We start from the raw sequence: 59,067 nt of genomic DNA, 5'->3' as shown, positions 1-59,067 counted from the left end.
TTTTAGTTTATATGAAATTAGCTTATAAATGATAGTCCATCTGAAGGACACGTGCTCTCCGATAGCTGCAGTTATATGTATCCTCCAGCAGGGGGAGACACTGACTATTTAATTTCCTGAGAACACTGGATTATTCAGACAGTTTGTGTTGCTGGTGACTCTTTATCTGCTCTCATTTATCTTTCAAGCAATGAAGTGTATGTAATATTTAAAATTTTAGTCAGACTTTTCCTTTAAACTTAATATGTGATTATATTATTTTACTGATTTTAGCAAATATAATGTTGAATGAACAACTTAACAGTACCGAGTCACATTAAATACCAATTGATTTACTCACTTTGTTTACAGTTTCATAATAAAAATATACCATTTTAAAATTATTTAATGTTTCAGGTAATCTGCTCTTTTAATTTCCTCAGTTGTTTGATAATGCTCTCAGAAATGAGCCATATGAAGTAAGTGTACAGGAAAACTGAAACATTATATGATATTTAAAGTGAGAACTTTGCTTCTTTTACATTCTTCCGACTGTTTCATTTTCTGCTGAAGACTAAAAACCACACATTGAACATCAGTGTAAATATTCTTTATGTGAAAATACTGATTTCCTCTTTGTACAGAGCACTAAAGGACAAATATATAAAAATATAACACTGGATATGACTCTCAGATCATTCTGTTGATACGTTGCATTGAATAAAGATCAGATTTAAAAATTTATGCCACTATGAGATGATGCTGAGTGTTAAACTATACATAAATGATAGAATTTGCTTCCCTTCATATATATTTGTACAGAAATATTTATGTAGAGCTGAAAGTTGGATTTGCAAAGTTCCCGTTGCCCTGAGCTTCAGGATCGTCGTGCTCAGCGAAGTCTTCAGGGTCGAGATCGGCCTCAAACATCCGCTGCAGCAAGGCATCCACCGTCCGATATCCTGAAACAAAACAAACAGTTCCCCTTGTTCTTGGTTCTGAAGATTTTCTGGATCCTACAGATTCCATATAATTAAAAATCATATTGCCTTCTTGTTGAATAACCTGTGCTGACTTACTTTTTGAAGCGATCTTAAACATCAAGGATGGAACATTTGGCGCCGCCGACTGGCTTGTTCCGAGGTCGTTGTCGATGGTTTCCATGGCATTTACCAAATTCTCCTCTAACTTCTCCCTGGTTCACAAAGAAATGCGGATAGTCATGAAACATATCTGTTTTATGGAGTCTGATGAAAATGGATAGAATGGTCTGAAACAGATCTTTCTCTTTTCTTTACTCATTTCAACATATCCTCCATCTTTGGATCTGTGCACCAGTCTGCCCCCACTAGATAACACTCATTTTACCTTTCAAAATTATATCAATAAAACAAGGGAAAATGTCACTGCTTACATTTGTTAGAAAAGTCCAAAAGGGTTGGCGATAAAAATGCAACACCTATTTATTGTACATGTGGCCATGAAAGTCAGCTGATTCTGAAAAACTTAGAGTCATAAGAGTCTTTACAGTTTTAAGAATGGCAGAAATAAATGTTTTATATCTTAACAGCTTCTAAATTATGTCTCCAAATTTAAGTAACATCAAAACACAAGAAAGAATGATTTTCACCATATGGAACCTTTAAGTTGAAAGATCTATTTAGCTTTCCTTTTCACCCACTAATATTTAGATCATGCATCACAATCATTGTTTTTGGGGTCAAAAGTATTTTTTTTGTCTATAAATGTCTATATATACTGTTGATTTATACTTGATGTGTATGTGTCATATCATGCTACGGGTTGTCGTGGTAACATACTGTGCCACAGCCAGCTCCAGTTCCTCGATCTTCCTTTCCAGAGACGTCTGCAGGTCGCTTTTATCTACAGAGTACTCCACGAAGAACGCCTCCAGGACGAATGCCACAAAGATACTGAAAAACAACAGGAAAGGTTGCATCAGCAGCAGGGAGACATGATTAAAACAGGTTAACATGGGCATTTCTGTGTTTACATCTGATTGAGGCATGACTTATGGAAGTCATACAATTTATGGTGCAAATTCTGGGTCAAAATCACTGGCTCAGACTGTGATATCCAGTCCCAACCACCACCCTGCACCTGCCCCACTCACCTCATCCATTATCTTTGTCTCACTTCCCAGTTTGAAAACCACATATTAAGTCCTCGTCGCTGTAAATCTTTACATCGAGGATATGCTCCTTTACTTTAGAGTATTAGCATGAACACAAATGGCATTTACACCACAGAAAATTTACCTCAGGAACATCTGAAAAATCTTCACCAGCATTTAAAACAAGTTTCTGATAATTTATTTTACTCCCAGAAAGTCCCTTGTTGGAGCTTAGCACTCCTTGAAACTTCAGAAACTTTAGAAGCGAGGCTTGTAGCAGTTATCTTATGGTAAATCTCCTCAGTAGCTTGTAAAATGTCTTTGCTCAAATAAGTCTGGAATTTCAAGTGTTTTAAACCTGTTTAGTGACTGCTTTTTGCCCCTTTCCCAGTAATGAATCTATGACCCCATTTGCAAAACAGTTAAACACATTTAACAGAACATCACTTCAATCTTCTCCATGTTGACTGTTGTTACAACATCACCTCTACCTTGCTTTTATGGCACTATTGTTGCTGTATATCATCACTGCCACCCTGTGGACTGGAGTCGGACGGTTTGTTGTATATTCATGCAGGAAAATATGTAAAACAGCCATTGTTAATTTATGCGAGTGGACTCATCTCTGTCGGCCTTTAGACCACGGTGGAAACACAGATAACACGAACAGTAAGATGGAACAGTTCCTTGACAAACATTGCTGGGACTAAAGTTACATTTTACATCAGATTTATATCTTAAGTGAAGGAAAACAAGTGTCACATGCTCTAATAACAAGCACTTTGTACCGCATATCTTCTTTAAGCAGCTAGCAATGATTATGAGTCATCAGCTGAGGAGAATCAGTAACTGTAATCATACATGATTATATTTATCTCAGATTGTTAGAACAGTGTGCTCTGTGGTGACCGATGTTCGAGATGGGTTGACACTACTAGTCTTACTTGATGATGACGATGACGACCATGATGTGGAATATTACGAAGAAGATTCTGGCAGACACGTGGGTGACGGTGGCAAAGCCGCTGCTGAGCAGTGGAGTCGCATTAAGGAATCACAGAGTCCAAACAAACTGGAATCAATCTGTTGATTCTAATTCAGAGATATGATTCATAAACATTAGCAGATGTTTAAGAAGGTAAAAGAGCAAACGCAATTAACAGAAGATTTCAGTTTTAGTGTTAAGATTTGAAAGATACAGAAAAGACTGTGGAGTTCTTCAAGACTTAAAGATTTAACAGCAGCAGCTAAACCTGACATTACGGCCATCAGTAAGGCACTATTAGCAGAATTTACTGTTCTCTGTGTAAGGTGTTCAAGTAAGGATATCATGCCACTGGTTGACCACAGTGAGCTCCACCAGCAGGATGTAGGAGGACACCACGTTGTTGAAGTTGTTCTTGCAGTAGTTGAGTTGTGCGAAGGCCGTTCCATTCAGCAGACGGTTTCCACAGTACTCCTTCGCTGGGTCACCGGCGTCCTCATAAAACTTCACTTTACCCTTAAAGAGCTCCATCCCCACCATGGCAAAGATGTAGTACACCACCTGAGGAGGAGGAGGAGGAGAAGGAGGAGGAGGAGGAGGAGGGTCAACTTCTCTAACAGGATGCTAACTAAACTTTCTGGCCCCATAGCAGCATGGCTCTGTGGATGGACGTAATTTGGGGCAGCTTAAACTGAAATCATCCTTGAAGTTTGTTAAAGACATCCATGATCCCCAGAATGAATTATAATACATTTGCTGACTCTCTTTTTTTCATCCATTGCCATCATCAGGTCAGGCTTTAGTTTTGTTGGTATTTTGGTTTATGTAAAAACACCTGTACAACTAATGAATTTAGGAATTGTTACCATAGTTGCACACTTAAGACAATGACAATGTGAACATCACATCTGCACACTAGCACTGTGGGCGTGCTAACAGTAACCTTTACCAAAGCTTTGCTGTGTAAAATTTAGCCTCACAGAGCTGCTAGCATGGCTCTAAACACGACACTTATTCTAGGCTTTTGTTGGGAAATTCGAACACTTTCAGACAATGGACCACATGGTTTAACAAACTATCTGCTGTCAGCAACTTACTATGATGAGCTGTCCAAATGTGAGGATCGCTGGTCCAATCCTGATCAGGGTGTTGATGATTGTACGAAACCTAAGAGGGAACATGGTTCTTATTGTTAGTGAAGCAACGTATTTGATATAAAAGCACAACTAAGAAGAATTACAGACCTATTGAGATAGACAGTAAGTGATAAGAATAAATCATCATGACAGATGTAAAAACTGCATTTCTACCAGCTCGTATGACAATTTTCATTTCAGATGTCTTATCATCGCTATGGTAACCTGCAGGTTACTATAGATGCCCTGAGGAAGGATTTACACCTACAGACATGTTTGACACAAAAACTTTCCAGTCACACAGGAAAGAATACTTTTTGATAGTATCAAAAATAAATAAATAAAAATCAGTCAGACCTTTTGATGCTGTCCACCACTCGGATCAGTCTGAGGACTCGTAGGATGAAAACAATGTCCAGGATCTGTCGGCTAGTGTAACCCCCCGCTACAGCAGGAAGGGAATAATTATTTAGAAAGACAGATTGTGCTGGAAGGGAAAGCTGTTTGCACATTTGTTCTTTCGGATAAAAAAAAAAAAAACACCAACCCTGTGATACATTTGAGCAGGTGGATTGATTAATAGATTTTTAAAACTGCTGTCAAAAACAATGTCCCTTAAGTCCCTTTCAGACATGCAATCCTTTTCATTAAGCTGACAGCATCTGAGCGTGTTGGCTCCACGTCTGAATGAACACCATACTAAACGTTCAGCAGTCTGAATAAATCAACATGGCACAAGTCTGAGCTGCACGCAGTCACATTATCAGATAGATGGGCAGCCACAGGATTACAATGATAATTTTATTTTACTGTTGGTAAACAAGAAGTTGGATTATCATCCCATATATGGGCAGAATTTTCAATGTTGATGAAATTGTAAATAAACTAGGCTGTTACTTTAACAGTCTGACAAAGTGCTATCAATTGAGATTTAGTCTCTTGTTTATTAATGTGCCATTATGTGCCAACTTTATGTCCAGTTTTGCTTGTACAACAAACATCAAACCATGACTGTAATTCTGAATGAAGCCAAAGGAGCAGAAACTGACCAATGTCTTAATGACAGAATACAATCACTTCATCAGACTGATAAAGCTACAACGTTATACATCGCATGTAAAAGGGCTTAATTAGTGACTACAGGTCACAGTGATTAGGTCTCATTTTTGTTCTGTTGTTTTGCCCCATCAACTGATTACAACCCAAAGACATTCAGACAGTTTACTCTCAATAAAGTAATTAAGCAAAAATACTAATTAATAAAGTAATTGTTTTAGAACCACTCAGTCGTTGCTGCCGTTTCTTTTTTATTTTTCTGCCTAAAGCTAAACCATCTCCTGGAAAGAAAACAAATAGTCCTCACATGACTGCATGGCAGAGTTGATGATTGTGGCGATGAGAGCGGAGACGACGATGATGGTGTCAAACCTGGAGGAAGAAAACAGACATTACAAAATGGAAATGAAAACATGATGAAAAAGCTTTTCAACTGTGATGATGCTGAAAGCAAAACCGTTGTTTTTAACCTGCTTGTGTTCACATGATGAGAGCCTGGCAACATGTGAACAGCTGAAACATATCATGGACGTATTAAGAGAACCGGATGCTGCATGTTTGTCCCAGTGGCCACTGTTGGTACTGCAACCAAAACCTCTTGCAGAACAGAGAAGTAATTTTTTTGTGTGAAATCGACAGATCACATTAAGAGAAAACCACGTGGAGGGGGGTGCACAATGTGGAACCCAGAAGCAAAAAAAGCTCACCCAGTTAATGTTTTGCATTAAATTTTTAGCTGGGCAAATGTGCCAGATAAATATTTTTTTATTCAAGCGACTGGGTGTAGTGTCCAGTTCTAGTAATTCATCCATGAAAGATACAAACACAACAGGGCTGACTGAAGTTACCGCAGCTGCACAGCTCTTCAGCAGAGGGCACATGACTGTATAAAAAAAAGCAAAAAAACGGCAATGAAAACAAAGAAAAGTACGTCAACAGCTGCAGCAACAGAGTTTCAGAAGACTTAAATATTTCATAAACTCAGTGGCCACTTTCGGTGCACATGTGCAATCTAATCCAACCCAGTCCAAAAGGTGTGCTATTATAATGCCCATAATGTTCAGTCTGTGTTCAAACTGTTGTGACTTGCTACTAGATTCTGATTGATCCTGTGTCCACGTTGTCCATAATTTATAATTATAAATCATTAAAGTACTAGCATTGCTGTCCTGTTGTTCCATGTGCTTAAATACACATAACTTCTCTTTATTTTAAATATGCTCACATGGACCCTGCTGCTGTCTGAGGCTGCAGATCTTTGATAAACTATAAGGAAAGGCTCCTACAAACAGCGGGAAGCAGCAAACTGAACTTCAGCTTCTGTTTAATAAATAAACACATTGATTACATTTAATACTGTGGTATTGGAATATCACAGATCTGAGCATACAGTTCCAATCTTCATTACAGTAAAGTGGTGCTTTTTTAAAATCTAATGTAGGTTAGTGATTTTGCAAAGTAACATTGTAGTACAAAGTGAGGAAGAAAGGTGTTTTGTGATGCTGGCAGCAAACAGTGTTTTGCACTCTGATGTTTTTTGACCACTAATTGTGCTGCAAAATGAAAGAAAAATGAATCTGACACCACATAGTTGAGACATGTACCATGTTTAGAATGATACAGAAATGTTACTAGCTTCAAACTAGTGAGACTGCGGCCACAATGTGACACCACATAGTTGAGACGTGTACCGTGTTTAGAATGATACAGAAATGTTACTAGCTTCAAACTAGTGAGACTGCGGCCACAACTTTGACGTAAAAGTGAGCAGGGTGTGTGTTCTGACATAAAGTGAACCCATTTAGCTGTTGTGAGATTAAAGGACCACAGTGAATGTCTGAAAGGGGAGTCACAGATGCCAGACATACTATGAGGTATTCTGTGTCCCAGAGAAGGGCATCATGGCTGATGTAATGGATTGCATTAAATAGCATAACTGTACCAAAAGAGTGGCCACTACATATAAAAAGTCCAAAAGGAAAAACTAAAACTGCGAACGAGAAAAACCAACATCTTCCTGCATGAACAGCAGGAGGAGGCCTGGCATCCCGAGTGGATAGAAATTTTTGATAAAGCTACCAAAAAGTGGAGCAAACTGATGATTTAGTTGTTAAATCCCCTCATATAAATCCAGAGAAAGGTAGTTGAAAGTTTACTCCTCTGTGCCAGGTTCTGTATTTTATTTGTTAGTCATCTTTATACATTTAGTTTCCTTTATCTTTTACTAATTTAATGCCATTTTTTAAGGCTCTTTGTATTCAAGTGGTTTTTTTTTTTTTAGTTTTTATTTTCGGACTTTTTGACCATAAACTTAGCTCCCTTGTTCAAAAGCATCTTTATACCACAATGCTAATTAAATAAATAAATAAATAAAACAATGCCGCCTAAAGCATCCTTGCGCTGGTCTGAGCACTTACAGGCATATGACTGGAGATAAAAGAAGCAGCTGATAACGTAAAAGAACTGAAACACACATCACCTACCTTGTACTTATAATCTGGGATGTAGATAAGCTGTGTGAAATGATGTGATACACCTCATTGATTTTTAGATTTGTAAAGTATAGATGCTTTCATCATTAGTTCATTTAGCAGACAAATACCTACCTAAGAACACTTAATTATACACATTTCACATGAAACAAGACACTGTATAAACATTGAAGCAGTGTAAAATGTATCCATTACTGTTCAGAAGTTTGGGGTCGCTTAGAATTGTCCTTATTTTTGAAAGAAAAGCAGCTTTTTCAGGGAAGATCACATTAAATTAATCATAAATCCAGTCTAGACATTGTTAATGTGGTAAATGACTATTCCAGATGGAAACAGCTGTTTTTTAATGGAATATCTCCATAGGGGTACAGAGGAACATTTCCAGCAACCATCACTCCTGTGTTCTAATGCTACATTGTGTTAGCTAATGGTGTTGAAAGGCTAAGTGATGATTAGAAAACTATTGTGCAGTTATGTTAGCACATGAATAAAAGTGTGAGTTTTCACAAAAAACAGGAAATTGTCTAGATGTGTATGTCTGGGGTTTATTTTAATCCAGAAATGTTGAAAATGCCTTTTGCATCATTGAAGGTTTCTAGTCATGAGCCACAACAGCTGTCATACTTGTTACTAAATGTCTTATACTATCTGACACACGATGTCTTTGGCATCCTGAGGTCAAAACTGGTCGCTGATGGATCGTTGTGTGACTGTAGGACTAGTATTTTGGTCTGACGATCACACACTTGACCATGTTTCTTTAAAGATTTTTGTTTTCAAGTATAGCGTTGACATTTAACTGTAGCACACACAATCAAATCCAAAACCAACACCAAAAGGATTCTATTGACAAGTATGCTGGTGCTGTTCTAAACTCTCACCAGAGCACTAAATATTGATTAATTCACTGCTGAAAATAAGCCCCGGCAATGCGATATTTTCATCTGTTTGCTCAACAATAATTGCAGTGTTCAGCTGCCATAGAAAAGTTATTTAAAAAACTAAATAATATACAGAAACTACATATAAGGAAGCAACTGATGGCCATTTTATACTGACAATATCATGCCGTTGTTTTGGATTTTTAGCTGCTACAGTGTGCAACAGCTGAACTACATATTAACAGCTATGGTAATGGAAAAGAGTTATACTGTCAGGTCTAATACCAATAAGAATAATAATACCAACCTTTAGATGAGATGTTTTCAAAGTTTCATTAGAAGTAAATGTGCAGAGAGAAACAGACACGAAGGCTATCAAGTATAGGGACTCATTTTTTTGAAACCATCTGACTTGTTGAAAAAAAAAAAAAACTGAATCTATCGCACACTGTAGGTTTGGACCGCTGAATAAATACACAAAATGTTAGAAATCAATCAGAAAGCTACACTTGTGACCCCACATCCTGCATAGATCCTGGATCTTGAGTCCTTCCTTTTATCCACAAGACACCAGCTGAAATTCCCTTCTAGTTGCCTGTGGACAATCAGCAGTGGGTCTCCACAATCTTTTGATTATTTAGAACAAGAAAACAGTGAAAGCCCATCCAGTGTATGGCATGAGGTAAACCTAGTGTACACTTTCAGCTCATCCTCACCAATTCCAGAAGCTGTTTCTGGAGAAGAAAGCTCTGGGCTCAAACACGTAGAGCTTCAGTAAGATCTCCAGCATGTAGAGAGCAAGAAAAACCCACTCAGAGTTAGCAATCATTGGCTTCTCCTCGTCCAGACCGATGAACACGGCGTTCACCAGGATGATCAGGTCATACACAATAACAAAGGCCCTAGAAACAAACACACACACACAGAGTTCTGTGTTTGTAACTGCTTTTGTCAAAATCAACAGAAAAATCGCTTTTGTTAGTCAAATATTTTCCAGTGACTACCAAACACTTTCCTACATAATAATGAATCTCACCGATGTTGGACCATTCGGCAGAGGAGGCGGCTGGGGGCCGACTGGTAGAGGGCGGGGCATAAACTGTTGAGTGGGTGTGGTCTTGATTTGATAGTGATCACCTCGATATTCAAGAGGTCCGCCAGCTGGACAAATGCCACCTTACCTATCAATCAATCATCCAGATTATACAATTAAAAACATGGTACAAAACATTAAAACAGAGTCATCACATACACCGAGCAGGCATAACATCATGACCACCTGCCTAATATTGTGTTGGTTCCCTTTAGGTCATCAAAACTGCTCTGAACCATTGGGCCTGGACCAGAGGACCTCTCAGGGTGTCCTATGGGGTCTGGACCAGGACGTTGGCAGTGGATCTTTTGGGTTTTCTGGGTTGTGTCGTGGGCTTCTGGGAATCTAACTTGTTCTACTGCTTTCTGTTGATGTTTGATCAGAATGGGGTCTAGGAAGTCTGGAGGTCAAATGAACGTTTTGATCAATCATCATGTTCTTCAAGATGCTCCTGATTGTTTGATGTTTTTGTGATGTGGTGGGTAGACCTGCCGAGACATTTAGGATTTCCATTTGCATGGAGTGTGCTTGTTCTGGGACAGTCGAATCCTGCTATGGAAACCTGATACTGTTAGAAGGGTTGGCTGGTCTAACACAACATTAAGGAAGGTGCTAGAAGAAGACACTGGTGTGAAAGGCAAAGAACTTTTGACTGCAATGCTGGACAGAGGGAGCTGGAGGAAGAACTTTATTCATGTCACCGATTCTGTCGGATGCACTTGACAGACCATAGATATAAATAGAAACTAGATGCCTCGCCGGCCAATGAGCGATGCGTCAGTGCACCGCCATCTTGGAACGGGAGCGAGCGGGAGTAAACAAACCAGCGATAAGCATGTTTATCACACACCGATTGCCAAAAAGCTCAAAATGCCACAGTCTTGTGCGGCCTGGGGTTGCACAATACAACGCAACCCAAACACAAGGGCACAAGGAATCACATTCCACAAGTGAGTATGCCCTTTCCATTGAACTTTTCACAGATTTCACCAGATATTGTAGCAGAAACCCATGGTATGATACCAAGACGCTGTCAGTCTGTGGCTATATCTTTGGAGAAGTGCACACAGAGATGGCAAATTGGGTTTCAGAAATAAACTCATATTGAATTTAGAAAAGGATATATTGTTTTTGATGAGCAGTTAATGAAATCAATATTATATCTAGCTGTTTTTCATGCACGCATGGAACACAAGTAAATTGAAGAATTTAGGCATGGTTCCAACTTTTGTGCCAGCTTTGAAAATTCTTTAGTAGTAAACCACTGAAAATGAGAAAAGAGAAAAACCCTCAAAATTTTATTAACTTAATATTAAACTTAAACGTAATTTCAAGATAATTGTACAAAGATGTTAATCCCATATGAAAATGCGGCACAAAAAAGGACTAATCAGTAGACTAAATAAATAAAACTTAGAAGCTACTTATCATGGTGATCAGAGAAACCTGACATCACAACAGGTCAACACAACAAACAGTTGAAGAAAAAGGGTCCCTAAAACTTGTTGTGCTGATTGACACCAACTCTTTTGGAGTGTAATCAAAAGACGACCTCGTAAGCTTTCAAATGAGCCATACCATGTCGAAATCTATGCATTACAAGGAAAGTTATGACCGGAAAACTGTGGCTGTGTAATGGTCTCGCATGTACCAGACGTTGTTTGTTTACAACTTCACTCCCGTTCCAAGATGGCGGCCGGTGACGCATCGCCAGCCTATGCTGGACAGTGGCGCGAGGCTTCTATGATTTCTATGTGACAGACTGACTCACTTCAGCAAGTAGTGGTCTTAACATTGTGGTTGATCAGTGCAGACTTGCAGAAACAACCTCAGCAACATGCCTTGTTGTGTCTTTTAAGATGCTACCAATGGGGGGCAGCAAGTTTGGAAAGTTTTTTATCTCTCACAAGGGTTTGAAATACCCAGTTCATCATCCCCACTGAATGTCTTTCTAAATCTTTCCCAAGCATTTTCAGCTAGGTTAAAGGTGCTGTACGAGAGATTCTGACATTGCTAAAGCACCTGCAGCTCAGACTACAGCTAACAGTCATGTCGGTCACATTTGCCCTTGTTTTAAGTTTCATTTACAACCACAAAGGTGGTGCACATGAGAGCCAACAAAATTTGATTGGTCTGATGCTACATTCACTTAACCTACTTCACTCTGCTCGGTTTGTTCAGCTCCATCTAGTTTGTGGTTGAACTAGTGCAGAGCAAAGGGGCGGCAGTGGAAATGCACAAAACCACAGTAGAGGGTCTCAGTGGGCTGAAATGAATTAAGCACACCTATATAACATAAATAAAATGCTTTTCATATAAATTCTCTCGTTTCTGGGGTAACTTCACTGTCACTTTTGTATTGCAGTGTCGTATATTCATGTGTATAAATGCTTCCATTTACTGTAAAGATGAACAATGTTTTTGTTTCCATCTGGTGTTACTTCATATCAGCTCTTCTGGTCAGTTGCATCTAGTTTTTCTCGGCTTTCACATAAACTCTATGATGAGGCATTTTGACTTCCTCCATATGAAAGATGAGTCTGAAGATAATGACTCGGCAAAAGCACGAGAGCTGAATGTCTTAACAAACCCCCAGCTCTGAAGATGAGGCTCGGCTGACAACATTTCATTTGTTTTCTTGAGCAAAGCGAGAACACGGAGGCTGCATCCACAGCATGACCATAGGAAAATCAACAAAAATGTGGTTTGATGTGATGAAGAAATAGCACATCTTTTGCTACAAACACCCTATAGTGCCACCCCTTCATTCCATTACCCACTGTTATTCATAATTCTCTTACCTTTTGTTATTTGCCATCTGCCAGACCTCTCATCTCTTACCTTCTGCTGCCTACCAACCCCTTCATTCAGTCATCTTTTGTTCTTTGTTTTCTTACTCTCGGTCACTGACTAGCAGCTATAGCAAACTAACCACTATTCACCTTGGTATCTGCATACAGCCCTCTCCCTACCCTCTGACCATCCCTATAAAATGTGCACTCTGTGAATGTTCTGGGTCGGCTTACTGTACCTTCACAGACTCACCCTCTGTGTTGGTAAGCCCACTGCATACCAGAATACTAATAAACACCTCACTACAGCAAACTCTGCATGAGGACTTTGGGTAAATTTCTTCCACAGATGGCGTTCGTCTGATGCTACATACATCTCTGGGATGTTGACCATATTTTGATATTCAGCTTTTGCTGGTATTCATGGTACAACATGAATTTGTTTGCCATATTCAGACAGTAACACAGATCTGAGTCAGCTCAATGCCTCTATACACGATGAAGAGCCACTTTGACCTTGAAATGTTTTACTCATTTAAAACATCCAAAATATAATAACACAAATATATATTTTTAAAGGTAGAAGTGTACAGTGTTAAATGACCCACCCAAGGACCATGATGCCTTTTGTACTAGGTAAGCATTTCGTGCTTTATCAACTTTTTCAATGTTGAAAAACAGCTCCAGTATGGTTTGTTCTTTGTTATTAGGGTGTCAGTTTGGTCAGTTGGCTTGTCTGTTATTAAACTGAATGGTGGCAGCAGATATGGGTAAAACTACATGATGCTCAGGTTCATGTCCAGCCTCTCTGGGCTTTCTTGACAAACTGGTCTCCAGTAAACAAAGGCTGAATTTATATAGTTTGTTCACTCCCTCTTGAATCCCTAATTTTTCACAACTAGGCTCAAGGCTGGACTAAGGAGGGTGACACCACATTGGAGTTAAAACTCAAGATAGATTCATTTCACAGAACTGACGTGCAAATTTAAAAAATAAACTAAAGACAACAAAATAAAAGAGGGACAAGCACCTAATTTTGTGGAGGCTGACAAGAAGTCTGTAGCATGAAGCAAATTCAACATACAAGGACACCTTTTTGTTATCTGGCTTCACTAAACCAAACAAATGATCACATGAAGTTGGTTATCGACTTCTAGCTATGAGCATGAAACATGGACAAGTGTAGTGCTGCATATTTCTAACAAGAACGACAAACCATAATCCTAAACCAGTATGGGGAATGCTTTTATAAGCGTTGATCTGTTATCTTGGATATCACCCGAGGGCTGTACTACTAAGCAAGTTCAACATAGCCACTCTTTCTTTGTGGAAGTCGGTCCGACAAAAACTAAAACCTCATTCAGAGTGAACAGATGTCATGACAGTGGTTTTCAACTTTCTTTGTCAACTCAGGCTTTCTGCTTCAAACTCTGCGTGTTCACATAAATGTGGCTGTTTAATGCATCATTTGATGCTTCTTCCGCACAAAATAAAATGATGTGTGCTGCTGCTTAAGTCAGCAGGTTGTTTGAATGGAGAAAAATGAAGAATCTAAAATGTCTGACGGTAAAAAGCTGCTACTGCAAATGAGGCGAGACAGGAATGTTGGTAGAAAACTGCTGAACTTGTGGTAGTATAATTATTTTACCGATCAATGCAGCTGAATATTTCTGACTGACAGCTGCACAATAAAGTTATTAAACTTCATACAGTGCCTTGTGAAAGTATTCGGCCCCCTTGAACTATTCAACCTTTCTCCACATTTCAGGCTTCAAACAAAGATATAAAATTTTAATTTTGTCAAGAATCAACAACAAGTGGGACACAATCGTGAAGTGGAACGAAATTTATTGGATATTTTATACTTTTTTAACAAATAAAAAACTGAAAAGTGGGGCGTGCAATATTATTCGGCCCCCTTGCATTAATACTTTGTAGCGCCACCTTTTGCTGCAATTACAGCTGCAAGTCGCTTGGGGTATCTCTCTATCAGTTTTGCACATCCAGAGACTGAAATTCTTGCCCATTCTTCCTTGCAAAAGAGCTCGAGCTCAGTGAGGTTGGATGGAGAGCGTTTGTGAACAGCAGTCTTCAGCTCTGCCCACAGATTCTCGATTGGATTCAGGTCTGGACTTTGACTTGGCCATTCTAACACCTGGATACGTTTATTTGCGAACCATTCCATTGTAGATTTGGCTTTATGTTTTGGATCATTGTCCTGTTGGAAGATAAATCTCCGTCCCAGTCTCAGGTCTTTTGCAGACTCCAACAGTTTTTCTTCCAGAATGGTCCTGTATTGGGCTCCATTCATCTTCCCATCAATTTTAACCATCTTCCCTGTTCCTGCTGAAGAAAAGCAGGCCCAAACCATGAGGCTGCCACCACCATGTTTGACAGTGGGGATGGTGTGTTCAGGGTGATGAGCCGTGTTGCTTTTACGCCAAACATATCGTTTTGCATTGTGGCCAAAAAGTTCCATTTTGGTTTCATCTGACCAGAGCACCTTCTTCCACATGTTTGGTGTGTCTCCCAGGTGGCTTGTGGCAAACTTTAAACGAGACTTTTTATGGATATCTTTGAGAAATGGCTTTCTTCTTGCCACTCTTCCATAAAGGCCAGATTTGTGCAGTTTACGACTGATTGTTGTCCTATGGACAGACTCTCCCACCTCAGCTGTAGATCTCTGCAGTTCATCCAGAGTGATCATGGGCCTCTTGGCTGCATCTCTGATCAGTCTTCTCCTTGTTCCAGGTGAAAGTTTAGAGGGACGGCCGGGTCTTGGTAGATTTGCAGTGATCTGATACTCCTTCCATTTCAATATGATTGCTTGCACAGTGCTCCTTGAGATGTTTAAAGCTTGGGAAATCTTTTTGTATCCAAATCTGGCTTTAAACTTCTCCACAACAGTATCCGGGACCTGCCTGGTGTGTTCCTTGGTCTTCATGATGCTCTCTGCACTTTAAACAGAACCCTGAGACTATCACAGAGCAGGTGCATTTATACGGAGACTTGATTACACACAGGTGGATTCTATTTATCATCATCAGTCATTTAGGACAACATTGGATCATTCAGAGATCCTCACTGAACTTCTGGAGTGAGTTTGCTGCACTGAAAGTAAAGGGGCCGAATAATATTGCACACCCCACTTTTCAGTTTTTTATTTGTTAAAAAAAGTATAAAATATCCAATAAATTTCGTTCCACTTCACGATTGTGTCCCAATTGTTGTTGATTCTTGACAAAAAATTAAAATTTTATATCTTTATGTTTGAAGCCTGAAATGTGGCAAAAGGTTGAAAAGTTCAAGGGGGCCGAATACTTTCACAAGGCACTGTATATACAGGATATCGTACTGAAGTGTATTTAGATCTGACACTGTCCCATAGTGCAGGGAATCACTTTAATTTGTGACCAAATCAAAGTGATTTTAATTGAATATTCTCTGGAATAAACACCACTGGAACAATCAAAGTTCTAATCAGTGTTCTATCAGCTGTAGTGTCAGCATGTAAACGGACCAAACATCAAAAACATATTTATATGATTTTTTGCGTCACCAACTAAATACATGTTGGGTTTCCAAAGCAACATGACGTATACAGTGTGCGATATTGTCACTAAACAGCTTCATTCAGTGGTTTTAGTAACAGACAGTTTAACATGCTTGCAGATTAAACATTTTCCCTCAGCCGATAATCTGTACCGCTCATAAATAATCGTCAAACACTTTGTTAAAACGGGAGACGATTGTTACAGCCGATTTAAATCAGAAACTCTGAACATAAGCAGGTTAGCTCAGTTATCATGAAGATCAAGCAGGGTAAGAAGAAAGACAACTCCATGATACTGAAAACTCTGACTTTAGGCCACTAATCTCACTTTGTAGTGCAGCCCTCTGCTCTGGAGCAAGCTAGGTGATCAGTATAAGTTACCATGAACCAGTGCACACTTCTTGCCAGACAAAATTCTCTCACTATCCCCACATCTTTCTTTATAGCACAGGCCTGAAGTGTGCCGAGTCTCCATGATGGCCCCACTCTACCTACCAGGCTCCTGCAGGGACACATCTGCTCAGCTGTCTCCAAAAAAGATGTGCTAGGGTTGATTTTGTTCTGAGCTACAGCGACATGTCACCAGAATGTGACACTCAACAACCATCACTCCTTATGAGTTTATGAAAACTCCACTGGCTCCAATGGGTGACGATCTGTATTTACAGCTCTGCACATCTCAGACATTTTCTACATAAATTGGAAAACCTCCGAGCTGAATCTGAACTGTTAAATATCTTTCCTGCTTTGTGTTTTCTTATCAAAGTCTCAGTTAACGTGAAACTCGTCAAAGTCGCCTTCACTTCTCTGTATGAACACAGGCAATGAAAACACACTTCACCCCCTCGGCAGGTTTGTTAGAAATGATGCTGTTGTGTGCTGCTTTGTGTGGGACCCACCGATGGCCCCCTGGTTCTTGTCGTCACAGACGCTCCACAGCAGCTCTCTGTAGGCGTTGCTGATGCCAGGTCGGACCAGATGGACCACCTGGTTCCAGTTGGCCTGGGTCACCACCGGCTCTCCGCCCTCCTCCTTCTGCTCCTGCAGAACGGCGAACGCTCGCACCATTTTGTGCCTTTTGGCCCTCACCAGCTGCCGTACCTCCTCCTGTTGGACAGAGAGGGTCAGTACTACAGACACAGAGTTTGCTGTCAGCAGGTGAACATTAATTTAACACCTGAAAACATCTGATCTGAAGTTGACCCAAACATGAAACCAATACATTCACCAAACACACAATTTAAAAAAAAACAACAACATTTAATTCTGAGATCCAGATTTTGGAAAAATAGTTTCTGTGGTTACTTTAAAAATAAAACAGATCCCAGAAATATAAATAAAAATGAGAAAATATCACATTGCAACTTTTACAGATTAAAAAAAGCTGCATAAAATAACATGATCATATTATTTTTTGTATTATAGAGAGTTAATTTTTGTGCTTTGGTAAGGTGTAAAAAAATATTAGCCTAAAAACTTGATGAACATTTTTGAAAAGGTGTTTTTGCACAAAGCAGCCGCTGGGCCCAACTTTGGATTAACCACTGGGCAAACCAGGAACTTCAAACCCTGACTAACTGTATTAAAATCTGACATTTGTTTCAAAAATTTCTACTATTTTAATTGATATTCTTGTCATTCGATGTACTAAACCAACTACTACAGTCTATCCCAGGCGAGGCCGTACTTCAGTGCACTGGCCCTGGACAAATGGGTTGTTTCTGCACTCTAAAAGGAAGGTTTTCAGTTGTACCTTCAGGTATTTTTTGTAGTTGTTGTAAACGACGGCCAAGAAGACAGACATGAAGATGTACGTGTTGATGAGGATGTACAAGATGAAGAAGATGGCGAAGACGAAGCTGGCATTGTACGCCGGCATCCTGCCAACGAGAATCAGAAACATAAAATGTGCAGACCTGAGACTCATAAACACACACAAAAGCCTGGTTAGAAGCCACTTCCTTTTTCTTTTCAGTGCAGCTCAAACGCTTCCCTCCACAACCAGGAGCAGAAAAGTCACTGTGGTTTGAACACTACAAGGAACAGTCTTATTTAAATTACAACATGAATGTATTTTACACCCACGAAGGACAAAATGTTGACAAATGTGAAAGTCACACATTCAAAATTCACCATCAATTTAAAAATCAAAATGTCTGGTCCTGGTCTCAGTTTACTCAAGATAGATGACACAGCTGAGTTTTTCTTCCTTTCTCATTTGTTCTTGGTTCATTGAACTAAAGTCTTATATAATAAAAAAATAATTAATTAATTTTCACTGAAGAAAGCTGATAAAATACAGAAAAATAACTAGATTTATGTTGTTTAGACATTTCTAGTTGTGAGAAAGACATCTAGAGCATAATCGTTTCCTCCTTTATTTTATTAAATCAGTACAGAAATTATAAAAAAGGAAACATGTATGATGGTTTCTGAATGATCTGTGTGGCTCATGCTTTACATTTGACTAAACTTTTGATCAATTAGGTTTCATATTTTCATGTATAATATCTAGACCTGTCCAGGGTGTCCCCTGCCTTCGCCCGAGTCAGCTGGGATAGGCTCCAGCACCCCCCGCGACCCTAGTGAGGACAAAGCGGTATATAGAGGATGGATGTATAATATCTATGATAGAATTTTCTTTTTTGGCCTTTCTACATCCTTCAGAGGATAAGTTGTGATTAATAACCGGGCTTCTAAATGTTGTACACATTTTACCAGTTGCACAGATTTTATGAATCTCTGAAAAAGAAAATGCAGATTAACGACAGTTTCCATCCACTGCCCCAATGTGAGCATAAGGAGTTGATTCACTGAGATAAACAGCTGCTTCTCCAGTCCAATGCCATGAAACCAATGCAGGACAAAAGTAGACAATGACATCACATACACGAAAGGACCAGTCAAACTTAAAACATGAAACACATGATGGGAATGTCGCGACAGTTTCATGTATTGATGAGAAGAAAGTTACAGTTTCCTCATGGCTCCACACAGATCTAAATATTTCCACCATTTTTCCCTCTAGTATTGGAAGCTTCCAGCACTTCTTCATTCACAAAGTCTGTTTCCATTCCACTTTGTCATTTGATAAACTACTTTCTCACTTTTTAATTATATCTCACGTCTTTTCTGAATTTCCAGCATTTGCATTGAGGGATTTTTACATTTGAAAATCCATTAAAAAACAGGTGGATGGAAATGTACCTGCTGCAATAGGAGAAGTCCTCAAGTCTGCACAGATGTAGCTGTCAAACTATGATGGTACACATGTATAGTTTGTGCTGTTATATTGTCGGTCCAGTGTCATGTAACCCCGTCATCTTTCAGCAAAAATGAAGACAACTGGTGCTTATGGTCCCATAGCTGGTTGGTCGGGTTTGGAATCTAGAGCCTACCAAGCAGACACGGATATAACCAATGCTGGACTTAATGTACTTTTAAAAGGGGCTTGTTTCTAGGGAAACTATAGGCTGCACAGAGACCCTGTGGTTAGCACTGTCGCCTCACAGCTAGAAGATCTCTGGTTCATGTCCCGGCCTTCCTGGGATCTTTCTGCATGGAGTTTGCATGTTCTCCCTGTGCATGTGTGGGTTTTCTCTGGGTACGCCAGCTTCCTCCCACAGTCCAAAAACATGCCGAAGTTAATTGATCACTCTAAATTGTCCGTAGGTGTGAATGTGAATGTGATTGTTTGTCTCTATATGCAGCCCTGTGATAGACTGGTGACCTGTCCAGGGTGTCCCCTGCCTTCACCCTGAGTCAACTGGGATAGACTCCAGCCCCCAGCGACCCTAATGAGGATTTTGTGGCGTATAGATAATGAATGGATGGATTTGTTCAAAATCAAAGACACACACAGTGAGTTTTACAATATAAGTTGGTCTTACATGACGTCGGGGCTGTTGGCTGTGGTGACGAGGACATACAGGTCGAAGACTATCTCCAGGTAGCTGGTGAAGTATGGAGTTCCTTCTATGGTCTTCAGACCTCTGCAGAGAAAACAAAACATGCATTTCATCTACTTCTATAGTTATGAAATACTACAATATTACTTCTCTCTTTTACTTCTCTCTTTTGAGAGAAATAATTGTGAAGGAGTTATTCTTCTGGTAAGTTTGACAGCTTGAGTCCTCAGTTTTGGAGACATTGCACAGCATTAAATCACCAGGATTTAAACAGAATAAACACATTCTAACTGCACAAAGACGAGAGGATGACTTTTTGACAGTTAAATTTGAAAACAGTGTTCAGCAATCAGCACATTTTAATCAATTATGACCAAAGCTGCAGATCACATACTTCTTCTCTTTTTTTTCTCTTTTTAAATGAAACATATGTTCATGTACTACACCTCAACAAAGTCCTGTTGCTTTATGCAGCATGCATACAACTGGGACACTACATCATAATATTGTGCCTTGAACTGTGACTGTTGCAGACCATCATGTGAAATGAGCTGTCATCCATCTGTGCACTCTCGGTAGGTTAAACTTATTTATACTTGTGCAGGGCACTGTTATGTACTGTAAATGATGTAGGTGTGCAAAGGATTGTGATCAGAAAAGCAAGCTAGCCTGCGTACTGCAAAATCCAACTGAACATAGCGGGACATCCGTCTATTTTTGGCATCCTGCATTCAACAAACTGTATATTGGACCATATTAAATCTTTTTCTACCACAATATAGTATAAAGGTACAAACATTGCAATGCACCTCAAATTTCAGGTGCCGACTTGGACATTAAATCAAGAACGTATTAAGCTTGTGTTGCTCCCCAGAGACAGAATGTAATGGCAAAAATATGAACATATGGAAGAGAACTTAATTCATTGTTGCCTACAATTAGGTACATCTAGCTAAGGCAATCTTTCTTTTCTTTTTCAATAATTTCCGTTGGGTTGAATGAAGTTCTGCCTTATCTTATCTTACATTATCTCGTCCTTCAGGCTTCAGTGATCTCACTTTGCATTTACTTTCAATGGAGTGATTTCATGCATTGCTGAACGAATTTGGAAGTTCTTCTTGTGCTTTCCATGCATTAGAAAGACGAAAAAAGTTTAACCTTTCAAGCAGTAGCGCAGGCGTTAGTCAAGAAATGGCATTTATGCATTACGGGATTACACAACAATGACACACCATAACTGTCAGTCATATCCACCATTAAGTGTTAACTCAGCCTATATGTGTAAGTTCTGTCTAAAACTAAAGCAGTTCTTTTGGAGGATGTAGTTTGTGGTGCTGTTGAACTGTGTTGTCTTAAGGCCAGTTTCTTTGTCCACACTATAAGTGCACCGACTGCACATGTACCAGGAAAACAAATGGTGCAGAAAGTTGTTATCAGGTGACACTGTATGAGGAGATCCTCTGTTATCCAGCTCTTTGTAATTCATCACTGAAAGATCTGTGACTGCAGTAGTCACTGCTGGACTGCAGCGATGCTTTGATTTGCACATATTTTCTGTCACAGTTATAATTATATATATTCTCCAGAAGTCCTCAGGAATATTCAGATTATCATGATGAATCTGTAAGCAGCTGCTGTTCACTGTATTAAGAGCAAAGTCACAGCCTTTCACAAACATTTGTGGGAGCCTCGTGTGTTTTTCTGACTTTGATTGTATTTACTATTTGATAGTAAATACAAATATTGTCCAAAAACACAGAGTTGTCAGGACTTTTTCAGCCCTCAGTACTGTCTGGAGGCCTTCTTTTTAGGTATAAAGTTCCAGAAACCCTCACCGTTAGGATAGCATGACCTGTATGTAGGTTTTTTAACTTTCAAGACACAAAAAAGAAAAAACTATTTGCGTCCAATGAACTGGCAAAGCAACTGTAGCTGTTGTTGAATGCCAGCACAATCATCATCAGGGTGATCCCTACAGTGAAAAAAAAAGGCCATAAGGAAGGCAGCCGTCTTACCGTTTACCCAGCAGTTTGAGGGCCATGAGGGAGAACATGAGGACGCTGAACATGAAGAGCAGAAAGACGTAGAAGATCTGAGGCAGAGCGTTCCGGATGCTTCTGAACGCTCTGCGGAGCTGAACACAAACAAACACACAAACACAAAGCGACAGAGTTTATGCTCATCCTCCGCGGGGAATACTCCGTCCTCATCCACACCAACACAAAACTAATGATGCGTTCAGGCGCCATCAGCTCATTAAGTCAAACATTTACATGTTTAGCAGCAGGAAGTTTTCCTAAGCCCTCCTTGAAGTTTAAACAGCAAAGGTAAACTCAGAACTGTCTTCAGAATTAATATAGGGAGTTTTTAAAGCAACGTTTTTGTGTGAAGCTGTTTTTACATAACCACATTTTCTTTTCATCATTATTTAACATCACAGTGATCAGTATTGATTATGGGCCCAAAATAAGAAGAAACAAACAAATAAAAAAAGGATAGAAATAAGAACTTAATGCCTCCACCCCTCAGTTACTGCATACAGGTAAATTCATATACAACCTTCTAATACAGTATATTCTTCCCCAGTGTTTTTATATCACTTTTCTAACAGGCTGATATTTATCCACAGAGCTGCTGTATTTATTTTAAACTTGGCATGAAAGACTATCCATTGGAAAAACTCTAAAAAAGTTCCTACACCTCTGAGTTACAGTAGGTTTATTAAGAATTCAGATAAATATTTTGATTACGTGCATTTTCACCAAAAAGGAAGATTGTTAAACACCTCAGATGTTCTGAAGTCTGTTTCGATATTCAGCATAAAACAGAAACCCATTCCCAGTTCAGGCTAATATTAGGTTAGTTCTACTTCCACAATAATTTAACATCAAATTACAACAACTTTTTTCACATTTACAATTCACAAGTTTGCTCAGAGAGTGACAATAAAGAGATGGTCATTAAAATCTCAAGGGAAGAGATAAGACAGTTCCTGAAACTCTCACCATAAAACTGGGCTCCAATCAAATCTTATTGTTCATAAAGCCATGGCAGCTGTCTGTGGGTTCAGAGAGGTGAGACAGGTAAGGCCTTACCTGCCGTCCCTCTGTGACGTTGACCAACAGGAGGGGTCGCAAGACTCTGGACCAGCGGACACGGTAGCAGTTTGCAGCTTCTAGCGCTCCGTAGATGATCATATCAATCAGAGTGAGCTGAACAAAACACATTTTAAAAATCCAATGAAGCTCTGGGATTTAAAAAAAAAGTGCAGTGTTGTAAATTTTATTAATTTATTTTAAAAACATTCTGAGAGACGTTTTGTCTGCTGCCATAATTCATCACAATAAGCAAACAACCTCAAGTTAGTAAAATAATCTGGGAGAATCAAAAAAACAGATTATTTTACTATTTACTGTTATTTTACTCTTTAATTCAAGTTTCAGAACTCTTTTCCGCCTGTCCATTAGAGTGACTCAGACTGTGAATCCATCAGAACTGAGGCTCTTGATAAATGTACACTACTGTTCAACGTTTGGGGTCACTTAGAAATGTCCTTATTTATGACAGAAAAGCATTTTTTTCAATGAAATTAACATTAAATGAATCATAAATCCAGTCTAGACATTGTTAATGTGGTAAATGAATATTCTAGTTGCAAACGGCTGGTTTTTAATGGAATATCTCCATAGAGGTACAGAGGAACATTTCCAGCAACCATCACTCCTGTGTTCTAATGCTACATTGTGTTAGCTAATGGTGTTGAAAGGCTCATTGAGGATTATAAAACCCCTGTCCAATTATGTTAGCACATGGATAAAAGTGTGAGTTTTCATGGAAAACGTGAAATTGTCTGGGTGACCCCAAATATTTGAACGGTTGTAAATATAGATCAAAAGCCTCAGTTCTGATGGACTCATGCATCAGAACTTACTAGCTAGTGTTGTGATACTAGTTAATTTACTACTGCTAGTAATACCAACCACGAAAGAATATAAAAAAAGAAAAGAAATTCAAAAGCAATTCAGTAAAAATGAAAAAAGGTTGACATTGTAAAATGAACCACAATCACGTCAAATAAATTTAATTATGTCCCTAAACCACCACTAAAAAACACATTCCCAGAGAGAGTCAGCCCAGCATTTAAGAGATATAATAAAGGAATTTTCTTGTTAGTAAATAATTCAGCTGAACTTTTTCCTTTTGCTTCATGTACTCATGAGAGCCTCAGAGTCATTGAGTCACCGGGAAGCCTTCCTGCTTTAAAGGTGCTGACGAGGCAACAACTCCGGCTAAAGGTTGTTTCACAACAACAGCCAGAAAGTCTTCTCAGCACATTCTGCTTCTGCAGCTCACAGACAGGAACTCCACTCAGCACACTGCGACTATTTCAGCTTTCGCACCAAAAACCAGGAACTCTTCTGGGTGTCCGACTCACCAACTGTTACCAGGGGATGACCTCGTCGTCAGAGTCCGATCACTTCAACGCAAACATGCCTACAGTGATCGTCTCCTCTAGAGGTCTACACGACGACGACAAGAGAATTTTGGGAGAATCTAACCCAAATTCCAAAACATGCAAATCTGAACTAAAACTGTCTGATTTGAGTCCTGAGTCCACAAACTCAGCATCAGATGTTCTGGCTTTGGTTTGGTTTTTGACATTGTGACCGAATGTAATTTTCTGTGATATTACTGTAAGCTGCTACCCAGACAGATGAGGAGTTTCAGATTAACTGCAACTCACCTGGAAAATGTCAGATAGTTTGCGATTAGATGCAACTTTCAGTCGTGACTGAGTTAAATTCTACAACCCTAATTTCATCAGCTTGATCAGATTTGGTTTTCTATCTTAATCCTCAATAGGGTCACAGAGGGCTGACTGCACTGCAAAAACCCAAAATCTTACAAAGTCTATTTGTCTTATTTTTAGTCAAAATGTTTCATCCCACTTGGTTTAAGATAAATTCACGTAACAAGTGACATTTCGGCAAGATAGAGGGACTTGTTTTAAGATAACGCATCTTTAATATCTTGTTAAGTCAAACAATGTTGAAATTATCTTGTTTTAACACTCCTGTCGCCCTGCTGGTCAAATTGATCTGTTTTGAAGTTTGAAAATGTGGAAAAATACGTATTTTTACAGAGACAACTTCTACATTTTTTGGTGGAAAAAAAGAAATGCTAAAAAACAGTTTCTTTAAGAACATTCACCAAAAAAATCTATTTTTGTGAATGCTCTTAAAGAAACTATTAGAAGTTTCACTAATATGTATGTAATCACTTTAGATATTTGTAGGATTTTTTTTGGAAGATTTTTACTAATTTTTTAAAAAATATTTACAATTTTTACATTTTTTTAATTTTTAAAATTTTAATTTCTTGCCAAATTTGGGGATTTTTTGTATATAAAACTTTTAAGGGAATTTTTTAAGGAATTTTCTTCTTGAAGGTTTTGCAAATTGTTATAAATCTGGGGAATCTTTTGCAGAATTTTTGGATTTTTTTCAGACAAGGCAACAATATTTTTTGGTGTCGTAAATGAGGACAACAGGAGGGTTCATACACCTAAGCTTGACAATCCTGGTAAAATATAGCTTAAAATAAGTTTTTCCAGCTAATTTTAAGATCTCAATATTCTAAATATCATATCTTATTTCAAGAAATCTTACCAAGCCATTTCTCACTTATTCTATTGGCAGAGTTTTTCACTTATTTCAAGGTAGACGTTCTTTGAAATATGTTTTTTCTTGTTTTGAGATGGGCATTTTTTCCAGCGTGAAGGCACTCCATCACAGAGATACATGTAGAGACAAACAATAGTCAAACAATCACACATTCACACCTATGAACAATTTAGAGTTACCAAATATCCTCAGCGTGTTTTTGGACTGTGGGAGGAAGCTGGAGAAGATGCAAACTTCATGCAGAAAGATCCCAGGAAGGCCAAAATGCGAACCAGGGATCTTCTAGCTGTGGGGCGACAATGCTAACCACCGAGCAGCCCTATTTGGTATTCAGTAATTGTCCAAAATATTTAATTCTGTAAGACCCTGATCTCATTCAACACCACACAGAAAGAAAATGTAGATAAGCGCCTCCTACCGTGATGATGACGATAATGCAGATATTTTTGGGGTCTTTCCAGAACTTGTCTCGAGGAATCACCTTCGCGTAGTGAATGAGTCGGAAGGTGAAGACGAGTAGACAGAGCAGCTCCACCAGCATGGTGACCTGAAAACAACACAAGACAACAGTGACACTGGTTTAACCGGCTTCACTCATTTCTGTCTAATAACAATCAACTACACTGCAAAAACCGAAAATCTTACCAAGTCAGGTCCTTTTAAAACTCCCCAAAAGAACTACTCAGCAGACTCATGCTAATGACCACCATTAGCACACGAGGGCTCAGTGACGCATTTCAACAACCCCCACCGATACTCACAACGACCATCGTTGAGTAGTCAGATGAGTTTTGGTATTGGTCGTTGGAATAATAGCCCTGGACAGACCTCACAGAGGTTTAAAAGCCGAGGCAACACCAACCACCACCAGAACTGAAGAAGCCTCTTGGATGAGAGGTGAAACGTCTTCAAGGAACTTTCTTAAAGTCCAGTGGATTGATTTAAACTACTTTGGATAAACATGACCTGGATGAATGAGAACCTACACAGACATGAAGTCTATTTGTCTTATTTTTAGTCAAAATGTCTCATCCCACTTGATTCAAGATATATTCACTTAAGTGACATTTCAGCAAGAAGGAGGAACTTGTTTTAAGACAACACATCTTACATATATTAAGTCAAACAATCTCGAAATTATCTTGTTTTGAGTTGAATTTTACAAAAAACACAAAATAAGTTTAATCCTCGTGTCGTCCTGGGGGTCAAATTGACCCATTTTAAAGTCTGAAAATGTGAAAAAAAAAAAATAAAAATTCCCAGTTAAGCTTCTGATGTCCACATTTTCAACATTTTTGGGAAATCTTTGAACATTTTTTGGTGGAAAACAAGAAATCTTAAAAATGTTTCTTAAGAACATTCACAAAAAAATCAACCAAAATCCAGCAAAATTTGCTGAATTTTGGTTGAATTTCATGTGAATGTTCTTAAAGAAAATATTACAAGTTTTACTGATGCATATGTAATCACTTTAGATATTTTTAGGATGTTTTTGGAAGATTTTACCTCATTTTTTGAAAATATTTACAAGAATTTCTTGCCAAATTTTTTAAAAATTTTTTTAAAAAGAAAAAACTTTTTAGGAATTATTGAAATTTTCTGCCTGAAGATTTTGCAAATTATCAGAAATTTGAGGATTTTTTTCAGACAAGGAAACAATATTTTTTTGGTGCCCGTAAATGAGGACAACAGAAGGGTTAAAACATCTCAAATTAAGAGGTTACATGAAAGCGAAAATCTATTTTTGAGTGAAAAACTGTTTTTTTTTTTTATAGCATATCTGGCTTATTTTAAGACACCCAAGTTTGACAATCCTGGTAAAGCTTAAAATAAGTTTTCCCAGATAATTTAATTTAATTTCTTTTTTGGAGGGGGGCATTTTTTCCAGTGTAGCAGCTGGAAATAAAAACTCCAATCTTAATTTTCCAAGCTGCCTTTGTCCCTGATGCACTCGTGTCTCAGTCGGCATTTAGCATTGCTAGCGGTTTTCACTGAATCCACATTACCCCCCACCCCCCCACTCCCCACCACTAGACTGGGACAGTGTTTTTGTGGCAGCCATCTTACCCATGAAGGCAGAAGGATGACGGCCGGCTCCTCGAAGAGGGCCAGAGAGAGATTAACCAGGATGAAGAAGTAGAGGAGCACTTTAAGGACCCAGTGGTTGTAGAGCAGATATAGCCTGAAAACACACACACCTGTTTCTATCACTTCAGAGGATATTATTTTTACTTACATTCATTACCTGAAGACTTATCCAAACCGCAACTCTTCTACAAACATGGAATCTTCACCGTTAAGTTTCAAGATTTCAATTATGAGGCTTTTTGTCGCCCCAGTTTTTTTTTTAAATTTATTTTTATAAAACAGGATGAAGGGTGTTTGTTTGGGGCTATTTTCAGAACTTATCCACAATTGGCAAAACAAGAAAATGATAAAATGTAAACAAACAGGTGAAAGTCTCACCTGACAGCCTGTGGCGACGTGTCGAAGTAAATATTTCTGTTGTACTGAGCGTCCGACACATAGATGGCAGCCAGGTCAAAATCCTGAAACACACAGGCAGTTATTTGAAGGAAGAAATTATTTATTAGGTCAAAAAAACTGAGATAATAAATTGAGGTTTTGCATTGAAGATAAATGTGAATCTAAAATTCTGAGAAAAAAATGTCAACTATGACGCACTATGATGTCAAAAATGATGCAGCAAATAAGTAGAAATAGTCAATTTGAACAAATAATGCAGCCATCAAGAAAACATGGAGATGGTTTTAATAATTCTCTCCATGGACACGCGACTAAATTCACTCAGTATTTTTGTTGCACATTTGCAATGACAACAAAACATCCATCCATCCATTTCCTTCCGCTTATCCAATCAAAGAGACTCCATTTTAATCAGTGCTAATTTGTAGGTGGAACATTTTATTTGAATTAAAGTGTTTTTGTTTGGTTACATTTTACTTGTGAAATGACTGCAGCTTCTACTGAGTTGTTTCTGCACTTAATCTTTTATTGTGTAAAACTGCATGCTTTGAAGTTGTGGAGAGTCTTCAACTTACTGGAAGATTTTTTATTTTATTTTTTTGGCCAGTGCTGCTGCTGTTGCTGCTTTATTCTCACTGAAGGACTGTGTGTTTACAATAGACACTATACTGTACTATGGACTTAAGATGAAACATGCTCATTCGTGCACACTGTACACAAACCCACAGTAAAGCACTTGTTTTTGAAAATTCTCCTCCATTAATTACATCCTGCTGTGTCAATACGCGGTTATATTTTATGTTTCATGTAGATGTTCATGAAACATAAAATATAACAAAACAATCCCATGCTATTAAACAAAACACACTGATATCGTTTATGCTGATGATTAAGCTGATTACGCTGGGGATTTTATCCTCATACTGCATATTGCTGTAGCACCTCTTTCAGAAAACGTCTGGCAGTCATGAAGCAGAAGTGTCACATGGTGATGCACAGAGGTAACCGAAGAAAAGCCTGACCTCCAAACAAGGTACAGCGGTCTCTCACCATACCGCTCATTTTTAAATTGCATTTGGTATCACAGATTCATCACTATATCACGGGATTTTGTGGTGTATAGGTAATGTTATATATTTATTATGGTGGCGAGTTGCGTTCAAGAACAACACTGGAGGAAGGATATCTGCCTTTTATGTACTCTCGACTAGCAGATGCTTTTATTTTGAAACACACCACAGGTCATGTTCATGGTCCTGTGGTCCAAAACCACAATAAAACAGAAGCACTAGTAGCACTGGAACACTCACTTAAACCACAATAATGTCATTTAAACCCTCAACACCCCGAACTCCCATGGTGCATTGCAGCACAACAGTTCAGTCATAGCGACCAACTCTGCGATTGCTACATTATTTTAAATATTTTTGCAGTAAAATAAACATTTCCTAACCTTTATATATATATATATATATATAAAATAAAATAAATATAGTCGCTACTTCACAGATTTTCATCGATTATGGAGGGGTCTGGAACGTAACCCCCGTGATAAACGAGGGATCACTGTACTTCAAGCAGGAGAGAAGCAGTGTTCAGTAGGAGAGAATAACTCTAGTTGGCGTGGACTTTTGGCTTTACAACTTTTCAGACTTTTTATACCTAAAACGCATAAAAGCAAAGAGGAAAATTCAAAAACAAAAATACTAGCTCTTTAAATTGGTGTACTTTAATCTTCATGTTGTCCTGTGGGTCAAAACTGACCATTTTAAAGTTTGAAAATGTAGAAAAAAAAAATCTCTTTTCTCAGTGAAACTTCTGATGTCAACATTTTCAGCATTTTAGGGAAATTTTTGAAGATTTTTTTGGTGAAAAAAAGGAAATGTTAAAAATAAGTTTCTTTAAGAACATTCACAAATAAAATTAATTCATATCAAGTTAATTTCACTTGATTTTGGTTGATTTTTCTGTGAATGTTCTTAAATGAAATATTATAGTTTTACTGATATATATGGAATCACTGCAGATATTTTTAGTTTTTTTTTTTGGAAGATTTTTACTCATTTTTTAATAAACCGTTACAAGACTTTTTTTTGCCAAATGTATGTGTTTTTTTTTAAAGGGAACTTTAAAGGAATTTCCAGGATTTTCTTCCTGAGGGTTTTGCAAATTTTCTGAAATTTGGGGATATTTTTTTCAAACAAGTAAACAATATTTTTTGTGCTGGTAAATGAAGACAACAGGAGGCTTAATATTGACTTTAATTATGTTTAGGTGATGATATGTGTATAAAATTTCTATGTATTTTTTCCAACTTATTCTCTTCCTCTCCTCCTCTTCTCCCAGAGACAGAACTTTTACATTTTTGATGTCAAACAAGATATTTTGATTAATCTCAAATATTTTAATCTGAGGGAAATTTGCTCCACTTAAGTACAATATCTCGTTTGACCTCCTTGGTGTTTTATCGGCAGTACTACGCACTGCTGGAATATACAAACCATAGAGGAAGCAGGACTAACTAATCCTCAATCTGAAAATACATCTCCAAGAGCCAGTCTGATCACAGCTGTCAGAAGATTTTTGAAGCTGAAGGTTTAACACTTTCTGGATCAACTCTTGCGTGAGCAGCTTCTACCATAACACGGATTATTGCAGTAATTCAGTTCCACCAGTTAACTTTTAAAACGGTTCACCTGCTAACTAGAAAAGCTTTACAGCAGCCTCATCAAGCTGGTTTACATATTAACAGTAGCAGGTCTCATCAAGTCCAACAGTGGCTACCATAAAGAAATAAAAACATTAAACCTGCTGATTTGTTTGCAGTTTTTGATTGCTTTTTTTAGTTTGTTATATTTCATGTCTTTCATAATTTCACGCGTCTTATTTTACAGTTTTATTACCACAGCCCTGGATCACAGTTTGCTTGCTTTTGCCTTAGATAACAGTCAAATCTCAAAACTGCTCAGTGCAAAATCAGCAGCAGAGAAATGTTTTTAAGCAGCTGCTCTCTGATACAAATGAATCTGACGATGAGAAAAGGGATGTTTTCATTTGTACGGAAGGAGGAAGCAGAAAAGGAGTGAAATATGAGATCAAAATCAACAAAACTACAGACAAGCTTTAGCCTATAGAGAATCGCTAAGGGAGCTGTTTAACATGACACTAAAACCACTATTGAAAATGAAACAACCTAAAACTCGCCCGTCTTTATCCACAGCTGTTGTGTCTCACATTTTATATACACTTTACCCTGAAATGAAATGAAAATAGTGGGTTTAAACCTAATGATGTGTGGGCAGTTTGTCTAACAGTGTAGAGAACGGCAGAAATAAAGAAAAACTCATCAGTTCTCTGTTCCATGTGCTGAACTGGGTAAAAAGACTTTTGTTTCCTCTGCACCTTATACAGGAATATGTTGCAGAAATACTGGAAACTAACGGAGTTAATCTCACTCGGCGCTTTCAAATCCAAACTGCAACTCCACCACATGCACTTTTTTTCTTAATTTGCAGGAAAATTTCTGTGTAATTTTGTAGCTCAGTCTTGTATTTGCTGCTGCCTATCTTGGCCAGGAGTGACTTGAAAGAGATGTTCTTAACTTCAACGGGATTTCTATGGGTTAAATAAAGGTTAATAAATGAACAAATAAATCAAAAATGGACAGATTAGTGGACATGGAAAACAATCTTAGGAACACTACACGGTAAAGGTGCACTTCACTGACCCTGACAGCTATTTTAAAGGGATATAAAGTATGTTAATCATTCACTTGTGTTACAGTGGATCATGCAGTCTATGACATGATGTGACAAAATACACAATTAAAACAAGCCAGCTGTTCCTGCTCAGCTCCCAAACTCAAGACACCAGAGCAGCAGAGTGAGAAGCTTCACGATGTTCTTTTCACCAGCTCCATGAGATCGCAGATGTCATCTATCTGCTGTCATGTCGGAATAAACACCAATCTGCTGAGTTAAAGTCGAACCCTGAGCAGATCGAGGCATCCCCTTAAACCTCTCTCACCTCTTTGGTCTTCGCAGGATTCCCTCCGTTTGGAATTTCTTTTGCTTTTCCTGCAGACTCATCAGGAATGTTTTCGCTCTTCTCTGGCTCAGACATCTCTGACGCGACTCTTCCTAAAACTTTTTTTAAAATTGCTATTATTCTCCTTTTCGGCGCTTCGAAGAGTTCCCAAACTTTCAGTCGAAGGTTTTGTTGGTCGAAGCAGCAAAAAAAGAAAAAGAAAAAGAAAGTCCAGACCAGTTTTTATCCCTGATCCTGGTTGTAAACGTCAGCACAGAGCTTCCATCTCCAGAGACACTCATCAGACGTTTTCCTCTCGGCTGCACAGACAATTGATCAGCCCGACCTCCATCGCAGCTTCAGTCTCTCTGAAGCCACCGAGCTGCTGTTTGTCCTACTTTAATATACCAGGACTGGTGCTGCGTTCAGGCAACCGCGGAAATGTGGTTGGAGGAGAGGCAGTGATGTGTTAACAAGCGTGTGAACCTTCAGAACAAACAACTCAGGCAGGTGAGCAGATATTAACAATTCATGAAGCACAGATGGGAGAAAATTAACATCCAGACTCAATTTAAATCCATTTTTACTTTATTTAACTTTCTATTGAATGTAATATTGCTTCCTATCTTGCTTTCTCCCCCCCCCCGCTGCATATTTCTCTGCAGGTGCTTCAGGCTGGAGAGCTTTTAAAGGTGAAGTCAACAATGATCTTTTAGATTAGTGTTTATTATCTGTGTGTCTATTTAATCACTGACCGTTTGATTCACTATAAAAGCGTTTGCTGTTGGACTTCTCCTTTGAGAATCTTAACTCTGTATTCTCCATGTTGTATATTAACTGCCAACGATCCACCAAAGTGTTTTGCGTTTTCTGAATTTAATGGTACGGCAAATTTCCACGACAAACTGCACCGGTCTGGTTTCCCCTCACCCTGACCAGTCCAGGCAGACGTCCTCCTCCCTGAACCTGGTTCTTCTGGACATCAATCATCCCACAGTAACCGATACATACTTTGTAGGGTTTTAACCTTAATTCTTCAGTTAGTCTGGTAATTTTAGAGAATACATAATATTGTAATGCTTAACCTAGTGTTTCAATTAGTTTGATCTATTGAATTTTTTTTTTAAAAAGTGCAATCTTTACCTTACCAATTAATTTGGTCTGTCAAATTAGTATTTTTATGACATTGTGGGGCTTTAACTGCAAAATTTAACATTAGCAAGTGGATTTAGTTGATTATTTTACTCAGAGAAATTCACATAATAAATAATACTATACCGTTCAAAAACTAAACTTAAAGTTTGTAACATCTGCCTTATTTCTCTGCTGGAAACCCCTTTGACTCAATTACCGAGATTGACGGTGACTTGATATTAATATTAACGTTTTATTACTTTAATTATTTTGCTGTATTCATTGGTATCGACATATTGTATTTTACAATTAGCTATAATTTTGTTTTAATTGCTGCTCAGTTGCTTTCCGGGTGTCCAGCTGTTACATTCTCTGTCAAAACACTTTGTAAACCCTTAATTTAAAAAAAATGCTGTATAAAAAAGGTGATTATTATTACTGTTGTTTTTAGTAGTAGTAGAAGTAGAAGTAGTAGTAGTACCAATTATGGAGTTACTGAGTTAAAAGACGGGTTAAAAAAATAAAAAAAGCTTGTTTTTCGGACATTCAAGGGAGGCGGTGAAGGCAGCACGAGGCGTCATGTGACTCTCAGCAGCAGGATAACGGAAACGGGCGGAGAGATTCAAAGACGCTGAGTAGAAATCCAGGCAGGACCCTTTTTTCCGGTTCAGCCACGTTATTTCTGTGCGTCTGGATCAGAAATGGAAGAATATACCTCCAAACAGTGTCACGGCCTTCAAAAGTCAAATCTACACTGACTGATTTTAGTTCACACGAGCTCTCTGATATGAAGTTTAATCAAGTTATGTTTGTCAAGTGAAGTTCCACCCGCTGAAGTGCTATAAGACTGCACAGCTGATTATTTTTCATCATTGGTATAACATTCTGATTTATTTGGAATCAGTTTAACACGTTCAAGTCGCTCTTTGCTCCAGACAGCTTTAATTTAGCTCCGTTCAGGCTGATTAAACGACTTTATCTGTGTCAACATTTTGGAGTTGAGCTCCTGTGGATGTCTGAACACTTCCTGCAGGAGGTTCATGGCAGACTATAATAAATTATTCTTTTTATTTTGTAATGTGTTATAGCTATTTCCTGGCATTAACTGCAGTTTGTTGGCTCCTCATCATTTAACTTCATAAATAAAAAATGATGACTCGTTTCAAATCTGTGTTTAATAATTTTTTGTCAACCAGTTATTTCATTAGGGTCCGAGCCCTGACAGTGTGTAGGACCCTGAATATTTTTTCTCCCAAAAGAATTGCATTTTTGAAGACTTAAGCATGCTCCAAAACTCATGAAAATGACCAAACCTGACAAATAAATGCGTATTTTATGAGGCTTGTTCTTTTGTGTAGCAAAATGACTCCATAGTGGCCCCTGCAAAATTTGTAACGTCTACTACTGGCAGGATGTTTGACCTACATCTGTGAAGTTTCTTATCCACATGCAACCTATCAGCGTGCACAAAAAAGCCAGTGGTAGCCATACCCGAAACCCAACAGGAAGATTTTGAATTACATATTTTGGATAATTTTTTGATCATTTTCAAGAACCAGCTCTTAAAGGGGGTGATGTCAAATCTGGCGAGTACGTACAACAGGCCTTAATGATAAAAAGTTATCAAAATCTTCCACAAAAGTCAAAGGGCGTGGACATTTTGGCCCCCTGATTTTTGATGCTTCACCATAAAACGAAGTGCTGTCTTAATTCCCTGTATAACGCCTATAAAAATATTCACCCCCTCCTTGGATGTTTCACCCTTTTGTTGCTTTTATAGATAAAATATGAAGTCATGGTGAATATAATTTGGCTTTTTTGACAAGAATTTGCAAAACAACAACAATAACAACAACAACAAAAACCCTCTTTAATATCAAAGTGAAAACAGATTTTTACAAAACCCTGTCAATTAATTCTGTTTATCTATTAATGTGACGGCTGTGTTGAAAGCTCTCCAAAATATTGTCTGGTCCAGGTGAGTAAGGGTTCTGGAGCGACTTTTATGTTTAAGCGAAAAGGGTGAACATTGACACATGTACGTTTAGATTAACCCTTCTGTTGTCTTCATTTACAGGAATCCATCCATCCATCCTCTATACAACGCTTTATCCTCACTAGGGTAACGGGGGGTGCTGGAGTCTATCCCAGCTGACTCGGGGGAAGGCAGGGGACACCCTGGACAGGTCACCAGTCTGTCGCAGGGCTACATATACAGACAAACAATCACACTCACATTCACACCTACGGGCAATTTAGAGTAATCAATTAACCTCAGCATATTTTTTGGACTGTGGGAGGAAGCCGGAGTACCCGGAGAAAACCCACGCATGCACAGGGAGAACATGCAAACTCCATGCAGAAAGATCCCAGGCCCAGGCCGGGATTTGAACCGGGGATCTTCTTGCTGCAAGGCTAAAGTGCTAACCACTACATCATTTACAGGCCCAAAATCCAGCAAAATTCACTGGATTTTGGTTGATTTTTTTTGTGAATGTTATTTAAAAAAATTCTTTCCATTTTATTCCACCAAAAAATTTTCCAAAAACATCCCAAAAATGTTGTAAATGTGGAAATTTTCACTGTGATAATACGTTTTCCCCCAACATTTTCAAACTTTAAAACGGATCAATTTGATCCGCAGGACAACATGAGGGTTAATGTGTGAAAGGGTTTTAGAAACATGTAAGAAGACACCATCACAATTCAATTAATTTAATTCAAACAACAAGGAAGTTTTAAATTTAAAACACGTAGAGCAGTTGGATCAACAAATAATTCAAAGGGAAAATTAAACATGCATGGCTTTAGTATATATGATGCTCAATATATTAGAAAGATACTTTGTTTAAAGTCAGACTTTTAAAAGGTTGATTTCACCACAGATATGACTAATTCATATTCTTATTTCTACCAAGTATTCTAGCAGGTGATTCACCATGATGAAGAGACGTCAGATCGTACGCTACAGTGTTGACTGCTTCTGTTAGCAAGTCAACACAGTGAAGCATTTCTGAAGAACATATTTTATTTAAAATGTTAACATGTTCAGTAAGAGACATTCAGAGACATTGTGATGAACTTTATTCTTGTCAGTAATGATGTTCTTATCCAACAGCGATGTGTGTGACAGATGTCATTGAACTACAAAGACACATTTGTAGTTCTCAACCCAGAATAACTGACATTCTGGAGCTGCGGTTCCTGGCCTCACCAACCTTGAAGTGTTTGTTGTTCTATTGTGCTTTTTCTGTCAGTTTTTTATCTACTATCCTGTTCTCTCTCCCCTTTACCCTCACCCCAACCGGTCGAGGCAGATGGCCGCCCTCTCTGAGCCTGGTTCTGCCGGAGGGTTCTTCCTGTTAAAAGAGAGTTTGACCTCCCCACTGTCGCCAAGTGCTTGCTCAGACGGGAAACCAAAGGAAACTTTGGATTTGTTGGATTTCTCTCTGTAATTTTGTCTTTACTTTTCTAATTGAAGTGTCTTGAGATGACACATTTGAACTGGTAAATAAAATTTATTGAAAATGAATTGAAAGGTTCACCCAAAAAGTGTCTGGATTTTGGTCACATGGTTGTTGCTCACAACTGGCCTGAGTCAGTCATGGCTTCTCAGTTGCCATGCAGAGCAGAGAATCTTTGGGTTTCTTTCTTTTTTTTTTTTTTTTTTACAATTTCCATCATTATTTTTGATGAATTTTTAAATTTGACATTGTAAATAAAGTGACTACAATGAAATCTGACAATTTTAAGCTTATTTTCAAGATGTTTTCTCTATGTAACCACACATAACTGATGGTATTTATTACAAACAGTCGGAAAGTTGAACCACTCTTTCAGTTTTTACAGTTTCTGGCTCTAAAAAGAGTGTGCATTTTGAAGATTTTTTAAAAACTAAACATGCCTTTTAAACACAGTGGTGTTACGAGGGTTAAAAGTGACAAACACATCTCATTGCAATGAGTGATGAAGTTATTTTTCCTGCACTCCACAACTTACAAGTCTCCCATAACTATCAATCTTAATGTGACTGATGCAGATCTGAAACTTAAATGTTGTTCAGATTTCACTGAAAGTAATTGTGGATTCTTCAGAAACATCAACTGAGCTGCTCAAGTCACCTTCGCTGTCCAGCTTGTGTCTCATTTTGTCCTGTTACTGAATAAAAAGCTGCAGCATCACAGCAACAGAAGCCATAAGTTATGTATTTAAAGCGACAGTCTATGTTGATGAACGGAAGATCTGACAGGAAATGATGTTCTTTGTTCTGCTACATATCCAACAAATCAGCTGTTCCACCCAGATTCCAGGTTTATGTGGCTAAATTATGTGTTTTCAAGCTTCTCTGGATTAATCCTCAACTCCAGAGCAATGAGGAAGTTTTACAATGAGCAATCAATATGCACAAAGTGACGTTTCAGTGTTTTAATTGTAACTCAAGAAGATGAAGAAGATTAGACTCTCAGGCAAAAACATGTGAAAACAGTCACATAGATAAAGTATTACACGGAGAATTTATAAACAGAACTGTCTCTTTAGAATAATTTCACTATAAATTTGTTATTCTCACTTAAGTAAAGTGAAGATGAAAAGCAGGGGGATGACTTGGACAGGCCATTTGCTGTGAGGTCAGAGTTGTTCCAGATGTTGAAGTCTTCTGCTTCCCAACAGCTCCTCACAGTGGCCAGGAGAGGTACTGCATGTCTGTAGACCAGCACTGATTCTCTGCAGTCCAAATATACAATTAAGACCAAACCTATTCATAATCCTATCTAATTTAGATTTATAGGGAATTTGTGTATGACTAAAATTATCATTGTCCCTGTAAATTATATAAACAAGTGATAAAATACAACAAGACACTGTGTCAGAGATGATAATGATTAATTTGTACTGCCATGCCCATAACTATCCATTCCCTTCCTCAATAATCAGCTGCCAATCTTATATTTGCCTCCACATCAGTTAACAGCAACCCTCTTTTTCATGTCTCTACTGGGATTTGGTTCTTCTCCTGTATGTGATGATCTCTGCCATCACTCTTGCTGACCATCTCCAACATCTTCAAATCGATTCTGTTCACCATTTCTCGACCTCTTTGAATGTTTCAGATCACTGTGTTGTTGGAAGGTCCAATGCTGCATAAGGCCAAATTTTACTACATTTTTCTTCCACAGTCCTAATTTTATTCTCCTTTGTTGTGATGCTGTTTACTTCAACAAGTGTCTGGTACATCGATTCAAAAACAACCCCAAAGCGTTAGCCTCCTAGCACAAAATATGACTGTGAGGATCTTGTTCTTGGGGTTGAATGCTTTTCATTTCTTTCACCTAATGTGTCCAGAGAGCTCAGTTTTCATCTCATCTAGCCGCATAACTGATGGCCAAAAGTTCCAGTCTTTACCCAGGTGAACTTTTGCGAATACAAGGTGAATGAAACTCAGCTGAATCTGTAGGAATGTTACAGTTTGAGCTGTTTAAGGATTTTATTTCTCTTCAAGACATCAAACCTGTTACTGTCCAACCTCTCCAGATGGCACGTTCAGCATGAAAATCTGACAAATGTGGCTACTTCCATCTTGTGTCCTATAATTCTCACTGCATTTTTTTTTAACTGCACAGTTCAGGTGCCATGTCGTATTTGATGGAGCATCCAATCCAGAACTCTCCACGCTTTCATTCCTCCTCTGCCCGCAGACGACCCTGACCACTCTCCCTACCTCCGCCTGCTAGCTAAATAGTGTAGCAAATTTCAGGCCTTGTGCTGTCCATGCATTATAGCATTACAAGTTGTATGAATTGATGTCGGAGTATTGTGTTAGTGTGCATGGTGTATTTTTGTCTTGTATAACGATGTACACTCAGTTCCTGGTTTCTTGTAGCTGGGCTTTAGCTCTCTGTATTTGTGTCTTGTTGCACCCTGTCACACATTCAGTTTCTGGCTTTTCGCTCATGTAAATTGTTTGTTTATTTCTACCACCGTTCTGTGCCTGGTATTAATTGATCTTGGTAAGTGATCCCTCCCAATAAGTTTATGTTTATTCTCAGGATTTAATCAGTAGTTGTGTCTAGTATCCTTTGTAGCTTGTCTCTCAGATATCCTATAGTGACAGCACTTTCAGGTCTGGTTAGGTTATCTCTCCAGCTTCCCACAGAGGTCGCTATTGGTCCACATCAGCATTTGTTTCCTTCAGTACAAGTCTTCTACCAGTCAGTCCCTTATCCCCTTCCACATTCATCTGTCTCCAGTGGTCATACTCCGTGTATTCATTCTGTGTTAACTCTTGGTGAAAAAAAAGAGTCTTTTTTCTATTTTTCTAGTCTTATGTTTCCTGTTTGCGCTTGTGTCTCTGGTTTCCAATTTGTGGCAGATTTAGCAGTTTTTACTCTGAAAGGTAATTTCTCCTGCAGTCTAGCTTAGATAACCTGACACCTGGAACACCTGCCGGCAGAAGAGAATCTAAACGGGACACACCTATTTTCTGTCACAATTTCTCTTCTTTTTCTCACCATCTCCAGCCGACAAGACCCACCAAGCTCCTGGCAGTGATTCAAAGCCAGCCTGGAGTTTCCTCTTAGCAGGTACAAACTGCTAATTGTGTGGAACTGAGTTCCGTTTGCTCGGCAACCACGACACAAAAGCTGCCCGCTAACTGCATGAGCAACAGAGTACGTTAGCAGTGAGTTGGTAACTCTGTAGAGAACAAGAGAGTGAGTCATTTCTTCCAACCTGCATCAAAAACCTCCACAGCAGTAACCGCCATTTATCAGAGAAACTCCTCCAAACCTGTAGCCTAGCCGCGCAGCTCAGTGAAGCTGATCCCCCACCCACAGAAAAAATCCAAGCAAACAGGCTGAGTGGTTAGTGCTTCGTTTGTGCTGATTCGTGCCGTTAAAATTTTCGTTTGTGCTGCTATCGTTTTTGAGATATTAAAGATTATTTTTTAGGTCATTCAGAGGTCATCATCCCCCCAGCTTGCTCCAAAATGAACCAGACTTGTCTACTTTTTTAGTGCTTCGTTTTAACTAAAACGTCGGTATTTTACAAGTGCACTTACCGTGTCTAGAAATCAGATTTGTCTGAAGGTTGTAAAAATACCACTGAAATGGTAAAATTGTGAAAAGGTTATCCAATGTGTGTGTCTTGTTGAATGGCTGTGAAAGACTGCTATTTTGTCTAGTTCTTAGTGGGGAGTGCTGAATGTTTTTTTTAAATGCTTCATGCTCCTAAATAAACCTTGAAGCGATTTCATTTATTGTCTTATGACAGAAATGTGATTGGCAAAGTAAATATAAAGCACACGTCATTAAAAATGTAAATTAGTCACATAAACATTGAACAAATGTACACACAAAGGCACAAAGTCAGTTCAAAGAGACATTTTCCAGCAATAACACAGGTTGAATATCCTCAGATGTTATTACAGTAGTTCTATCCACATTATATACATTAAGACATTATAAACGTGGCAGACCACAGACATCATCAATTCGGGTCATGTGATCGTCTGTAAATAAAACTTGTAATATCTCCAAAACTACAGCAGCACAAATGAAAATTTTACCGGCACAAATCAGCACAAACGAAGCACTAAAAAAGTAGACAAGTCTGGTTCATTTTGGAGCAAACTGGGCGGATGATGACATCATCGCCCAAAAATAAAACTTGTAATATCTCAAAAACTATAGCAGCACAAACAAAAATTTTAACGGCACAAATCAGCACAAACGAAGCACTAAAAAAGTAGACAAGTCTGGTTCATTTTGGAGCAAGCTGGGGGGATGATGACCTCTGAATGACCTAAAAAATAATCTTTAATATCTCAAAAACGATAGCAGCACAAACGAAAATTTTAACGGCACAAACGAAGCACTAACCACTCAGCCTGTTTGCTTGGATTTTTTCTGTGGGTGGGGGGTCAGCTTCACTGAGCTTAGCTGCGCTAGACCCCATGTTCTGAAGGCACAAGGGTCTAGGGAAGCTCGACAGGGAGGGAGGTTGTTTATCAAATCACTCTGCAGCAATTGGGTAGGTATACAACCAATCAACGCAACGAATAGGCTGACGGAGTTCCGAGAGCACCAGCGGATTGTGGCTAAGTCCCATTAGCTTCCCAACCAGCGGAGCCGCGGAGCCAACTGGTATATTAAGGATTTGCAAAATCCCATCGGCATAAGTCCAAATACGTCTTTCTTCTCAATGAAACACTTCAGTGCCGTCCTTTGTTTATCTTTCAAGTTTAATTTTAGCTTCAAATCTTTAAGGGCTGTGGCCAAAGCCGAGTCGAAAGATAACTGTTTATTGTGCGCCGGTTGTTTCTGTCAGAATTGTGGCGCCTCTGTCCTCACTTCGTTACGCCCGCCTTCTGACTCTACACTTCATGGTGATTCGTCCGGCCAGTTTTAGGAGCATCCAACCTCGAGTCTTATGGAGGGTAACTAGACCCTCCCTGGCAGAGAATTAAATTCGTTGCTGTAGGTTGTCTAGCGCGGCTAGGCTACCAAACCTGGCCACAAGTAATCTGATCGATGGAACCACCAGCTAAAGACGCACACAGAGGAATGCTTTTTCTTTCAACACAAAAAGTCAAAATCTTACCAAGTCTATTTGTCTTATTTTTAGTTAAAATGTCTCATCCCACTTGATTTATGATAAATTCATTCAACAAGTGACATTTCAGCAAGACAGAGGGACTTGTTTTAAGACAATGCATGTTAAATATCTTGTTAAGTCAAACAAACTTGAAATCATCTTGTTTTGAGTTGAATTTTACCAGAAAACTCTAAATAAGTTTAACCCTCATGTCGCCCTGGGGATGAAAATTAAACTGTATTAAAGTTTGAAAATGTGGGGAAAAAAAATTTCACAGTGAAATTTCTGATGTTCACATTTTCGCCATTTTTGAGAATTTTCTGAACATTTTTTGGTGGAAAAAACGAAATGTTATAAATGTTTCTTAAGAGCATTCACAAAAAAATAAACCAAAATCCAGCAAATTTCACTGGATTTTACTTGATTTTTATGTGAATGTTCTTAAGAAGATATTAGAAGTTTTTCTGATATATATGGAATCACTTTAGATATTTTGAGGATGTTTAGGAAGATCTTTGCTCATTTTTTGAAAATATTTACAAGAATTTTCTTGCCAATTTGGGAGATTTTTTTTAAATAAAATTTTTAAGGGAAACTTAAGGAATTACTGGAGTTTTCTTCCTGAAGGTTTTGCAAATTTTCTGAAATTTGGGAATTTTTTTGCAGATTTTTTTGTATTCTTTTTTCAAACAAGGAAACAATATTTTTTTGGTTCCCTTAAATGAGGACAACAGGGGGGTTAAAACATCTCAAATTAGGAGGTTACATGAAAGCAAAAATCTATTTTTGAGTAAAAAATTGTTATTTTTTGTAGCATGCCTGGTTTATTTTAAGACACCTAAGCTTGGCAATCCTGGTAAAAAATATAGCTTAAAATGAGTTTTCCAAGCTAATTTTAAGATCTCAAGATTCTAAATATCACATCTTATTTCAACAAATTTTACTAAGCCATTTTTCACTTGTTCTATTCACAGATTTTTTTTTCACTTATTTCAAGGTAAAAAGTTGAAATAAGTTTTTTTTCTTGTTTTGAGAGGAGCATTTTTTTCCAGTGTATCACATGGTGAAGGGAGATGTGTGTCTCTTTTTTCTGCTTTTTGACAACAATGCCCTCGTTAGACCCATCTCTGCTGGGGATGAATTTGCTACAAACATAAGATGAACCATCTGGTGACCTCTGGCGACGTTTTTTAAAAAACATCTAAATGTCACTGTTTCCTGGTATGCACTATGACACCGAGACAAATTACTTCAATGTGAAAGCCTGCTGGGTAATAAAACCTTTCTGATTCAAAATGTCATTGAAGGTGGGCAGGATGAACGTTTTCCTCAGTAAGTCCCTGCCTTTCCTGTCAGTTTGAGTTTGAGGTCAAAACTCTTTGCATGTTCATCTTTTTCATAGTGGAAAAATATACAGCGTGAGAGCAGAAAAATATTCAAATTTTAATTTAATTTCCAACATGTAAAAAATGACTGGAGGTTTTAATCTGACTACTAACCTTTCAACTACTAAAGATTTTAAATACCTTGAAAACGTGTGTCATCGTGATTCAGTAATAGAAAGAAACCTGAGCCAAAACAAAAGATGACTTATTGACCATATTAATGGATTGATTATCCATGGTGATCTCTTTTACAATGATAAAAATGTCTTTTAGAATCCTATTTTTACGTTGCTTATTTCTTGTCCCACTGCCCTCACCAGAAGGATCTCTCCAAGTCAAACTTCACTGAATACAGGTTGTCAAACAGATCATAGAAATATTCTGTCTGTGGTGTTTTTGATCTTGGTGTGCAGTTTTTTGCATTACAAATGTTACACGGAAGAAAACAAACTGTTCAGCATCATGTTCAGAAGAAACATTGGAATCTTTAATAACCAGACATTTACTCCAGTCCAACCAGTCACTCTCAATTTCCCTGATCAGTTTGTTTCCTTCTCCATCTCTGTCTCTCTGCTGTCCTGCCTCCTCTGTCTGTCCTTCGTCTGCTTCCTCCACATCTTCCTCCTCTCCTGTCTTCCCTCCAGGCCACAGGCGAACACCCATCCTCTCCTCCGGGTTACCGATCCTGGTCCTCAGTCTGTCTCTCACACCCAGTAGAAACATGTTGACGGCGCTTTCCTGACTTGGCTGCTGGTTCCTTTTTCTCATGGAGATATCCCACAAGCACCGCCAACACCATAATGACCAACAGAATCAAAACTAACCAGCCTCTGCTGTGTTCGGTGGGGGAAGCAGTTGTGTTTTGGCATGTTGTTGAGTTAGATGGATGAAGTAGACTCGTTTTAGGGATATGTGACAATGAGACTGATTCCTGAGTTGAGGCTGTGCTGACCTCTTCCTTTGCTTGTGTGTCATTAGATAAAGGACTTACAGAAGGTGGAGCTTCAGTAGATGCTGTTGTGTTGTTTGAGAGAGTAGAGGAGGAATTGGTGGGCCCAGTTTGTGTTGAATTACTAGAATAAGATGCAGGAATCAGGAGAGCCAGCATGAGTAAAGACAGAACTGGGAAGGCTTTGGTCCTCATGGTGTCTGTATGAGTCAGTAGAAAGACAATAAACAGAAATACCAGTTTAGAATAATGTTAGGAAGCTGGAATAACATTCTGTGGCAGAAATAGTATCTGACAAGCTGGAAGAAGAAGCTCAGCTGTTGCTGTCTTTACCTGCTCACACATTCATTCAGAACAACAACAAACGTATATACGTAGGTTTGTTGTAGGATAAAACAACCAAATCTAAACAAGTTCCCACTGGACCCCCTCAAAATCACCTGTTCTTTGTGTACAATACCCTCAGTATATTTAATGAAGCCATGCAAAGTTTTATCTTCATACTAATAACTTTAAAGTTGCCGGCTGTTTAGACACTGTTACGGCCACCATTATTGGTATGCCATTTGATTTCTAAGGTGGTGTCTTTTTTAGGGCCTTTTGCATGGGGAAAATTGCAAGTGTGGGCTCAACTGTGGCTGTCCCTGGGACTCTCCAACACCCCAGCTGCCAGCCATTTCACCTGATGACTCTGGAGATGACGACCTGCACTGCAGTCCTGTTCTCCCCGCCTCCCGACTGTCTTGATTGAGCCGCCCTTCAGCTCTCCTCCACCACTATCCAACTAGATGCAGCCAGCACCACACCTGCAAGCTATGTATCTGCCACCAAGTTATTAGTTGGCGTGGCTGGTATCTGTGACCAGTCCACCCTGGTGCATCTGTGTAAGATAAGATAAGATAATCCTTTATTACTCCCCGTGTCCGGGGAAATTTCCCATGTTACAGCAGCATACATTCATCATTCATACATCATACAGTAGAGCAACAATAGCAACAATAATCAACCATATATTGATAATCACAATAACAATCACAATATGTCCAGGAGTGTAGGATGGGAAAGGTGGCTCATGAAATGACGTGAAGTACGAGAGAACTGTGCAGATTATGTGGTGAGGGATTGTGTGACAGAGTCCAGTTTTGTATTGTTGTTCTGTGTGGTGCTTTGGTTTGTGAGCACTTGTGGTAGGTGCTACGGAGAAATTTAACCTTCTGTTGGCGGCTTTAGATTTGGTGTGGAACCCGACGTCTCAGTGGAGATTGAGGCTCCAATTCGCAGTCTGCCAACTGTGTGAAGAAGCCATTCAGTATCTTGAGTATTCGTGAACTGTGTGTTCAGTATGTGCACATATTCAGAGGCATCAGTTTTGCTTAGTTCGTTTTGTGCACATTTTGTATTAGTTTTTGTTCCTGGTGGTGGGTGCTGCTGATGTAGTTGTTTGACTAGGGAGTTCAGTTGTTTTGTTTTGGGTTTAGATAATTTGGGAACTCTGTTAGCTTTCGTTTTGTTTTATTCCGTTCTTTGATTTAGCAGCACTCACCAGTCTTGTGTTTATTGTCTCTTATGTTCCTTTTGCCACTAAGCAATAAATCCCTTCACCTAAAACCAATATCTGGTTATTCTGTTGCGTCCAGCCAACCCCAAGAGGTTGGATCGTAACAGACACATAGAGGAGGGTCAGAATTTAGCAGATTTTAATTCATGTTACGTTTCCCATTATTTCTGAGTCTTACAAATTGATAAATCCAGGAGACAGACACAGAACATTTTCAGGAATGAAAAACACATTTGAGCACTTTTCCATCCACTCCTGGTGTCACAGTCTTTTTTGTGCAGCACAATGTTGTCTGTAACCAATTTTGAGCATCAATATTAGAAGAAGTCTCATAGTTGCAGCAGCAAAACTGCACCAATTTAATGTCTCTCACCCAGAGTCATAGAAATAACATTGGTATGACGGATGTATTGTCTGTTTTCTGATCATTTACTGGAGAAATGTTTAAAAGTGCATTTTGGGTAAACTTTCATAGCTCAGATCAGAATGTGTGATAGATGGTCAGTCAGGACAAGTTACAGCAAATGAAAAGTTTCATTTTTACCTACATTTCATACCAGGATCATCTTCTAGCTATGATTTCAATATACACACGTGGACAAAATTGTTGGTACCCCTCAGTTAAAGAAGGAAAAACCCACAATTCTCACTGAAATCACTTGAAACTCACAAAAGTAACAATAAATAAAAATGTATTGAAAATTAAATAATCAAAATCAGCCATCACTTTTGAATTGTTGATTAACATAATTATTTAAAAAACAAACTAATGAAATAGGGCTGGACAAAAATGATGGTACCCATAACTTAATATTTTGTTGCACAACCTTTTGAGGCAACCACTGCAATTAAACGATTTCTGTATTTGTCAATGAGCGTTCTGCAGCTGTCAACAGGTATTTTGGCCCACTCCTCATGAGCAAACAGCTCCAGTTGTCTCAGGTTTGATGGGTGTCTTCTCCAAATGGCATGTTTCAGCTCCTTCCACATATGTTCAATGGGATTCAGATCTGGGCTCATAGAAGGCCACTTTAGAATAGTCCAACGCTTTTCTCTCAGCCATTCTTGGGTGTTTTTGGCTGTGTGTTTTGAATCGTTGTCCTGTTGGAAGACCCATGACCTGCGACTGAGACCAAGCTTTCTGACACTAGGCAGCACATTTCTCTCCAGAATGCCTTGATAGTCTTCAGATTTCATCGTACCTTGCACACTTTCAAGACACCCTGTGCCAGATGCAGCAAAGCAGCCCCAAAACATTACTGAGCCTCCTCCATGTTTCACCGTAGGGACAGTGTTCTTTTCTTCGTATGCTTGGTTTTTGAGTCTATGAACATAGAGTTGATGTGCCTTACCAAAAAGCTCCAGTTTGGTCTCATCTGTCCAAAGGACATTCTCCCAGAAGCTTTGTGGCTTGTCAACATGCATTTTTGCAAATTCCAGTCTCGCTTTTTTATGAGTTTTTTTCAGCAGTGGTGTCCTCCTTGGTCGTCTCCCATGAAGTCCACTTTGGCTCAAACAACGACGAATGGTGCGATCTGACACTGATGTACCTTGGCCTTGGAGTTCACCTTTAATTTCTTTGGAGGTTGCTCTGGGCTCTTTGGATACAATTCCAACGATCCGTCTCTTCAATTTGTCATCAATTTTCCTCTTGCGGCCACGTCCAGGGAGGTTGGCTACTGTCCCGTGGGTCTTGAACTTCTGAATAATATGAGCCACTGTTGTCACAGGAACTTCAAGCTGTTTAGAGACGGTCTTATAGCCTTTACCTTTAAGATGTTTGTCTATAATTTTTTTTCGGATGTCCTGGGACAATTCTCTCCTTCGCTTTCTGTTGTCCATGTTCAGTGTGGTACACACCTTTTCACCAAACAGCAGGGTGACTACTTGTCTCCCTTTAAATAGGCAGACTGACTGATTATGAGTTTGGAAACACCTGTGATGTCAATTAAATGACACACCTGAGTTAATCATGTCACTCTGGTCAAATAGTTTTCAATCTTTTATAGAGGTACCATCATTTTTGTCCAGGCCTGTTTCATTAGTTTGTTTTTTTAAATAATTATGTTAATCAACAATTCAAAAGTGATGGCTGTTTTTGATTATTTAATTTTCAATAAATTTTTATTTATTGTTACTTTTGTGAGTTTCAAGTGATTTCAGTGAGAATTGTGGGTTTTTCCTTCTTTAACTGAGGGGTACCAACAATTTTGTCCACGTGTGTAGCTATAATCAGACCATTGCAAAATGTAAAGACTGTAATTCTAATTGTATTTGAGATTCTATTTATTCATGGAAATAAAACCATGACAATTCCTGCATGATTATTTTCCTGCCCTGTAGAGAAGAAAATTGTTGCTCACAATCGTCTGACAGATGAAACTGACAAAACAAGAACTGAACGCTGCAAACTGGTTTGATCGATGTGATTTGTCCAAATTACTATATAGTTTTATTTATGAAGAGTTCATTTGCAAAACAGATAACTCCGTTTTGATAAATTTTCAGAAAACTTTTTTTATTGTTTACTTGAGATAATATCAATAAAACTGAAGTTGAGTGGATTTGACTCAGTAGAAAAATACATGACAAAATAGAGAAAACATAAATTGTTAGTGTTATTATTATTATTATCTCAAGTAAACAATAAAAAAATTAGTTTTCTGAAAATTTATAAAACGGAGTTACCTGTTTTTGCAAATGGACTCTTCATATATAAAGCTCATTTCCCTTGTGATGCCATTTAAGTACCATGTGTATCTGCAGACACTTTGATAGAGGATCAAATGATATATGTAGAAACATTCAACACTTTCATAGGATGTACTCTTTTTTAAATTTAGTTTTTTTTTTTTGGCCTGTATTTGTATATTTGTACATATGTGTAAAAATTAAACATTTTTCTTTGTATAAAAATTGCATGAAGCTCCCACAGACTGGGTCAGGATGTGGTGGCCTCAGTGTGTCTTGCATCTGAGAGTCACACTGAAAACAACAGGAAATCAGCTTTTGCAGCAACGTGCAACTCGACTGCATTCAGCAGTCAGCAGGCGGTTCTCCAGCTGGTATCACTGCAGCGCTGTGCTGCCTGGATCAACGCATCCGTTTTCTTACTGAGGAAACCACAGAGTGTAAAACCTCTCACTCTCTCACATGTCTCACTGCCTTTCACCGTTTTAAGGTCTCTGACAAACCTAAAGCCATCACAGGCTCATCCTTGTTAATTACAAGAAGTTATATTTCATTTCCTGTGGTCCAAAATATGTCTATAAAATGTTTAGATTGTTTCTGTGATGTTTCTTATGAAAACATAGGGTCACAGTCCACAATACTGTATTTCAGGACAGTAATGAAACCTTTCTATGGATAAGGGAAATTCTTACTAATTACTGGTATTATTATCGCCAATTTAGGGTGACCATACGTCCTCTTTTGCCCGGACATGTCCTCTTTGAAAATTTTTCGCGCGCGAGCTGGAAGTGTGTCCTCTTTTCAGAGAAACAGAATATGGTCACCCTACGCTAATTACTCCTGCTGGCCGGGAAATTTCTGCTCTGCAATATTTGACTGTGTGAGTGCACGCCCACACACACACACACACACACACACACACACACACACACACACACACACACACACAAAACACACACACACACACACACACACACACACACACACACACACACACACACACACACACACACACAAATCTGACAGTTACAGTCAGGTGCTCAGTTGTTCCTTTACAGGCTCTGAATAGAACTGAAACCTGAAACTGTTTATTGCATCATCTTTAAATTTAATGTGATGTATTTCATTGAGAAAAAAAATATAAAGATTTTGTCTATCACTAACTGTAAGAGGAAGCTATCATAAATACGGCTGCTAAGAAGCGAACATGAAACAAATGAAAGGAGTTCAAATGAGCAGAAAACAGTCACATCATCAGCAAAGACAGAAAAACTGTCATATTTCTGTTAACTTGTGACACTCATCAGTTTTCTTGCTGAGGAAACCACAGAGTGTAAAACCTCTCACTCTCTCACATGTCTCACTGCCTTTTGTAGTATCTGATCTGAGATATATGTTGGGATATATGTTGCTTATTTTAACAGATGTGGTCTTCTGCTGAAGGAAGTCATTGCTGTGATTAGATTGGGGATCATTATGTCCAGGTAATGATAATTGTTCTTTGGGGCCCGAATGACTCTTTGGGTGTCTTAATGACAGGGGGTTGTTCTGTAGGGTCTTGTTCCATGACCAGATGTCTTCTAATTAGGAAACGTATGTTGTGACCTCATACTTGTCCCAAACATATAAATATGATCTCTGATTGCTGTTCGGGGAGATTCATTTGGGCGGATTCTCCCAGACAGTCTCTCTGTCTGATCGATGCTGTTCTTCCTTATAATAAACTTATTATTAAGCAAGTCAGTGTCAATGGATGTTTCTTCTCTGCCTGTACTTCACGAACGTCAGAGAAACTACGATACTTTCACCAATAAATCTAAAATAAAATTAAAAATATTTACTTACTCGCTGAGCAGATCCGCGAGTCCAATCATGAAAACAAGTGAATGAAAGAGGTGAAGCTGTGGATGCGTGAGGAGAGTTTTAGAAATGAAAAGTCAGGCATGTGAGAGAGACAGAGTGTGGGTGGGGGAACAACAGACTGAAAGAAGTGAGACCAGAGGGAAGGTTTCAGTGTCTTTACTACTCAAGAGAAAAAAGTTAACGCATGTTCACAGAACTTTTGTACTATGTAGCCATCTGACATTTACATTTTTATCTCCTACAACCACTGTAACCATGTCGTTGATCAAGCTGAATTAAAACCAGACAATGAAAGTAAATAAAAATGACTCCAGGTGCTTTGTTAGCTGTTTTCATTTAAATTTAACATTTTCAACCAAATTAACAAAATATTTAAAATTCAAAATCTATGTCTCTACCACAATGATGTGAATATTGGAGTTAGTTTCTCAAGATAAACAGTTGGTGCTGTTAGGTAATTGCAGAAGAAAAGGCAAAGTTCTCAGACCTTTCATTCAGGACCTTGGCAGCAGGAAGAGTTCTGAGTCTACGAGGTTTGTACACATCGAGTCTGGAAGTTTATTCTCTTCTTCCTGGCAGAATCTCCCAAGCTCCATTACACTGAGACATTTATTAAAGATGACTGTTGTTCTGTTGTTGTTTCCCCTGATATTACAGTGTGACTAAGACCTTTTTACACACATGTTGAAACAGGAAATAGAGCAAAAAGTAAAGTTAGCTGCCTCAATGAGAAGGACACAGAGAAGTAAACACCCATATGTGACATATCCATCATTTAAAAAAAATATATTCAATGTAAAAATTAATACATAAATAAATAAGCACCAACAAAAGTTCATGACTTAGAAGCTTTCTCCAGCAGTCCCAAATGATTCAGTGGCTCCAGCAGAGGAAAAATTCTTAATTATTGGTCCAAAGGTTCCAGTTTCTGTTTTCACATCCCAAAATGGTGACGTGGACTCACAAAGGCTGGTGTGTATAGGAGTCTGTGTATTGTATGCAGTATTCTTATGTGAAGATGCTTATTTTGCACACATCACAGTAAATGTGAGAAATGCTATAAACAGTTTGCACTCGCTGTTGTAAGATCAAGCTGTGACTTTGGGTGAACAGACGTGTCAAAGCGGTGAACAGTGGAGTCAGAAATCCTCCTCATGAAATGTTATGTGGTGGTAAGCACGTCCTTTAGACACTGTTGTTTCCAAAAGCTAAATGTTTGGCTGTTATGACTTAGATTTCATCGTGTTACTACTTGTGCTGTTAATATATTTACCACCATGTCATGTAACAGCTTTTCACAGCCACACAGCGCCACCCTGTGACAGACCAACTCCACTGTTAAAGACTCCACAGCCCTCCATGAGTGGGAACGGGGAATGTGTTCAGTGGCTATAAATGTGCTGCAGATGGCAGCAACACCAGTTCTTTCTTTGCTGAGCGCATGAGTGCAGTTTTCAGTTCTCGGTACCCAGCAGGTCATTGATGTGCTACTTTTGCTCTATTTGTTACATCAGCTTCCTACAACGGACATCAATCAGATCTAGTTAAAAACATCCTGTGTGTACGGGTGGAGAAGGTATTTGCAAACATCAACTCGCATCTCAGACGTGGTCACACCTCATCACTGGCTTCCCCTCTGGTCCCACCAGAAACTTGAAGTTCCATTTGACATCGCTGATCTTCATAGATCAGATTTTTTCACACATCCAGGAGTAACAAGAAGGACTGTAAAAACAATTACTCTGTGCTGCACATGTGAGAAATACGTTTGTAAAATCCGTGCACACACACTTGTATTCTGTGTTTGTGCAGAAAATCATGAATCTGTAACACCCATCTGTATCTTTAGTTCATGTAATAGTGTTATAGTTCAAGCAGGCTCTACAAATAACCTGCACAGGTACATTAGAACTGTACATCCATCAGTGCAGTTGGAAGAAAAAAAAGACAAACAAGTACTAATGACAATGGCAGTTTGTCTGCAGCGTCATCCAGTAACCATGACAACCACCTGGACCTACAACCAGAGTCTATGAGACAGTTTGTGCTAAATCCTATGATTGATTAGGAGTGATTATTTAAGCTTCTCTGTGTTGTTTCACTGTTGATAGTCAAAAGTTTATGAATATTATACAATCAGTGACAGGACCTCTTCATTATCAAATTGAGATGAGTATTTGTTTTTGTACTTTACAATTAATTTTTTGTAGCCCACTGTTCCATTTTGAGTATAATAAGCCATACAAATAATAAACATTTGATATAATGTGTGTTTTGTATATTAGGAATTCCAGGTACACATAAATTTACATTATTGTTGGTAAAAAAATAATTTAAAGCAACAAAAAAATCTGAGAGCCACTTGGGAGCCAAAAATCTATTTTTAGTGAGCTGAGCCATAAAAACTGGCTCTATTAAAAGAGCCAGAATTCCCATCACTATAAACGTGTGTACTGATGTAAACTCTAACTTTAGTACCTGAATTAGGTTCAGGGTCATCAATAAATGAAATGCATTGCAGAAGACCCATGTTGTCGACTGGTCTGTCTCTTAGAGAGAACAACATGCAATCAAAATTAGATGTCAAGTAATATTGCCAAAATAACCATCTGCCCTCCAAAAAAGAAAATGTGTTGTTAGAACTGAATGGAACAGGATATTTCACTTGTGGCTACTACAGAGAATGTTGACTGCTTAAAAGCAGTACAACAACATATTGCGCTACAATCATGTACATAAAATATTCTTGGGAGTGTAACAGAAAGTACAGAGCAAGCAGACACAAAATCAGTGGCCAAGATTTAAAAAAAAAACTTTTAACAATGCACATAAAGACAAAAAAAACCCTTGTCATACTCAGTAGATGGGATTTCTCCAGGACATTACAATAATACGTAGATTTGCATAGGCTTTTTGTTTAGTACACTGCAGCAAACAAAAGCAAAACATGTTCATGCAAAATTCTACCTTCAAGTGATTTAAATGACTTGAAGCAACAGAAAACAGCCTCGGTTTCAGACTACAGAGTGACCATTGGAAAGAACCAACGTCTTCATTTTTCTTTACACTGCTGTTGAGTGAAATATAAAAAAAATTTTTTTCATCCTGAACACCGTCAACAAATGTGGTGTACACTTCAAAGCCTGGTTTCTCAACCTTTAAGCCAACCATGCAGATGTTTTGTTTGTCTAAACGAGGCAAATCCATGCAAAATCATGTCCTCAAGTGTTTTAAATGATACTTACTGAAGAAACAGCCACAGAAAACATTCTCAGCTTCAGCTACAGAGCAATGACCATGGAAAGAACCATCCTCTTTGTTTGTCTTTATGTTGCTGTTGAGGGAGATATAGGAAAATTCATTCTTATCCAGAACAAAACGAACTGGCCTAAAGCTCAGGATTACTGCCGACAACATCACACCGATCTTTCTTATTTTAATAGCCAGAGTGATTTAGACAAGATTCCAATAGCTGCACATGGGAAGATTGTTGAAGGATGGATCGGCCTTCAGCAAGATCCCAACAACAACACTGCTTGGAAGTGGTCAGGAGGAGGACACATTACATACCAAAACTCGGTTGATGGAGAACCAAATAACTATTGGGCAATGAGAACAATGGAGAAATCATTTGGAATGGAAAATGGTTTGATACCTTGGGCACAGAGTTCCACTATTTTTACTGCGTTGATGTGAATGTGGAGAAGGAGAAGATGTCCTGGGAGGATGCTCTGAGCTACTGCAGACAGAAACAAACTGATCTCCTCAGTGTGCTCTCTGAGACCGATCGGCTTCTGGCCCAGACTGAGATCAAGAACGTCAGTGAGCGGGTGTGGATCGGCCTGCGTTTCCTGGGTGACCGCTGGATGTGGGTGAACGGTGACCCTCTGGAATATGAGGCCTGGTCCACGCAAGGAGGTCAGGACCACCAGTGTCCAATCAGGAAACGCTGTGGAGCTTTAACCAAAGACGGACTGTGGGAGAACTGGGACTGTCAAGACTAACTCAACTTCATCTGCATCTGACACATTCTGAAGAGATACCACCATATTTGTACTGTAGAGGTGAATCTAAACCGTCGTCTTCTATTTCTCTTTCTGCTGTGACGTTATATTCATTAATTGTTTTATGGCTCTTATCTAGGTTGTTTTCTCCTGACTAGATCCTTGCTTGTGTGCAATTCTGATTTTAATACTTTGTACAACGACCTTTTGCCAACAAACAGCACCTAATCTTCTCCTATAATACATTTTTCAACATTTTTCAGTGTTAGAGTATGCTTGTCTGCAATAAAAATTGAATTTATTTTAAGGTTTTCAACACATCTTAACCAGGGTGCCAATAACGATGGAGGGCGCTGTATTTAGTTTGACAGGTTATGTATAAAATCGAGGTAACTGGAATTTATACAAGTTAGGGACCAAAATGTGAACAACAAAATATGGTATACCATGGCGCACTGTGTGGATTGCTTTTAAATTAATCATTAACTGATAAATACTCATGATTTTATTATGCAAGTACTAACCACTTACAATCACACGTAACAGAATGCTTTTAACATATTATTTATTATTTCACAATTTCACATTAATTCACAATAACCAAAACAATCCTAAGGTACTTTTTAAAATAATAGACAAATTAATCGACCCTGTTTTTAATCAAACTAAGGAATCAGACTTGTCATGTGATGACTTTGCAGTCCACTTCAGCAGTAAAATAGATTTTATCAGATCAAACCTTTTACTTTCTCAGTCTTTGAATTTTAACTTCTCAGAATCTTTGGTTTTAAATGGGGAAACACAGGAAAGTTTTGTCCTGGTTGATGCTGTGATGCTTGAAAAAGTTTTTAAACAACTCAAGCTAACTACCCGCCTTTTAGATCCCATTCCAGCATCGCTTTTTTAGAACTTTTATGACTATTTTAAACAGGATTTTCTTACTATTTTAAATTATTCTCTTCAGACAGGCGTGTTCCCCTCTGCTTTTAAAACTTCTATTATAAAACCTCTCCTGAAGAGAAGCAATTTGGATAGAGCTGTAGCTGATAATTTTAGACCTGTATCCAATTTGCCATTTTTAAGTAAACTTTTTGAGAAGATTGTTATAAAACAGTAAATTGATTTTATTAGTTTAAGAAATATTTACGAAATTTATCGATCTGGTTTTAGGAAAAATCACAGTACAGAGACTGCTCTGGTCAAAATTGTTCATGACCTCAGGTACAATATGGATAACAAATTACCCTCTGTTTTAGTTTTATTCGACCTGAGTGCTGCATTTGATACTGTTGACCACAAAATTCTTTTAAGTAGACTCCATGATTTTATTGGCATCTCAGGCACTGTTTTTAACTGGTTTAAATCGTATCTAAGTGATAGAAAGTTTTATGTAAACCTTGGGGATCATTTATCACAATGTTATGACATTGGGTGTGGTGTTCCCCAAGGTTCAATTTTAGGTCCTACTCTTTTTAATCTTTATATGCTCCCACTAGGTAATGTCATCAGGAGACACGGCATCAATTTCCACAGCTATGCTGACGACACTCAGCTTTATGTTGCCGTGTCTCCTGATGACACACGGCCACTCGATGCCCTTTTTAACTGTATTTTAGATCTTAAATCATGGATGGCAGACAACTTTTTACAGCTCTACTAGGACACAACTCAGGTTTTAGTCATTGGTTCAGGGGTTAAGAAAGAGAAACTGGTCAGCAAACTACAAGCATTATCTTTTAATCCATGTGGGCAGGCTAAAAATTTAGGGGTTTTATTCAATTCAGAGCTCAGTTTTGAGCTACATATCTGGGACATTACCAAAAAAGCTTTTTATCATTAAAAGAACATTGCCTGAGTGCGACCATTTCTCTCTCAAGCCAATGCAGAGACATTAATCCATGCTTTTATCACCTGTAGAATAGATTACTGCAATGCTCTTCTTTCTGGTCTCCCGCAAAAAAAAAAAAAAAAAATCTCCCATCTTCAGCTCCTACAGAATTCAGCTGCACGGATGCTAACGGGGACCAGAAAGAGAGCCCATATTACACCGATTTTAAGGTCTCTGCATTGGCTACCCGTTTCTTTTAGGATAATTTTAAGATTCTTTTATTGGTTTTTAAAGCTCTTAATGGTCTTAGTCCATCGTTTTTAAAAAAAATCAGATTTACTTTTACCGTATGAACCAATTAGAACCCTCAGGTCTTCAGGAAGTTCTGTGTTGACAATTCCCAAGGTCAAAACAAAAACTTATGGTGGGGCATCTTTTTATTACTACGGCCCCCGCTTATGGAACAGCCTTCCTGAAGACCTGAGGGCTGCATTTAATGTTAAGGTTTTTAAAAACAAACTTAAAACCTACCTTTTTAGTCTGGCTTTTACTTGAATTACCTTTTAGTGTTTTTATCCTTTTTACAACTCCCAATTTATAATTATCACTATCACTATTATTATTATTATTATTATCTTTATTGTTATTTTATTTTATTTTATCTATCTTTTATTCTGTTTCAGTTTATTTTATTTATTATATGATATCCATCAATCCATCCATTCTCTATACACCACTTTATCCTCACTAGGGTCGCAGGGGGTGCTGGAGCCTATTATTATATGATATATTTAATTGAATTTATTAACTTTTTATTAATTTATTTATTTTACTGATCTACTTATGGATTTATTTTATTTTATTCATTTTTATTTATTTATTTATTTTACATTTTAAACTAACCTCCAGTGTTTACCTATTTTAAACCTTTAAAATGGCGTTTCCTCAGTACGTACTGGGTATAACAATGTCCCTGATTTATTATTGTCTTTTATTTATGTTACTTTTTAACAATACAGTGTATGGATTGCGGGGTGGGTGGGTTTGGGGCTGGGTGGGGTGGATTTGGGCCATCATTTCTTTTATCTTATTTTAATTATTTGTCTGTTTGTAAAGCACTTTGTGCTACAACTGCTGTATGAAAAGTGCCATATAAATAAAGATTATTATTATTATTATGATTTAGAAGTGATGTAATTATGCTTATTGTGCTCATTTGAGTTGTGCTGATCTGAGGAATAGGAAGGTCTCAAACATCATTCCCACGATGTGAATGGAATGAACAAGAGATAGCTTAGTCCAGGTCAGCTAGAAAGATGCAATCGTTTACATATAATCTTGATAGTGATGAGTGAACTGAACATTGTATCTCTGATATACAGAGTGTGCCTTTGACATGTAGTACAAGCACAGTCTGACAGCAAAGGAAAGTACTGATGTCTGCAAAACAACTATGACAGTTAACAGATGGAGGCAGATGATTGGCTGGATTCTGTTTGTTGTGCAGATTAAGATTTGTCTTGCAGGGAACAGAAGAGGAGCTGGCATCAAGGGAGTGAATCATCAGATACTACAGAGGGGAGGAACGGAAGCTCGCCCTGCGTGTCAAGACAAAGTGATCTAGAATAGTTATGTGACGCTGTTAGAGTATAAATTCCTGGGTCAGGGGAAGAATAGCCAGTCTGATTCTGCTTGAACTGACTGAACACTTGTTGTCAGTTCGGGGAAGGCACTCAGATCCAGAGCTCTGTATTGCACATTCAATCTTGGTGCAATAAATTCTCTTTTGACTTAAAAAGAAGTCTCCTGACTACTCCATCAAAAGAACTGGGTGGAAAAAGCCTAACACATAGTCTGTTTTATATTTTATCATAGGATAGGCTGATTTCCAACAAAAGCAATTGAGGCACTGATCTTATATTTATGTACATTTATTAAACTGAACAATAACAACAAAAATAACACGCATTAAGACGAACAACAGCAACACAAAACAAAAGGATTGGTGAAATGTGAATGAGGGAAAAGGAAGGAAGAGAACACAACACTTTAACACAACACTGGGATTAATATTATGCTTGAAATATGATGTTCTGAGGGAAAGGGATAAATAAACCACACCTGAAAGCAGCCATTAATTTGGCAGTAGGCTAATTTGTTAGCCTGTAAATTTTATCTTTGAAACAATAGTTTGGGAAAGTTGCACCAAGTTCCAGCGACTGAAAGGTACTTGCGTGCCTGTGATGATAATGATGATGATGCTGATGCTGATGATGATGATGATGACGATGATGTGTCGGTGGATGGGCCCATCGGCCTTTGTTGATGTCGGTCAGAACAGCGGTGGACAGAGTGGAGCCTCAGAGTTGGGAGAACTCGATGGTAAAAGAGAATTCTTTGAAAGGAGAACTCTTGGGTTGGAAGACTGTAATGGTAAAAGAGAACTCTTAGGTAAAGGACGACTCAAAATGGTGCTTTCAGGCATGGTCTTTTAAAACGGATTCTTGCATCTCATGAAAGGGAGGGGGTCATCTGGACCAACCTCCATTGGGGAGGTCTAAAGTCCGGATGTCCCTCACATAATTATACACACGTGGACAAAATTGTTGGTACCCCTCAGTTAAAGAAGGAAAAACCCACAATTCTCACTGAAATCACTTGAAACTCACAAAAGTAACAATAAATACAAATTTATTGAAAATTAAATAATCAAAATCAGCCATCACTTTTTAATTGTTGATTAACATAATTATTTAAAAAAAACAAACTAATGAAATAGGGCTGGACAAAAATGATGGTACCCATAACTTAATATTTTGTTGCACAACCTTTTGAGGCAATCACTGCAGTTAAACGA

General features: G+C 38.4%; 1 protein-coding gene and 2 long non-coding RNA genes across 3 annotated transcripts; 1 reads left to right on the top strand and 2 right to left on the bottom strand.

Moving 5' to 3' along the window:
* Window positions 1-574: 574 nt before the first annotated feature.
* On the bottom strand, window positions 575-32,578 carry tpcn3 (two pore segment channel 3). The gene is made up of 19 exons (XM_051946207.1): window positions 32,207-32,578; window positions 28,160-28,242; window positions 27,761-27,875; window positions 26,112-26,240; window positions 23,105-23,221; window positions 22,025-22,143; window positions 19,992-20,093; window positions 17,855-17,981; window positions 17,001-17,208; window positions 9,700-9,844; window positions 9,380-9,565; window positions 5,598-5,662; window positions 4,592-4,679; window positions 4,196-4,265; window positions 3,443-3,659; window positions 3,058-3,148; window positions 1,800-1,913; window positions 1,059-1,174; window positions 575-941 (listed from the first exon to the last, which is right to left on the bottom strand). The coding sequence occupies exons 1-19, from the start codon at window positions 32,300-32,302 to the stop codon at window positions 808-810; spliced, it is 2,322 nt and encodes a 773-aa protein (XP_051802167.1). The 5' UTR covers window positions 32,303-32,578; the 3' UTR covers window positions 575-807.
* Window positions 32,579-32,605: 27 nt separating this feature from the next.
* On the top strand, window positions 32,606-34,453 carry LOC127533393 (uncharacterized). The gene is made up of 3 exons (XR_007941133.1): window positions 32,606-32,716; window positions 32,872-32,898; window positions 33,892-34,453. It is a non-coding gene; the product is annotated as an uncharacterized LOC127533393 (long non-coding RNA).
* Window positions 34,454-43,355: 8,902 nt separating this feature from the next.
* Window positions 43,356-50,496, bottom strand: LOC127533386 (uncharacterized). Its single transcript, XR_007941125.1, has 2 exons — window positions 50,361-50,496; window positions 43,356-44,466 (listed from the first exon to the last, which is right to left on the bottom strand). It is a non-coding gene; the product is annotated as an uncharacterized LOC127533386 (long non-coding RNA).
* Between the last annotated feature and the right edge of the window lie 8,571 nt (window positions 50,497-59,067).

The sequence above is a fragment of the Acanthochromis polyacanthus genome, chromosome 3, assembly GCF_021347895.1.
Source record: "Acanthochromis polyacanthus isolate Apoly-LR-REF ecotype Palm Island chromosome 3, KAUST_Apoly_ChrSc, whole genome shotgun sequence".
Lineage (NCBI taxonomy): Eukaryota > Metazoa > Chordata > Actinopteri > Pomacentridae > Acanthochromis > Acanthochromis polyacanthus.
Note: the sequence above shows the minus strand (reverse complement) of the source record. Positions and strands in the feature narration are given on the sequence as shown.

Excerpts from the sequence above, each read along its gene's own strand:
- tpcn3 (XM_051946207.1), bottom strand. The coding sequence starts at position 32,302 with ATGTCTGAGCCAGAGAAGAGCGAAAACATTCCTGATGAGTCTGCAGGA. Across the intron at positions 4,266-4,591 it reads GTGGTGGACAGCATCAAAAG|GTTTCGTACAATCATCAACA; the intron begins GTCTGACTGATT and ends GTTCCCTCTTAG. Across the intron at positions 3,149-3,442 it reads TGTGGTCAACCAGTGGCATG|TGCTCAGCAGCGGCTTTGCC; the intron begins ATATCCTTACTT and ends ATGCGACTCCAC.